The sequence below is a fragment of the Xyrauchen texanus genome, chromosome 7 (genome assembly GCF_025860055.1).
Source record: "Xyrauchen texanus isolate HMW12.3.18 chromosome 7, RBS_HiC_50CHRs, whole genome shotgun sequence".
Classification (NCBI taxonomy): domain Eukaryota; kingdom Metazoa; phylum Chordata; class Actinopteri; order Cypriniformes; family Catostomidae; genus Xyrauchen; species Xyrauchen texanus.
In genome coordinates, this window is record NC_068282.1 from 27,780,456 (window position 1) to 27,852,544 (window position 72,089).

Below are 72,089 nucleotides of genomic sequence, written 5' to 3' on the forward strand. Positions count from 1 at the left end.
TCAGACAACTGACCCGACTGAAATACAGATAAAATACAATTTTGTCACGGAAGGTGGAGTTTTGGCTATTCAGGGCAAGACAGACATACACTGAGTCAGGGGACAAGGCACGTAAACTTCTGGCTAGATATATAAAACAGAGAGTCTTTTTCTACCATTCCCTCAGTGAAATCTGCTGGTGGTGAAATATTTACCTCAGCCACATTAATAATGCTTTTAAAGAATTCTATCTTGATCTCTATAGTTCCACATCTTCATCTACAGATGAAGAAATTACAAACTTTGTGGAACCATTAGAACTTCCTAAACTGACAGCTGAGCAAAAAAATTATCTTGATTCTGAGATAACCTTGGAGGAGCTTGGCGAGGTAACGAAGGCCTTCTGGCTTCCGGGTCCAGATGGCTTTGCCGCTGATTTTTTTAGATTTTGTGCTACAGACTTGGCTCCACTTTTGCTAGAAGTTTATACGGAATCATTAAAGAATGGAAAGCTTCCACCAACCATGACACAAGCCCAGATCAGTTTGATTCTTACATAGGACAAAGATCTAAGCGAGTATAAGAGTTTCCATCCAATTTCCCTGATCCAACTTGATGTTAAAATATTGTCAAAAATTTTGGCTACCCAATTAATTAAAGTTATGACAACTCTTATACATGTAGATCAGGTGGGGTTTATTTGGGGCCATAAATCTTCTGATAACATTAGGCGTTTCATCAATATGTAGTCAGTGGCGAATGATCAGATTCCGGTCGCTGCCATCTCACTTGACACCGAAAAGGCATTTGATATGGTAGAATGGGATTATCTTTTAAAAATTTTGGAAATGTATGGGTTTGGAAATACTTTTATTGGTTGGATTAAGTTACTTTATAGACACTTTATAGGTGGTACAAACAAATGGATTAATTTTCATTTTACTTTCCCCATTATTTTTCTGTCTTGCCCTGGAACCATTAGCAGCCGTGATAAGAAAAGAGCTTTTTATTATTCGTCTCCGACCCTACTAGATTAATTCCTCGCCTCCACAGATTTATTAATTCCTTTTCTAAGTTCTCAGGATACAGAGTTAATTGGAGTATATCCTAAGCTTTGGCTCTGACAGCGTACTGCCCTGTAACAGCTTTTCAGCCGGACGCCTTCCAGTGGCCCAAACAGGGTATTAAGTATTTGTGTATTTTAACCCCATCAAATTTGTGTTATGTAGTTAGACATTAATAAAAAAAGGTTTTTGAGCAATGTGGGCAGGTGGACTTCATTACATTTATCTATGATTAGGAAGGTTAATATTATTTTTAAAAAAATGTATTCCAAAATTTAACTACCTGCTACAATCTCTTCCTATAGATGTCACCCTCTCTTATTTCAAGCAATTTGATAGCATAGCAAAGCCCTTCATTTGGAATGGTAACTGTCCCAGATCACATTTCAGTAAATTGCATATGCCAGTTGACAAAAGTGGGCTAGGCCTACCCAAAATTTTGTTTTATTATTATGCATTCAGTCTCAGACATTTGGCTCATTGGTTGCTTCCACTTGAGAGAGCACTTCCCTGGTTTTGTATTGAACAGGAAGTTCATCTCTATTTGGCGTTTGCAAAGCCTTTCTATTAAACTAACCAGAGAAGTTAAATTACACCCCATTATCACGTATTTGCACACAGTATGGGCAAAAGTGTCCAGAGTGTTTAATTCAGACATTTTTTTTTAAATATTCTTTCGAGCTTATGGCTGAACCCAAAGTAATGTATTAATAAATCTCCTTTCTGCTGGACAGAGGGGATTGTGAAGGAGGTTAATACGCTCAGTGACCTATATGAGAGTGGAGTGTTGAGATCCTTTGAAAATTTGGTTCAATGCTTTGTGCTATTTTTGGGAGTAGCATACACCCCCCTAAATCGGCAGATACTCTGGAAGTGGTGATTACTGCTTTTGGAAAAGGCCATGAGGCATAAGTGTTTTACTCCATGCTAATTCAGAGTCTGGGGTATGGAGCTTTAAATAATCTCAAGAGATTATGGGAGAAATATTTAAACTTGGTATTGGAGGAGGGCACACATTTTTATGTTGTCTCGTTTTGCTCCCTCGGGCTTCCACGCCGTTTTGCTCGCTCGAGCTTGCACGCTCGTTTTTGCTCCTACGAGCTCACATGCTCGTATGCTATCTCCCCCCTCGGGCTCTCATGCACGCTCCTATGGCCAGAACATTATGACCACCTGCACTCGTCTCAATCACCCCTTTATTCGTTTCACCTGCACTCGTCTCATCACCTTTCATTGTTTGCACCTTCCCCTATAAATACCACAGCACATCCGTTTCACGGGTGTTGGTTATTGTATTTAGTTTCCCGTGTCTTTGCCCCCCCGCTAGTCTCATCTAGTTTTGCTCTCCTCTTGTTTACCCCTTAGCTTGCCAACTCTAGTGTTCCCCTAGCTCCCCTGTTTAGTATCTCGTTGCGTTCATTCTGATTACCCCGGCTTTGACCCCCTTCCACGACCTCTCTCCCGGATTTGCCCCTTTGTTCCATTCTGATTCCCCGGCTTCGACCTCCCGCTCTCGTTGACCATTCTCATTTGGATTTGCCCTTGTTTGTACTTTTGCCTGCTTTGCTTTGTGAATAAAGCAGTTTCCCATCGACATTGTGACTGTCTCGTCTTGTGTGTGTGTGTGTGCGGGTTACATATGTGCACCTAGCACATAACCTTAAATTTGCGACTCTAGTCAGACAAAAGTCAAGTCATGTAGCTTGAGTCCCCACATCTGATATATATATATATATATATATATATATATATATATATATATATATATATATATATATATATATATATATATATATTTGGAGGAGGAATGTGAGACAGAGTGCACTGCTTAGAAAAGAGACAAATTGACAAAAAGCAGTTTTCAGTCCTAGCGGTCAATCCCTCTTCATGCTGATTTTTTTTTGTCCAATTAACACATTTTATTGATTCTAACACATAAAACAGAAAAGATAAACATATATGCACATAATCAACTTTTTACCCCTATTGTTTTTTATGTGTATGTAATTTATTTTTGTCTTTGACTATATATATATATATATATATATTTTTCTGATATTTATGTGTATGTAATTTGTCTTTGACCACAGGGATGTTTGTTGGGGGTCCGGGTGGGGTTGGGGATTGGGAGGGGGAAGGGGAATAATAGGGGTTAAAAGTTGATTCTGTGCTTATATGTTTTTCTTTTCTTTTTTATGTGTTAGAATCAATAAAAAGTGTTAATCTGAAAAAAAAAAAATAAAATCAGCAGGGAGAGGGACTGACCACTGGGCAGAAAACTGCTTTCTGTTAATTTTTCTCTTTTCAAAGCAATGCACTCTTTCTCCAAATATCGCACATTCCTCCCCCAAATTAGCTATAAGACATTGTCTATATTAGATAATTATTTTCTATATTAGATAAATATTTTTTATCCAAAAGTTTGGATAATGTACAGATTTTGCTCTTATGTAAAAAAAAATTGGTACTTTTATTCACCAAAGTGGCATTCAACTGATCACAATGTATAGTCAGGACATTAATAACGTGAAAAATTACTATTACAATTTGAAAAAAATATTCAAAACTTCTTAAACTACTTCAGAGAATTCTCATCAAAAAATCCTCCTGAAAACGTGTATGTCAAAAATCATTCTGATTGTTAATTTGTCCAGATACTCAGGTGACATTTTACCCCACGCTTCCTGTAGCACTTGCCATTGATGTGGCTGTCTTGTTGGGCACTTCTCACACACCTTTCAATCTAGCTGATCCCACAAAATCTTAATGGGGTTAAGATCCATACCACTATTTTCTATTTATCTGTTGTCCAATGTCTGTGTATCTTTGCACACTCTAACCTTTTCTTTTAGTTTTTCTGTTTCAAAAGTGGCTTTTTCTTTGCAATTCTTCCTATAAGGCCTGCACCCCTGAGTCTTCTCTTTACTGTTATACATGAAACTGGTGTTGAGCGGGTAAAATTCAATGAAGCTCTTAGCTGATGTACATATCCTCTTGTTTAGTTGTACATCTGCCCTTCCACATCTCTTTCTGTCCTTGTTTGAGCCAGTTGTCCTTTGTCTTTGAAGACTGTAGTGTACATCTTTGTATGAAATATTCAGTTTTTCGGCAATTTCAAGCATTTTATATACTTAATTCCTCAAAACAATGATTGACTGTCGAGTTTCTAGAGAAAGCAGTTTTTTTTGTTGCCATTTTTTACCTAATATTGATCTTAGGACATGCCAGTTTATTGCATACTGTGGCAACTCAAAAACAAACACAAAGACAATGTTAAGCTTCTGTGATGAGGAGGAGGGCGGGGCCAGGCCCCCAATCAGGCTAACCAGCCAACGAGAGGTATAAGTGCAGCGGGACGCAGCAGTTAGTGAGAGAGAGAGAGCCACATGCAGCTGCCATGTGCGTTTGTGTGTGTATTTTTGTTTAAGTTCTTATTCAAATATTATTTGACTGTTCAGCCGGTTCCCGCCTCCTTTCCCAACTTTTACTGTGTTGCATTGGTGCCGAAGCCCGGGAAGGAGGAGGGATTTACTGTCGTGGAGTTCTCGCCAATGCCATCCACCCAAAGGAGCAGCCGCCGCCATCCGCCGGGGGATGGAGGAGATGCTGCCGGCCACCTGGATACAGAGGAATGACGCCATCCTTGAGGGGAGGAGGGGCTCTCTGCTGGCCACCTGGAGAGTTTTTTGTTTTTGTTGTTCCCTCCCCTCATTCCCTCCCCAGCTCTAGAGAGGTGGGGAAAAGCCTGCCAGCAAGCGGGGCCGGAATGGCCGCGCCCCCAACCTGGAAAGGAGGGGGTGGGGGGGCACATCATGCTGGGGATTCCCCAGCCTGAGGTAAAGGAGGGAGGAGTGTGACGAGGAAGGCGAGGGCGTGACTATGCACGCCCGGCCCTGAATCGGGCTAATCAGACAAGGAGAGGGATAAGTGCATCTGGACGCTGCAGTTAGAGAGAGAGAGAGAGAGAGAGAGAGAGAGAGAGAGAGAGAGAGAGAGAGAGAGAGAGCCACATGCAGCTGCCATGTGTGTGTTTGTGTTGTGTGTGTCTTTTTGTTTAAGTTCTTATTCAAATATTATTTTGACTGTTCAGCCAGTTCCCACCTCCTACTTTCCCAACCTTAACTGTTTTACAGCTTCATTTAATGAACCAAATAGCTTTCAACTGTGTTTAATATAATGTCAAGAGATTTTCTAGTACCAAATTAGCAATTTAGCATGATTACTCAAGGATAAGGTGTTGGAGTGATGGCTGCTGGAAATGGGGCCTATCTAGATTTGATCAAAAATGACTTTTTTCATATAGCTATGGTCCTTTTTGTTTCATATATGAATTGTTTCATATAGCTATGGTTTTTTTTACATCAGTAATGTCCTGACTATACTTTGTGATCAGAATGCCACTTTGGTGAAATAAATACCAATTTCCTTACAAAACAGCTAAATCTGTACATTATTCCAAACTTTTGGCCGCCAGAGTCGATTTTTTATAGATATTTTCTGCTTGTAGCTATATACATCATTTTTCCACCACACCAAAATAATCATGCTTTACTATTTCAAGGGCATTTTAGATACAATGTCTGAGAAAAACAAGTCCTTTTATTCTACTTTTCTATCCTTCAGCATGAACACTGGAACATACAATACAACTGGAAACAAATGCTACAAAAAGTGATTTTATTCTCTGAAACATTTGCAACGTTTAAGTTTTCCAAATCAAGATTAAACATAAACTGCTACACTGAAGCTTATGAGAGGTTGTGGTCACCATGACATTTATCTCTTCTGTCATTGATTTACTGACCTGATAAATGACCAGTGAATGCCATGTGCTCAAGCAATGCTTAAAGTGTTTCAAAGAAACAATGCACAATATATTGTTATTGTAGTATCAAAAACATTGTTCCATAAAAGAAAATCTAATTCACATAGATAAAGAAAGTAATTGCATATGTTTGTGTGACTACTGGTTGGAATGGAGACTCTTAGTTTGGTGGTCTTATTAGTTAAGTCAAACTACATTATCATTGACACTATACAGTTTATCTGTACACTAAATGCACATATCTATGTTATAGCATATTATTACCTTGTGTAAGTGCACATGCTTTAGGGACTTTGCACACTCTGCTGGCTTCCATTTAAACCCATATTCTATTTGAATACCATATACAGTACTAAACTCATACACATGTATAGATGTAGCCTGGGACTGCACTTTTACACTAATGTGTATTTCTGAGATTATGTAAATAAAAAAATTAAAAAAAGAAATATAAAGGGGGGTATAGTCTATTAAAATATGTTTTTTTTTGTTGTATATATTACATACCTATGTGTATGTAATATCTATGTTTTTATGTTACATTAATATTAAGCCATATGTTGCCTATATTTCATCTGTTTTACCAATGTGTACATACGTTTTTAACCATATTTTACTTGTGTTTCAAAAGCATCAAACATCTACAGAATGAAGTAGAAATCGGCCTTATTGATATAGAAAACTGAACAATACAATGCTTCTGCATGTGTAACATTTTAGTTTCTTCTCCAGACGGAGAGACACGATCAGTGAGGAGAGTGTGACGTGAGTGAATGTGATTGGAGGACGGCTGAGCTATATATTTCACAGGCTGCTGCTCCTCCCTTTCGCCAGTGGAGTTTCACTACGAGCTTCTGCACCATACAGGGCAGACAGGAACACAAACACAAGTAAGTCATTCTTCGTTTCACAAATCAGTATTCATGTATTAAACATTAGAGAAGCAGTAATATCACTTTTTTAGTTTTTATACGCGTACATCGTTCGAAGACTGTTCTGGCGTGAAAATGTGCTCTGGCTCGACTCCATGTCAGTTTCTCCCCACTGTTTCACCCTTTGCTCTTATGCTTACGTGGACTTTGTGTGGAAAGTAACTCATGCTGAATGTGTCTCAAACACTCATCCGGTGACCGGATGAGGTTATGTTTTAAATGCACATGTATTAGTCCTTGACATACACGTAGTAGTAGGCTTATAATTGGTAAATAAGAGTATAAAGTTTTCCTAATCCTGTGTGTGCTAGCTCTTGCACTAGCTGGCCTACGTGTCACTATCGCGCACGCGCAGCTCAAAGTTTACTGGAGTTGGTTCCTAGTCAGGACAAGTTTTTCATCTCCACAAACCCGAACAACTGCCGTTTTTCCAAAAACAAAGATAATTATTTCGATTGAAAATGTACCTGTACATTATTTAGATTAAAATAATTCTAGATTAATAGTGATGAAATTACCAAGCGTTAAGGATGTGAATTCCGTCTTTCCTATTCTTTTAGGTTAGCCGTTAGCATGGTGTGTCATGTGTTGACGTAGCGCTGCTATTTACTGAGAGACGAAGGGTTTTAATCTTCACTGCTCTTTTACTGACAAATTTGTTTTCAATTAAATTAATGAATTTGTACCTTTGTTCCCAATTGCGACTTGTCATTGTGAGAGCCAATTTGAATCCGCCATGTTTAAACCCCAACAGATCTGACATACGCAGGAACGGCCACGTTAGCGAGACGTGAGAGCTGCTGCAGGGCCAAAGCAACACACTAGAAACCCAGTGATTTATTATAGAGAGCATCTTACCCATTTGTCAGTATTGATCATTATGAATCGACGAAAATATACAAGCCATCTTTAACCATGTCTCGATCATTTTAATCTTTTGAAACCAGTGTAAACGAGATGATTAACAAGTTGTTGACTACACTTGCTTGTTCAGGTTTTTGGTACCCATTTCCAACTTTATTCCAAAAGGCACATTTGCAAGGATTTAAATCCTCTTAAGGAGTAGAGGGCGACATTTGCAATGCCAATGAAAACGCAAACAAATCATGCCACGTGTACCTAGGTCTTGTAAAACTGTCATTTGGTGACTGATAGTGACAGGCTCTCTCTCTTCTCTTCTCCCCCATTACCCTTATTATTTTATTATTATTTTTTAGGCAAAAGCTGGCAGGCTGACACGAACGGGCAGCTTTACAGGACGGATTAACTGGTAACTGACCATTTAGCTGGTAAGATTAACCACATTGTTTCAGCTAGAAAATGAAATTGCTAACAGATCCAATGATGGCCTTACATGCAGCATGTTTGAACTGGGGATTCGCTGCTTGTTTATCTTGTCTATTAGCCACAGGGCACAAGTTGTTTACCCTGTGTGGATAATTTAAGAAGAGAAAAACTTATGAGTGGTCATATGATTCATTTTGTTATTAAAAACATTCTTCTGAGCAGCTGAAGGATTTTTGTGGTGTTCTGTCTGTGGATTGACATGCTCAATGTTGAATTATTGTGATTCCTAGTGTGGTACATGGTCTTTTGATCTGCCTTGAGAAGCTACATGTATATGTCTCCTGAGTGTTTGCCTCTGGGTCTGAATCTTTAGAAGGCCTGTAGACGAAGAGGCCCCTGCAGGGGTGGCTGTGCAGACAAGCACATTAAAACCGCCTTATTTTGTGTTGAAGCATTCAGAGTTTGCATTTGGGGGGTTGGGTGGTGGGCAAATTCAGAGCAAACTGGAGGGAATGTCATACATGTTAACATGAGTGATTATCTAATTACCCCAAGATACACAATCTGTAGATTACCACCATCTCAAACTGTTGTGGTGATCTCTCATAACTAGTGTTGCAACGACAACCATTTTAAGAAAATGTTATGGTATTACATAATAATAATAATAATAATTATTATTATTATTATTTATTATTATCATCATCAGTTACAATGACCTTTTTAAAGGAGTGAATATGGAAGGTTTTTTTTTGGTTCAACAAATGCTTTATTATAATTGAAACTTGAAACAATTATTTTAAATGGATGTGTAAAAAAAAAAAAAGTCTCCCTTTTGAAAATAAGAAAGCTAATATAATTATAATAATAAACTGAGTTATAAACCTTATAAAAATGGCATGTAACTTCAACATGTTATATAACTAAAGCATGTTAAATTAATTACTAAATGAAAAATATCATCAGCTATGTGAGCTTTTGAAGTTATGTACTATGGTTATTAACAATTAACATTTCGTAGGTGCACGACAGCACAGCCAGACTGCTCCTATCTGTACATTTAACTTAGTGGTTCTCATCTGGTTTTGCTTCAGGACCCAGATTTTACATTGGAAATCAAGTGGCATTTCCTTTTGTTGAATAGTTTTGTTCATGGTTTAAGTACAAGGACATGCATCAAGTGACATTATTTTAGTTGTTGATGTCATAAAAAAAAGCTACCTTTTAAAAATTGAAGAGCGAATTTACTTATGAGCCCATTATTATTCTGGTTTTTTTTCCCAAGTTGCCATGATGCCTTGTTTGACATTCAAACAGACCGCTCATATTACACAAGAGGAAAGACTCCTTGGGTCAGTGTAGCTAGTCTTATATAATAGTAATAATAATACAAAATTCTAGTATTTATGAAAAAACAAATACTAGCTGAAACACATCTTGATACTTTAACTACAGCTACCACTGTTGATATAAAATGAGGTCTAATAGATTCTACCTTTTTAGATTATTTCATAAGAAACAATAACATTGTCATATTGTATAACATAAGTTACTTTTACTCATGTAAAATAATAAATTTTGTAAAGGTGATGATGAATAATGAAATATTGCGCACCGTGTTGCTTTTTTCCTCCTCAGTGCTCTTTGGCATGTCAGGGCTGCCTACTGTTTGAGAGGTTCGACTTGACTTCCTCCATAATGCTTTAAACTAGAAAAGTCTCACTAGAATTGAAATTACTCGCATGAGTTTTGAGGTCTGCGCTCCTCAATATTGAGGGAAGCCTAGTTGTTGCACGTGCCTGCCGGAGAGAAGAGCAGATTATGATAGCATGCTGGTTCCCTTACACTCGTGCGAAAATGCAGGTGAGAAGCCTTTAGCAGATTGCGAGATTATTTAGCTGAAATCGGCCTCGGCAGTCCTTTCAGAGGCCGCTGAAATATCTTCAATGGGAGAACCATGGCATACTTTCCCTGATGTCCATGACCCAGTCTGAATAGACTTGTGACCCACTTTTGGGTCACGACCCACCCGTTGAGAAACACTGCTTTAATTCACACACACTCGCTTATGTCAGACCCCCTCGCCTCGCTTCTCTGAAATTTTTCTCCTCTGCATGTTTGTGTGTGGCGCAAATTGACGAATCTGACAGGCAGTTGAGGAGGAAAGGAGATGCGCAGGTGAGATTCTCCATCCAGTTGCATTTTTTTCTCTCAGTACCGTAGATAAGCAAACCGTCAATTTTCATACCGTGAAACCGGCATACCGCTGCAACCCTACTCGTAACGGTCCCCTCAAACTGGACTGATGGTCTCCCATTTGACAGCATTAGTTTGCACACCATTTTACTTAATGCTACTTTGTATTAGTATTGAAGAGCTTAGAGAATTGTACATGTCACTCGGCTGGAATTTCAGCAGCAAATACAAGTGATCTTTTAGAATTCAAGGCTGCATGGGTGTAATAGTAGCCTCTGTCTTTTATGTACTTGTTTTTTGTTTTTTTTACTTTGCCATAGTCCTGCTTGGAGTATGCAACTTTACTTTAGCTGTCATTGTGCCAGTAGATATGATTTCACTGAGGTGTGGTGTACATGTTTTCAATTAAATGAGAGCATTCCTTGTGGGACTTTCATTTACAAAGGAGAGATTCAGGAAATTATTTTTGCTGCTCTACATTTACTCTGCAGCATATAAGGGTTGGTAGGGAAATCCTCTTAGCTTGAGAGCTCAATCATCTAACTCCATGGCTTAGAATTAGCCCTTGACTAAGGTAACAGATGGACAATTTTGTCCTTCATCAACATGAATCCATCCTTAGGCCATTTAAAATGGCTCCTGCTGATAATGTGGTACAGTTTAAAATTTTGATCAGGCCACAAGTTATTTTCCAGAATCAGGGAAGAAAACTACTTGCCTTTCAGCTAAAGTCACCTTTTCGAAAGCTAATTTGCCCAAAATGTTTGAATTTTCTACATTTTCCTTATTAAAATCACTTGAAATGTTTAAGCTTACACTTTAAAAAAAAGCAATAAAAAGCTTTAAATGCAATCAAATCAACAGAAATTAAAGATCTGGAACACCTGCTGTGACTCGCACAGTTTTCACAATTCAGGAGTTGCATCCCTGATTCTAGAAATAACTTTTGGCCTGAATATTGATGTCTTTTTGTTGGTCTTCTGTCCTGAAAAGACTTTTAGCTCCAACTTTCTTGATGAACCGTTTAAACCTTAAGTGCTGGAGTGTATTTATTTGTGTCTTGGTGATAATTTTGCTGATTGGCCTCTATCTTCAGGATTACATTGATCTCTAATATTCACCTGAGCTCTTTTCTTAGTGGCACACTCGGACTCCGTGTAAACGTGGGATTTCAACCATGAGCTCAGTCGCTGTACTTACGCAAGAAAGCTTTAATGAGCATCGCAGTGGCCTTCTGCCAGAGCAGGTCAAAGGTGAGTGGTGGTCCAGGGCGTTTTGACATGTTGGTATCTGTTATCAGGCAAAGTGAAGCCGCCATGTCATTCCTGGCCAGATGTAAATGTGTCCTAAATCTCTCTGTTCCTGATAGCTGCTGTCTCAGGCCCTAGCAATACAGAAGAGGAGGACACCCTCCCCACCTACAAGGATGCCTTTCCCCCTCTGCCCGAAAAGCCTTCATCTCCAGAGGGTGTTCAGGAGGCTGGAAATGCCTGGACCGCAAGGCTCAAACCCCTTAAGTCATCAATTATCACCCAGGTAGAGCGATAAAACTAGATACAACTGCAATCCTACCTGGACAATGTAAAGTTCTGTTCACACGGCCAGCGACTTTGTTGCTGCATGTTGCCATTTTCTGTGCTGTTGGTTGCTAGGAAGCATTACTACTGCTGGTTGTTTTAACATTATTGGTGGACCGCGTAGCTGGCCATGGCTTTTGAAAGTCTTCATTACAAAGGAGATGAAACCCCTATGACCATCAAGCACATTTTACTGAACAGTAAAACTTTTGGAACCATCAGACAATGCTTTTATACAGAGAATTATATATATGTATATGTAACATCTGAACAGGTTTTACAGATTTATAAATTAAGTGTCCTATTAAATTTTTTATTGATGAACCTTTGTTTGCCTAGTGAATAGCCTGGTTGCTGACATGGCATTAAAACTAAATAAATAAATGGCAAATGAGATGTATCGCGGGTAGAAATAAGATGGCTTTCTAATTTGACAAGGAATCCACTTTCTTGCTGCTAAAAAGGGACATTCTGCAGTGAACAATGTTTTTAATAAACTGCAGCATTGCTCAAATCCATATCAGTGTATCAAAGTCATTCAGAATGCTGACAATTTCCATCATGTTTTTCCACAATTTCTTTGTTATCCTTGTATGTCGTTACAGGCAAATTTGTATAGAACAGTGAAATCTCTCACAATAACAGTAAGATCTCTGTCTTGCCTGCACTCAAATCAGGTATCTTGCAGAAGATGGATGACGTGAGCTCTACTGTCTTCACTGGAATTGGCTACTGAAAGTCACTTCTCTTTTGCATTGTTAAACTTTTCTCAATTATGTCAACGGTCTCTTGTGTCACCATACGTTGTGAGTTGTTATTGAAAATGAATGAATTCAGGTTGTTTTGTTGCTGGCAGTATGAACCGGGCTAAAGACAAATTAACTCTTGTTAAGTAGATCTGACTGAATTTTCTGATTTGACTTATACCTACAGGTTTTCCATGTACCTCTGGAAGAGCGCAAGTACAAGGACATGAACCAGTTTGGAGAAGGAGACCAGGCTAAAGTTTGTCTTGACATCATGCACAAGACTGGAGCCCACCTGGAACTTTCCATGGCCAAAGACCAAGGCCTCTCCATAATGGTGTCTGGGAAACATGACGCTGTCATGAAAGCCCGCAAAGAGATTGTGTCCCGACTGCAGACTCAGGTATCATGTCTTATTTAAGCTAGTGGGGTTAAACGCAATGGCCACGTTTACATGCACTTAAGAAAACAGTTTATTCCAGGGTTTCTGCAGTAAGCAGCGTTCTGAAACGTCATGTAACCATGAAATGTTGATTTCCTTATGCCGTTCAAGGTATTAAGAGAGAGCCCTTAAACACACCCAGGTTTCTTCTGGAAAACGCAGCTTATGTGGCCATGTAAAATCACAAGCAGCATTGTAACAGGTTTTTGAAGTGTGCCTGTGCATGAACAGCCTGGATAACATGCTTCATAGGATGGAGCCCAACATAGTCAACAAAGTGGAAAGAATTTGACAATTCAGCTGTAGGTCGCGATATAAAGTTAAGAAACACCGCAATAACTCTGGAATATCTGGAAATGAAGCGAAGCAATGGGGTCTAAAATAGTGAGTTCTTCTGCGAAAAGATTATTTACGCAAGCGTTGAAGGGAAATTACGAGTGTTTCTGACCGAGCCGCATGTATTCGGGAGTATGCTGCTTTTACTGTGCATAAATTAGAATGCTACTTTTTTCCGCAGTAAGCCTTTCTCTGGTGTAAATGTTGTCAATATTAGTGTAAGATTCCTATTAATGATATTAAATGTAGCTTGTTTAGATTCATTGTTTTGGAAATACTAATGTGTGTAATTGACTACAGGCTTCAGCTACTGTGGCCATCCCCAAAGAACATCATCGCTTTGTCATCGGCAAGAGTGGGGAGAAGCTGCAGGAGCTCGAGCTGAAGACTGCCACCAAGATCCAGATCCCTAGACCCGAAGACCCCAGTAACCTCATCAAGATCTCTGGAACCAAGGAAGGCTTGGAGAAGGCCAAGCATGAGATCCTGCTTATCTCTGCTGAACAGGTCGGGGAACATATACCACTTCAAGCCTTTGTTTTACATAATTTGTTTAGTTGTTAGCAGCTGCTGCGTATTCTGTTAATCAAACAGTTACATATTCATCAGATATTGGTCAAAATATATGTATATCAGCTGTTTGTAATAAACTACCTAGACAACAATGATTGAAATAATTAAATGCAGGATAAGCGGGCAGTGGAGAGACTGAACATTGAAAAGGTATTCCACCCCTTCCTCACTGGAGCTTACAACAAGCTGGTGGGGGAGTTGATGCAGGAGACGGGTGCCCGTATTAATGTCCCACCACCCAGTGTGAACAAAACTGAGATTGTCATCACTGGGGAGAAAGAGCAGGTGGCCTTGGCAATTGTCAAGATCAAGAAGATTTATGAGGAGAAGGTGAGCAGAAATGGCGCTCTTTAGCATAATTAATAGCTTTTTAATGAATTTTCCAATAAAATAGTATGCTTATGAAACCCAATTGACTGAATTTTAAAGAATTCCAATAATCCAGTTTTAATAGCCCTCAAAGAGACTGATAGCAGAGTGTATTTATTTTCTTTAGAACAGTGGTCAGCAACCTATGGAGGGATTATCACTAGCAATGGTGATGACTAGACTAGAATAGACTATTTTATTTATATAAAGTCCGCACCTGCATTCCAGTCTACATCTTGATCTAATCCTTCATGATTATGCAGAGTGTTTTCATGAGCTGAATGGAGACACAAAAGAAAAATGTGATTTGACTGCAGTATATACCCAACATACTCGTGCAGTGCGTGCAAGCCATTCACGCTTCACTTTCGGTTAATTGCGCGAGTAAACGCGCCCGCTTTGCTTCGGTTACGAGGCATGGATGACAGCCTACATTCAGTGTTTCATTTGATTCTTTTTGCTTTCAGAACAACTCGTGATGTAATAAGGAAAATGCCACACTTATTCCTTGATTTCCAACCCAGCATACAGGTATACCCTCCTTAAACCATGGCCAAATTCAAAATTACGTTAAACGTTTAAAAGAGAAAACATAAACAAACATCGTGCGTAGGGTTCAAAAATCTTTTCAAGTCTAATCAAAATATAAATTAAACCTGGAAATATTTTAGAATTTTACAGTTTCGAATCACTAAAAATGGCTATATAGTTGATCTGCTTGTGATTCGTGAATGGCTTGCATGCGCAGCGGGAGTCATCACACTTTAATGGTGTTTAGCCTCCCATTCAGCCGATTGAAAACGAGGAAGAATTGCATCAAGATGTAGATTGGAATGCAGGTGTGGAAAAACATATAAATAATATGGCCTGCTCCTCTCTTGCTGTTGCTTGCGTGCTAGCGATTGGAATGACATTTATATAAGAAATATTTAAGATTCCACACAATTTCATGATTAAGCAAATTTGCTTGTGTTGGCACAGTCATTGACCAGGAAAATAAAAAATGGCACTCCACGTCATAAAGTTGCCAAACCCTGCTTTAGAAGGTTTTAATTGTGGTGTTTTGCTGCATTGCAGAAGAAGAATGCAACAACTATTGCAGTGGAGGTGAAGAAATCACAGCACAAGTATGTGATTGGGCCTAAGGGAAACACCCTGCAAGAGATCTTGGACAGGACTGGCGTCTCGGTCGAGATCCCACCCCTCGACAGCAGTTCAGAAACTGTAATCCTGCGTGGGGAGCCAGACCGGTTGGGTCAGGCACTGACTGAAGTGTATGCTAAGGTAAACAACCTCATTTTCTTGCCGTTCATGTACAAGAATAAGGTCTTTGATTCCTTTTCTTTTAAATTTTATATAGGGTGTGTATTGAAACATTACTGCAGAAATATTTTAAATTTGGCCTTTTTGACCTTTTAAATTATTCCAACCCTTATTTTCACTGCACAGGCCAACAGCTACACAGTTTCTTCAGTCTCGGCTCCCTCTTGGCTTCATCGCTTCATTATTGGCAAGAAAGGACAGAATCTGGCAAAGATCACCCAGCAAATGCCTAAGGCCAGTCTACTTTCAATAATCATATCACAGGGCTTGCCCAATTTTTCTGTTGTCTTAGCATCAATCCACACATGTTCCTTTTTTGCATGTTTATGCAGTTTACCAGAGTCACCCATCATAGTGACAGTGATTGCATCATTCAGGAATGGTGTTTCCAGAATCTGGCACACGTCTCAACCAAAAAGGAATACTCAACAGTTGTCAAATGCGTTGATGCGTTTCATATGAATGACTTTTTGTAGAGCTGTGTATTGTAAAGATGAGGCCAGTGAAATTACATTATTATTAACAGGTGCACATTGAGTTCACTGAGGGAGAGGACAAGATCACGCTGGAAGGACCCACCAAAGATGTACAGATTGTACAGGGCCAGATTGAAGTCATCGTCACAGATCTGGTAAGAACAAAGCATGTCTGAGTGCCCTAGCATATGAAAACCAAAAATAAGCTTCCCTTTACTTGTGTAGCATACATTGGCTTCAGTGTGTCCTAACATATAAAAGAAACGCCATCTCTCACCTCTCCGTCTAGTTGATTGTCATGTATGCTTTATCATAGGTTAGCCGAATGGACTACACTGAGATTAGTGTGGACCCCAAGTTCCACCGACACTTGATTGGGAAAGGCGGTGCAAACAGTCAGTGTTGTTTTTTTTAAGTTGTTTACAGCAGCTATTATCGAAGCATACTCTTGTGTCCTTCATATTGACCATGTGTGTTTGTCTCCATGTCTAGTTAACCGCATCAAGGAGCTGCACAAAGTGTCAGTCCGCATTCCACCTGATAATGAAAAAAGTAACCTGATCCGTATTGAGGGTGACCCCCAGGGCGTTCAGGATGCCAAGAAGGAGCTGCTCGAGCTAGCGTCACGCATGGCAAGTTGGATTGATTTGTAAATTAAAAAGAGGACTCTTGTTTACTGCATTGCTGTCTTAATGTTATTTGTTATGGTTTACCACTTATGATGTTTCATACTCAAAATGGTTATGTACGATGCATTCTCTTATGTGGTTTCTGGCTACAGTAAATTTGTCTTGCTTTAATTCATAAGATGAGTCTGGTGCTATTATGTTTGGTTTGGGGTGGAAAATTAACCTTAAGCTTTACAGCCTTGGAGTATTAAATCCTTTGGATTATTTGAAGTTGCTTGGCAACTCATTGCTGAAGGTCACTAAGTATGTCATGGTTTCAACAGGAGAATGAGCGTACAAAGGACATGATCATTGAACAGCGTTTTCATAGAGCCATCATTGGACAAAAAGGGGAGAAAATAAAAGAAGTTCGGGATAAGTTCCCTGAGGTAGGAAGTGTTAAAACGGCATGATATATTTTCCCAATACTGTGTTCACACGCATGCAGTGAATGTATAGACTGACGATTATCTATTGTTGCAAAAAATTTTGCAGGTTATCATCAACTTCCCTGACCCAGCGCAGAAAAGTGACATTGTACAGCTGCGTGGGCCTCGCACAGAAGTGGAGAAATGCTCAAAGTTCATGCAGAAAATGGTGGCTGAAATGGTACACACCTTTTATACATTACTGAATTATCTATCTTCCTGAATATTAGAGCAAGCCAAGCAGAGTACCAATCTGTAGATAACATTGTCATTGAAAAATAATGCTGTAGTATTGTATTTCCTAAACTGCCCCAGACTTTTTCACTTTAACTGTAATAAATTTGTTATAATACTAATTACACTCATTAGAAAGAACCTTGGGTATGTAGCTTAGGACCATTAACAGGATGCCCTCTTTTCAGGTGGAGAACAGCCATTCAGTCTCTGTGCCCATTTTCAAGCAATTCCACAAAAACATAATTGGCAAAGGAGGGGCAAATATAAAGAAGGTGCGTAGCTAGTCTTAGAACTCTTATGGGTTCATCCACGCTCACCCCTTTTACTAACTTGCTGTTTTGTTTTTCTCCCCAGATCAGGGAAGAGACTAACACTAAGATTGACCTGCCTGCAGAAAACAGCAACTCTGAAATGATTATCATCACTGGGAAGAAGGCAAACTGTGAGGCAGCAAAAATTAGGATCCTCGCCATTCAGAAAGAACTGGTATGGTTTTTGTTTTAGCATTCGATCTCCTCTGTAGACACAATGCAATATAAACTGCATATTCCAGTTGCTCTGTTCTTAGTTTTGATATACAGTGGGTACGGAAAGTATTCAGACCCCCTTAAATTTTTCACTCTTTGTTATATTGCAGCCATTTGCTAAAATCATTTAAGTTCATTTTTTTCCCTCATTATTGTACACACAGCACCCCATATTGACAGAAAAACACAGAATTGTTGACATTTTTGCACATTTATTAAAAAATAAAAACTGAAATATCACATGGTCCTAAGTATTCAGACCCTTTGCTGTGACACTCATATATTTAACTCAGGTGCTGTCCATTTCTTCTGATCATCCTTGAGATGGTTCTACACCTTCAATTGAGTCCAGCTGTGTTTGATTATACTGATTGGACTTGATTAGGAAAGCCACACACCTGTCTATATAAGACCTTACAGCTCACAGTGCATGTCAGAGCAAATGAGAATCATGAGGTCAAAGGAACTGCCTGAGAGCTCAGAGACAGAATTGTGGCAAGGCACAGATCTGGCCAAGGTTACAAAAACATTTCTGCTGCCCTTAAGGTTCATAAGAGCACAGTGGCCTCCATAATCCTTAAATGGAAGACGTTTGGGATGACCAGAACCCTTCCTAGAGCTGGCCGTCCGGCCAAACTGAGCTATCGGGGGAGAAGAGCCTTGGTGAGAGAGGTAAAGAAGAACCCAAAGATCACTGTGGCTGAGCTCCAGAGATGCAGTCGGGAGATGGGAGAAAGTTGTAGTAAGTCAACCATCACTGCAGCCATCCACCAGTCAGGCTTTATGGCAGAGTGGCCCGACGGAAGCCTCTCCTCAGTGCAAGACACATGAAAGCCCGCATGGAGTTTGCTAAAAAACACCTGAAGGACTCAAAGATGGTGATAAATAAGATTTTCTGGTCTGATGAGACCAGGATAGAACTTTTTGGCCTTAATTCTAAGCGGTATGTGTGGAGAAAACCAGGCTCCTCACCTTTCCAATACAGTCTCAACAGTGAAGCATGGTGGTGGCAGCATCATGCTGTGGGGGTGTTTTTCAGCTGCAGGGACAGGACGACTGGTTGCAATCGAGGGAAAGATGAATGCGGCCAAGTACAGGGATATCCTGGACGAAAACCTTCTCCAGAGTGCTCTGGACCTCAGACTGGGCTGAAGGTTCACCTTCCAACAAGACAATGACCCGAAGCACACCGCTAAAATAACTGAAGGAGTGGCTTCACAACAACTCCGTGACTGTTCTTGAATGGCCCAGCAAGAGCCCTGACTTAAACCCAATTGAGCATCTCTGGAGAGAACTGAAAATGGCTGTCCACCAACGTTTACCATCCAACCTGACAGAACTGGAGAGGATCTGCAAGGAGGAATGGCAGAGGATACCCAAATCCAGATGTGAAAAACTTGTTGCATCTTTCCCAAAAAGACTCATGGCTGTATTAGATCAAAAGGGTGCTTCTACTAAATACTGAACAAAGGGTCTGAATACTTAGGACCATGTGATATTTCAGTTTTTATTTTTTAATAAATGTGCAAAAATGTCAACAATTCTGTGTTTTTCTGTCAATATAGGGTGCTGTGTGTACAATAATGAGGAAAAAAAATGAACTTAAATGATTTTAGCAAATGGCTGCAATATAACAAAGAGTGAAACATTTAAGGGGGTCTGAATACTTTCCGTACCCACTGTATGTGGATGGAATGGAATGTATTCATTATTCTCAAATGTTTGTGCAGGCAAACATTACAGAGGTAGAGGTTTCCATCCCCTCAAAACTGCACAACTCTCTAATTGGCTCGAAGGGGCGATTTGTGCGTTCCATCATGGAAGAGTGTGGTGGCGTGCACATCCATTTCCCAACAGAGGGCTCTGGCATTGATGCGGTGACAATCAGAGGCTCCGCAGAGGAGGTAGAGAAAGCAAAGAAGCAGCTGCTGTCCCTGGCAGAAGAGAAGGTAGGTTTTAAGGGAAAGGTTTCATGGATAATTTTGCTGGGTAATGCATGGAATAGAATTTGAACTTGAATATTAACCAAAAGTTAAAAGCTGGTGAAGCTAATGTTTTGCTAAAATGACCAATTATACGGTTTAATCTTCTTTTGGGCTTTTCAATTTATAGCTAATAAAAAAAAAAAAAATAACATTCTCTGTGGTTGTTTTATAATAGCAAACTAAAAGCCACACAGTTGAGCTTCGTGCCAAACCTGAATACCACAAGTTCCTTATTGGCAAGGGAGGTGGAAATATCCGGAAGGTGCGGGACAGCACAGGTGCCAGGATCATCTTCCCTACTGCTGAGGATAAGGATCAGGAGCTGATCATGGTCATTGGTACAGAGGAAGCTGTTGCTGATGCACAAAAGGAGTTGGAGGCACTCATTAAGAGCTTGGCAAGTCCATGTTTGACTTGAGCATTATTTGAAGTTGATGGGAAATTTTCCTTTTTCACTGGTTTTATTTTCCCAACAGTTTTAAGTATTCTCTAATGCTCTGAATGTTACATTTGCATAAATATTAATGTGTGTATATATATATTTTTTTTTCAATTTCAGGATAACATTGTAGAGGATTTTATGATTGTCGATCCCAAGCACCATCGGTTCTTTGTGGCACGACGTGGGCAAGTCCTGAGGGACATTGCAGATGAGTATGGTGGCATTATTGTCAGTTTCCCCCGAACTGGCACACAGAGTGATAAAGTCACCCTTAAAGGAGCCAAAGATTGTGTGGAGGCTGCTAAGAAACGTATTCTGGAGTTGATTGAAGACTTGGTGTGTATCTTACTGAATCTGAAATTCATTAACACAGTGCTTTTGTCAGACAACTGTAGATATTCTATGGAATGATATTAATCTCATTATTATTAATGAATGCACACACAATTATTCATGTACTAGATACATTTTGTGAATGTATTTTACTAACCACAAACAAATGCCATTTGATTTGAATCTGTGGAATTCGGGATTGAATGATTGTGCAGCGATTTGTACAAATACAGACATGTTTGCAAATAAACATGGTCTGTTCTACATTAATAAATCAAAAATTGCTCATGCAAAAATGAATCCGTGCATTTGTGGATCAGAAGACATTTTGAGACTTCCTTTTCGCAGTTTACAGCATTCCACCCACACATACACACACACAACTAACGAACAAGCCAGTGCTATTCATTAACGTGAACACGATTCGTAAATGTGTGTCACTATACAATGAAACAAATGCTTTTCAACCGGTGTCTGTAGAATTAAGAATTACATAAATGTGCAGCAATTTGTACAAATAAAGTCATGTTTGTGAGTATAAATGTTCTGCTTTGTATTAAAGTGTGACAATTTCCGCGTGCAAAAAGGAATCCGTGCATTTCTGGATTAGGCGACACGCGTGCATTTATTGATTCCTTGTTCGAGTCGATCCTGTTCGGTTCATTTGGATTTTGAGACTTGTTTTCCGCACTTTCAGCATTGAGGATCCACACGCAACTGAAAGGCAAGGCAGGCAGCTACCACTAGATGGCAGTCGCAGAGAATTACCGAGTTGGCCTGCCCTGGTTTGAGAACAGGTGATAATGGACATTTTGGCATTCTCCCGAAGAACCTTTAAAACATGGATAATACCATTTTAAACCAACAAGCTGGTTGGGCAAGTAACACTAATCTTTTTTTCTTTTATTGCATACTGAAAAGAAGAAAAAAAAAAAGTAACTTCGTATAGACTAGCAAGTTAAAAACTATGTACATTTGATATATTTGACATATTAATTACATTTTATAAATATTCATTTGAGATATTAACAAAAAAAATGTTGGCTCTTCATTATGTATGTTAGATTATTGTTTAGAGTGCGAGCTGATCAGGGAGGAGAGAATGTTGGCGTGGCTCGTCTGATGTATTCTGTACGTGGAGAAACTGCAAGAAAAACAAAACTAAGGACAGTTGTGACAAATGTCAAAAGGTAGTGTGTGGGATCTACACATGGAAGGTAGAGAGTACATGTGTTGAGTAATCGATCCACAAGCGTCAGTGAATGATGTGTGGGGTTTGCCCCCAAAACAGCCAGATGCCTTGTTCAAGTGAGCCCACTTTTAGGAGAATTCATTCATAATGATTGTACAGCATACTATTTTCATTATAGTTTTACAGCATGATATTTTTGCTCACAGTAAAACAAATATTGCTTTCTAAATCAGTTCGTTTTCCCACAGTTTAGCAAATGTTCATATTCTTTATTAACTGTTTTGGCCATTTTGGGTTTGGCCTATATGTGTTTCATACATGTCTAAGGTTTTTACTATGCATTGAAATACACATTGGTGATGTTTTTATAAGCTATTGTATTGATTTGTTTTTATTTTACAAAGAAAATAATTTAATATAAATAAATCAAAGTTGCATCTGTAATCAGCTACAATAGCAAGTTCTGTGATTTTCGATGAACTAATACATTTTCACATTCATTAGAATTTAAATTTCGGTGTCCTGGTGTTTATTATTAATATAACAGATTCATTTATTCATGGGTTTCGATTCCAGTGGTGGCTGCATAGGATTGTTTCTAATTCGTGTTGTCCAAACATTTCCAATAACTCCAGAGCGTTGTAAAGTCCAAAAGTCAACATGTTTTGAAAAAATATAGATTTAATAATTTCCCAAATTCACAACATGTTTTTATCTAACTGAAATATTCGCCTCAATCCATGTTTGTTGGCGTTTAGACTTTCAAAAACATTTTCACTGTGGTGAAAAAACTTGCTGGACACAAAGCGAGGCATGCACCTTCCGGGGCAGTCTAGAAGCTAATATACATATATTTTTTGTATAGTCTAGCACTATTATATATTACAAAAAAAGATTGTATTATATTGGACTATCTACGTTCGCTTGGCGCTCCGTGCTCCATTTAATCCATATTATTCTATTTTGTTTGAGGATTTTGACATTTTTTAGGGTGATGACGTCATAAAATATGACGACAGACATTAGAAGCTTCATTCTAAAACCTCAATAGAAGTTTCGAATGTAAATATGACATGACATTTGGTACAGTCTAGTATGAACGGTCAGAATGACCACTATGACCATTCTAGTAGTTATAGAATTCCGGTAGTTCTCGTGTTAAATGCAAGTACAAGTCTATTGCTTGATTAGTGTCCTTTGGAAGATCAAAGCGTGTCTCAGCCATGACAGTATTACAGATGTCATAGACAGTAATGTCTTTGAAGGCCAAGTTTAAAATATATCTCTATAAATTCATGCGCATCCATGCTCTCAGTCTCTGAGTAAATGAATGATGGCAATGACGCAAACATGGATTGAGGCGGAATATTTCGTTAGATAAAAACATGTTGTGAATTTGGGAAATTATTAAATCTATATTTTTTCAAAACATGTTGACTTTTGGACTTTACAACGCTCTGGAGTTATTGGAAATGTTTGGACAACACGAATTAGAAACAATCCTATGCAGCCACCACTGGAATCGAAACCCATGAATAAATGAATCTGTTATATTAATAATAAACACCAGGACACGAAATTTAAATTCTAATGAATGTGAAAATGTATTAGTTCATCGAAAATCACAGAACTTGCTATTGTAGCTGATTACAGATGCAACTTTGATTTATTTATATCAAATTATTTTCTTTGTAAAATAAAAACAAATCAATACAATAGCTTATAAAAACATCACCAATGTGTATTTCAATGCATAGTAAAAACCTTAGACATGTATGAAACACATACAGTGAGGAAAATAAGTATTTGAACACCCTGCAATTTTGCAAGTTCTCCCACTTGGAAATCATGGAGGGGTCTGAAATTGTCATCGTAGGTGCATGTCCACTGTGAGAGACATAATCTAAAAAAAAAAAATCCAGAAATCACAATGTATGATTTTTTAACTATTTATTTGTATGATACAGCTGCAAATAAGTATTTGAACACCTGTCTATCAGCTAGAATTCTGACCCTCAAAGACCTGTTAGTCTGCCTTTAAAATGTCCACCTCCACTCCATTTATTATCCTAAATTAGATGCACGTGTTTGAGGTCGTTAGTTGCATAAAGACACCTGTCCACCCCATACAATCAGTAAGAATCCAACTACTAACATGGCCAAGACCAAAGAGCTGTCCAAAGACACTAGAGACAAAATTGTACACCTCCACAAGGCTGGAAAGTGCTACGGGAAATTGCCAAGCACCTTGGTGAAAAAAGGTCCACTGTTGGAGCAATAATTAGAAAATGGAAGAAGCTAAACATGACTGTCAATCTCCCTCGGACTGGGGCTCCATGCAAGATCTCACCTCGTGGGGTCTCAATGATCCTAAGAAAGGTGAGAAATCAGCCCAGAACTACAAGGGAGGAGCTGGTCAATGACCTGAAAAGAGCTGGGACCACCGTTTCCAAGGTTACTGTTGGTAATACACTAAGACGTCATGGTTTGAAATCATGCATGGCACGGAAGGTTCCCCTGCTTAAACCAGCACATGTCAAGGCCCGTCTTAAGTTTGCCAATGACCATTTGGATGATCCATAGGAGTTATGGGAGAAAGTCATGTGGTCAGATGAGACCAAAATAGAACTTTTTGGTCATAATTCCACAAACCATGTTTGGAGGAAGAAGAATGATGAGTACCATCCCAAGAACACCATCCCTACTGTGAAGCATGGGGGTGGTAGCATCATGCTTTGGGGGTGTTTTTCTGCACATGGGACAGGGCTGACTGCACTGTATTAAGGAGAGGATGACCGGGGCCATGTATTGCGAGATTTTGGGGAACAACCTCCTTCCCTCAGTTAGAGCATTGAAGATGGGTCGAGGCTGGGTCTTCCAACATGACAATGACCCGAAGCACACAGCCAGGATAACCAAGGAGTGGCTCTGTAAGAAGCATATCAAGGTTCTGGCGTGGCCTAGCCAGTCTCCAGACCTAAACCCAATAGAGAATCTTTGGAGGGAGCTCAAACTCCGTGTTTCTCAGCGACAGCCCAGAAACCTGACTGATCTAGAGAAGATCTGTGTGGAGGAGTGGGCCAAAATCCCTCCTGCAGTGTGTGCAAACCTGGTGAAAAACTACAGGAAACGTTTGACCTCTGTAATTGCAAACAAAGGCTACTGTACCAAATATTAACATTGATTTTCTCAGGTGTTCAAATACTTATTTGCAGCTGTATCATACAAATAAATAGTTAAAAAATCATACATTGTGATTTCTGGATTTTTTTTTTTTGATTATGTCTCTCACAGTGGACATGCACCTACGATGACAATTTCAGACCCCTCCATGATTTCTAAGTGGGAGAACTTGCAAAATAGCAGGGTGTTCAAATACTTATTTTCCTCACTGTATAGGCCAAACCCAAAATGGCCAAAACAGTTAATAAAGAATATGAACATTTGCTAAACTGTGGGAAAACAAACTGATTTAGAAAGCAATATTTGTTTTACTGTGAGCAAAAATATCATGCTGTAAAACTATAATGAAAATAGTATGCTGTACAATCATTATGAATGAATTCTCCTAAAAGTGGGCTCACTTGAACAAGGCATCTGGCTGTTTTGGGGGCAAACCCCACACATCATTCACTGACGCTTGTGGATCGATTACTCAACACATGTACTCTCTACCTTCCATGTGTAGATCCCACACACTACCTTTTGACATTTGTCACAACTGTCCTTAGTTTTGTTTTTCTTGCAGTTTCTCCACGTACAGAAAACATCAGACGAGCCACGCCAACATTCTCTCCTCCCTGATCAGCTCGCACTCTAAACAATAATCTAACATACATAATGAAGAGCCAACATTTTTTTAATATCTCATCAAATGAATATTTATAAAATGTAATTAATATGTCAAATATATCAAATGTACATAGTTTTTAACTTGCTAGTCTATACGAAGTTACTTTTTTTTTTTTCTTCTTTTCAGTATGCAATAAAAGAAAAAAAGATTAGTGTTACTTGCCCAACCAGCTTGTTGGTTTAAAATGGTATTATCCATGTTTTAAAGGTTCTTCGGGAGAATGCCAAAATGTCCATTATCACCTGTTCTCAAACCAGGGCAGGCCAACTCGGTAATTCTCTGCGACTGCCATCTAGTGGTAGCTGCCTGCCTTGCCTTTCAGTTGCGTGTGGATCCTCAATGCTGAAAGTGCGGAAAACAAGTCTCAAAATCCAAATGAACCGAACAGGATCGACTCGAACAAGGAATCAATAAATGCACGCGTGCCGCCTGATCCAGAAATGCACGGATTCCTTTTTGCACGCGGAAATTGTCACACTTTAATACAAAGCAGAACATTTATACTCACAAACATGACTTTATTTGTACAAATTGCTGCACATTTATGTAATTCTTAATTCTACAGACACCGGTTGAAAAGCATTTGTTTCATTGTATAGTGACACACATTTACGAATCGTGTTCACGTTAATGAATAGCACTTGCTTGTTCATTAGTTGTGTGTGTGTGTGTGTGTGTGTGGGTGGAATGCTGTAAACTGCGAAAAGGAAGTCTCAAAATCCAAATGAACCGAACACGATCGATTCGAACAAGAGGTCAATAAGTGCACGCGTGTCTTCTGATCCACAAATGCACGGATTCATTTTTGCATGAGCAATTTTTGATTTATTAATGTAGAACAGACCATGTTTATTTGCAAACATGTCTGTATTTGTACAAATCGCTGCACAATCATTCAATCCCGAATTCCACAGATTCAAATCAAATGGCATTTGTTTGTGGTTAGTAAAATACATTCACAAAATGTATCTAGTACATGAATAATTGTGTGTGCATTCATTAATAATAATGAGATTAATATCATTCCATAATATTCTGCTGTTGTAGGGAGTTAATGGATTACATGATACTTTTAATCTGCAGGATGCTCAAGTGATCATGGAGTGTGTGATCCCTCAGAAGTTTCACCGCTCCATAATGGGGCCTAAGGGCTCACGCATACAACAGATCACTAAAGACCACAGTGTGCAAATCAAGTTTCCAGACAGAGAGGAACAGCAAGGTAAATACTTGTGTTTTATCAATAATTTATTATAAGAGTTTTATAATAGAAAAATCTATGATTCTTTTTGATATTTTGAAATAAAACTAAATATATTCTACTACAAAAACAAAGAAATTTCTAAGCTCCGTTGCTAATCCAAAAAGAAAGTGTAACTTCAGCTGTAAAAATGGCTTGTTCCAAAACATTCATTGTTTGCATTCTACACCCAACATTAAGGAAGAGTGTATAAAGACAATATTTATTAAATTCCCTGATCAGATCAGTCAAACCTGAACTCTAATTATTTCTAGTGCAGTACAAATTCAGCTCTGTGAAATACTGTCAGGTACCACAGATTATTATTTGTGCTTTGCTTTTAATAGGAATGCACTGCTTGGATAATGATGTTTTCAACTTGATCGGGCATCAGTCCGAGCCCGGTCCAAATCCGATACCTTGTGTTAGGCATGGCCGTTACTGTCAAGCTCCAAAAATGACAAAAGGACAATAAAGCACTATTAAAGTAGTCTATTTGACCTATGCATTTTATTCAGTGTCTCAAAGATAAACGATAGCTTTGTGAATCGCAAAAGGCTGCGTTTAATAAGTAAATGTATAGTATGCTTGCACGGCACGTTTCAGTGTTTGTGCTCTGTTGATACACTCCTAGAGCACAGAGCTGAGCTTGTGATGCGGTGCTTTTTTTTTTCGTTCTTTTTTTTTTAATTTTTTTTAGAGCAGCGTGCAATATGTAAGCACTACACACGAATGTCTCTTATGTATATGCTCGTAGTTCAGTTTGCTTATGACAAACTACACACATTCAAAGGGCTTCTGGAGTGTTCCCCAAAATAAAAGCATGAGGTTTTTAAAATTAAGAAGGCATGACTGAATCTATATTACTATTGAATAATATTTTTTATATTTTAATAAAAAAAAATATATAATTTATCAAATTGCAACAATAAGTTGACTGGGTTCCAAAAAATTATTGTGAATAAAAAGCGTACTTGTATGCTATTACAAGGAAAGTGACCTGAATAATTTTAAGTCCAGACACAAGTTTAAAAAAAAAAAAAGTGCAGAGAACTGTTTTCTACTTGAGAGATTCACTTATACTGTTCGTTTTGCGGTTACATTATCCTGGAGACTATCGGATTTAGATTGGTATCTGCTTATACCAAGAGTTCAGGCATCATAATGGGGTCAGGAGTGGAAAAAGTCTGTTTTTCACTAGAGTTTTTAAAACAAAGCAAAACCTTTTATATTTACCATTTTGCGTTTAAAACCAGAAGTCTACTTGGGACATTGGAGAGAATGTGAAAAGTTGAGTGGAAAACAGTATAGTAGCTTTATTTGTCTTTTTTCATTTGTTTAGCCCCTACTTAAACACTTTGACCCAGAGTATGTTTAGAGTTTAGTTGTCCATGTCCTTTACTGGAGAGCTTCTAAACAGATGACATGTGGGTTTTTAATTTCTGTGAGCCTCTTAAGGATCATCAAATTAGTGACCTTGACTTTTTGTTTTATTCAGCTCCTTCTGCTGATGCTTCAGTGCAGGAGAATGGAGAGGCCAACGGAGATTTGAAGGAGCCTGCTGACCCTTCAGCCCCAAAGAAGTGTGACGTCATTGTGCTCTCTGGCCGCAAAGAGAGATGTGAAGCTGCCGTTGAGGCACTGAAGGTGCGACTCCATACACTCCTAAACCTTTATGTAGTTCAGCTGTGTATATTGTGTGCATTTTTGCCAAATGCTATCTGCTGAATTTTTGTCCTTTTTTAGGCTTTGGTTCCTTTGACCATTGCAGTGGAAGTGCCTTTTGAGCTTCATCGCTACATCATTGGTCAAAAAGGTAGCGGAATACGCAAGATGATGGATGAGTTTGAGGTTGGTTCTGTTTTTTTTTTTCTTCATTTTATTGGAAATTACACAACTGCACAATTTTTATGCTCACTTTAAATTCGTATAATTGCATATGTTTACAGAAAAATTACATGGGGACTTGTCTATGAATTGCAATAAAGATATGTTAATTAGTAGTTGACTGCTGTATTACAGAGGCCAATATTTGGTATTTTTTAAATAATTTGCGTCGATTAAGTCTTGAGCTGTGAGGATTGCCTGCTTGCATGTGAAGGAGCTTAAATAAAGCTGGAAATTTAACTTTTAGCTTATTCTTTAAAAAAATGTCCCCTGAACTTGTTCGAGGACCAGTGATTTTTCTCATCTGTATCATCCATAAATTTTTTTTTTTTACAAATGCTTCGGTCCACTTCTAATGACCTCTAATATTTTTTAGTTAATGTACCCACGGGGCCTTAAGTCTTAAATTTACTCTTTAAAATTTAAGGCCATACAAAGTCTTAAATATTTTAAATTACAAGATATTAGCTGAGATCTTAAATTGAGGCATGAATGGAGGAGATGCTTAAAACGAGTCATAATCCTCACTCATGCATTTAGCAGCTGATGCTCGAGTTTAGTGCGAGCGCTTGCAGGGAAGTGCATTTTTACTGAATTTACAATGTTATACATGTGTAAACCTTCATAAACCCGTTAATCAGGAATGCAAATGGCATTCTACATTTCTGTAAGCTAGCAATGCGCTAACACTCGCTCCTGCTTATAATCGACAAAGCTTTCTATGTTGTAATTTGCAAGTTCTTGAGGTTGGAGCGTCTTTTGATGCCTTTCAAATCGTGGCACTACCTTATTTCACATCACCTTTGACAATAATTATAAAGCTAACAGAACTACTCTGCTACAGAGTTCAGCTGTTATTTCTCATCTCCATCTCTAGATCTTACACATACAGGTATTTTCTCTATCATCGGAATCAGTCAATTTAAAAAATATATATAATATACAAAACAATAATAGTGTTACATAATTATAAAATTAATAATGTACATAATTTGAAAATATATAAACCATATTTAATATTTGGAGTATAATCTGTTTTCAGTATATATCATAACTAATTATGCAGCACAGTTCTTTCATAATTTTAATCAAACTTTAAATGGCCATTTTTAAGGTAACTTACGAGTTTTGACGTATACTTGAGATATTTCACACAAAAATGAAAATTGTCATCATGCTGTTGCAAACCTTTGTGACTTTTCTAATTTCAGTGGATATAAAAAGTAGATATTAGGGAATTTCAATCACCATTCACTTTCATTGAATGATAAAAAAAAAAGATCCAGTGACTGTGAATTAGACTAAACGTTTTGCTTAACAACATCTTTTTTTGTTCCATGGCAGAGAAAAATTCATACAGACTCGAGAGTGAGCAGTGATTAAAGGGCACTTCATTTAAAAATGAAATTTCTGTTAAGTATTTGTTAAAGTTATTTGGCAAAAAAAAAACAATGTATATAAATGTTATTCAGCACATGCTAGACCTTATTGATTGACAACGAAACTGTGAGGGATAGGTGAACAGTCTTCGATGGGCTGTACTGTGATTTTTAAAAAGTTTTTGGATCGTTCTGCAGACAAAACATTGGAAAAATATATTTTCAAGGACACTCAGTTGACAAACTCCAGACAGCATGAGTTGTGGAAAATCAGATGGGATCTAGGAGCTTTTTACAGCTTTATATCATGCGTGCCATTGAAGAGACCAAGTCTATCCCTCGCCTCGTTTCCATTCCCATTAAAAGTCAAACATTGCACTAACGTGAATAAAGTCTATAGAGCAATCCTCTTGTTTACAAAAATGTCAGCGCATGCGCAATGAGTGGTGGCAGAAAGCTTGCTGACTGTTGTTCTGTTTGACAGATTATATGATAAAAAATTAAAAAAAAGTATGACAAAACCATCAAATACAAACATATTCTTAGCGATACAAGTACTATAATGGAATTAATTAACAAATGTTATGTTCGCTATAACTTTGAGTTTAAATTATCTCAGTTCAGTTAGCTCTGTTGATGGCTTAATGCCACAGCAGTCAACTAGAACCCTGTGAATAATTTTTCAACAATGGAATCCGATAAAAAAAAACATTTTTGCCACTAAGTTTTTGACATAAGCAGTGACATTGCCAAAGCATTGGTCTATTGCCTCACATCTTGCTGGAAAGCTAGTGACTATAGAGACGGGTCACAATATAGGCTACATAAGGCTACGTGCATGCTTAATGAATTCATATAGAGTTTTAATATTTTCTTATTTAAAAAAATAAACTGCATACATGCACGATAAAATATAAAAAACATGTCCAGAGTCATCCAAGTAGCCTCAGTGGTTTTGTATTTACCTGCTAATTAATTATTTAATGTGTTTTTTTTTTTTTTATTGCGAAAGTGATCTTTAAATTTTTCTTTTTGTCCTTTTTAAGTTTTAAATGTAATTCCTTCGAACCTGCAGAAACCTGTAAATACAAAAATGCATTGTACTTAACCTTAACTTTTCACTTCAGGTTAATATTCAAGTGCCTGCTCCTGACTTGGAGTCTGACATTATCTCCATTACCGGTCTGGCCTCACACCTTGACCGTGCTAAAGAGGGTCTCCTTGAGCGCGTTAAAGAGCTACAGGGTGAACAGGAGGATCGGGTGAGTTTGAAGCCAGGATTGCACAAGTTTGCCAGCAGTTCTCATTTAGCAATGGGACCATTGAATACATTTTGCACTTAGCATTTATAAAAAAAAAGAATTCTGCTTGACAGGCTCTCAGGAGTTTCAAGCTGACCATCACTGTGGATCCCAAGTATCACCCTAAGATAATCGGACGCAAGGGCGCCATAATAACCCAAATCCGCAATGAGCATGAAGTCAATATTCAGTTTCCAGAGAAAAATGATGAGAACCAGGTAACTGTATTTTGATTTAGATTTTCATTTCTTTAGGAAACACTAACAATATTCTTTTGCTGCATTGCAAGCATTAAAGCTTTTAGCTTTGGTTTTGTGTACAGGTGGCTATGAAGTTAAATATATGCATGGTTGACGAGACCAATCTTAATTCGGGGTACAAATAAATGCGAAAATTCACAATTGATTCACAAGCATTGTTCAGTAAAAAACCAAAAAGAACTTGTGGACATTGGTGGATGATTTAAGAGTTTCTCATTTCATCTACTAGGATCAGATTACTATTACTGGCTACGAGCAGAACGCAGTGGCAGCACGTGACTCCATTCAGGCTATAGTAGATGAGCTTGAGGAAATGATCTCTGAGGACATCACCCTGGACAGCAGAGTCCACGCTCGCATCATAGGAGCACGCGGCAAGGGCATACGCAAGATTATGGATGAGTTTAAGGTGAGATGACAGAAGTGGCTAGTCTTTAACCACTTCTAATTTGAGGTCATCTGACAAACAGCTTGTGATTTTAAGTGTTTTGATTTTCCACTTTTGTTTTTATAGCTTGCCAATGTACTCATATGTATATAGTTTTTTTTTGTTTTTGAATAGGACCGAACAATTGGAACTATACTTTTTGCCTTTCCAGGTTGATGTACGTTTCCCTCAGGGTGGAGCTGCAGATCCAAATTTAGTGACCGTGACTGGCCGCCCAGAGCATGTGGATGAAGCCATTGATCACCTTCTAAACCTAGAGGAAGAATATGTAAGATTTTGCTCTACTTTGGAAAAAGTGAGAATAAATGATTAATGACAACTTTTAAAGGTAAATTTGTCATGTTTAAAATGTTTCTCAGATTGCTGATGTTGTTGATAATGAAGCCAAAATGGCCTATATGAAGCCTTCTGGTTCCACTGCTGGCAGCATGGAAGAACAACGTGGCCCATCCAAGGGATTTGTTGTGAGGGAGGCTCCTTGGACCACTAGCAATGAAAAGGTAAACTAATCTTGCACTGTATCTTGAGTGCCATAACTCCCTTAGCTAGTATAAAAAGGGGCAATATTTTAGAAGCCAGAATCTCCGTGTGACATTTCATTAATCAGTAGTTTTAATTTATATTAAATTTTTAACTTGACTAGTGCTCGCCTACTGCTTGTGATTTTGAAATGACAGTCATGAAGTGTTCCTTTGCATGAAATTCGATTCTGATCAGAATTCTAAGTGTGTATTTGGATTTGACACTTTTTTTGGCATTAGGCCCCTGATGTGAGCAGCTCTGAGGAATTCCCCAGCTTTGGCACACCAGTGGCTGCTGCAAAATCATCTCCATGGGGACCTAAACGTTTCTGAGATGTGTCCCAGTCAACAGTTATGTTCCAGCCTCCTGGCCCCCTTTACTATTATCCCTCATCTGACAAATTTTGGATGTGGACTGATCACCGATTCTGAACCCCAATATATCAACACATTTCCTGTTCCTCAAATTATTTCTGCAAATAAACAAGAGTCTTGATTCTCATTGACCCCTATGAATCCCAAAACCATTGGGAAACATGTTTATTGTGGCATCCTCTACCTGGTCTGCCACAGTTTTGCAGAATTTGTATGAAATTACCTGTAGTCAACCTGTTTGCATGTAGAAAGAATCACACATTGAAGGATAACAAAAGTACTCCTGACAATTCTTCAGGTCTGTAATTATCCAGGTTTAAGTGACTTTTGATTAACTTCATTACAAAAGTTATTTCTTGGGTTTATCAAGCTGCTCTGTTTCATAGTTGCCTTTGCAATGGGGTTGGGGACAAAATATTGTATACCTCTAAAAGATGATGCTTCTGATTGAAGTCGAATTCACTCATAGGAAATGGGTAACCAGCTGTACTTTGCCTCATTCCCTAGGGTAGCCATTATGTTGCAGGCATTTTAGTGGTCTCAGTCTCCTTCCTATATTCCCTAACTCTTCTGATATGGGCAGGGAAGCTTATTTCATGCAGCCTTTAAAACTTTCAGACTTTAAGAGGGACTTGTGCAGTAGGAGTCCTAAGGTTCCCAAAGTCTCAAAATCTTACACTAAATGGCTTATACTTTTTTCCATTTTTCTTTTTGATATTCAGAAATCATCTTTATTAAAAAAATGAAAGTATAATATTTGGAAGGAAAAAAGCAGACCATTTTGTGCCAATGAAATGTCATTGTGTTGCTCATTCTTGCTAATGGGTCAGTGTCCAGCCCCTTTTTGTCTTCCAGTTGCTATGCAGGTTGGTCTGAATCAATAGCAATGGCCCTCTTAATAGCCTTATAAGAATTATGCAAATATGACAAAGTAAACAATTATGGATGACACTGGAAAATAAACTCCAAAAAAGAAATAAAAATTGAAAATGTATCTGGCCTTGTTGTTATAAGACTGGGTTATTACACATGTACAAACCATAATACTGTTCCAAACAAAATTATAATTTTGTTTGAGTGCTTAAAGAAATAGTTTACCCAAAAATGAAAATGCCATGCCATTCTAAATGTGTAGTACTTCTGCTGAAAACAGTGATTCTTTTTTTTTTTTTTTTAGAATTAGGGTTGGCCTTGTCCTTACAATGCAAGAGAAGTACCAGCATTTTAAAGCTCAGAAATCACAAACTTGGCATGCACGTAATCTATAAGAATGTCTTTAGAAGTAATATGACCGGTAGGGGTAAGAAACTGATTAATATTTGTCTATTTTTTTTCTACCAGTCATCACTTTCATGTTCTTTCTCTTGTTTTTGGTGATTTGCATTCTTTGAGTATCACCACCTACTAGGCAGAATTATAGTAAAAAATATACATATTAATCTGTTTCTCCTATCATATCAATTCAGAAGATATAGATTGAGTCATACAGATTACTTTTATGCAGCCTTTATGTGCTTTTTGGAGTTACAAAATGATGGTTACATTCACTTGCATTGTGAGGACCTACAGAGATGTTTTGACTGTAGCCCCGGATGTAATTTTAAATGTAGTCAACGCAAGTTTAGGTGCAGCTTGACAACAAAAATATTTCTGTATGAATATCCCATCCTATCTTCATGACGCAGCCTGTCACGCAGGTCTTTGAAGAATGTATGTTACTCGCAATAATATTGCTACATTTTGTTTAAAGTTCACGTGGCGTGACACCCTTCCCCTCCGCTATTAGAGAGAGGCAGCTTGTCACGCTGGATTAAAAATGAAACGCAGCCTTTTGGACTTTATTGAACAGAGAGTAATGGTGAGGATGTACTGATGTTACCTACATGTTTAGCACAATGTTTTCAAACGTGTGGGCTGGTCAAGGACGTCCAAATGTAGGGTGACCATATGTCCTCTTTTTCGGACCTTAAAACAGCGTCCGGCAGGGGTTTCTAAATTTACGAAAATGTCCGGGATTCGACTTCAGTTGCGTTATGATTTGCATCTATACTTCATAGTGTGTGTGCGCGCTTATTTGCATTGCTTTAACCCCTCTTTGTAAGTCCCGCCTTCTCGCACACCAATTGGGCGATTAGAAGAGGCTTGCAGCAACTGTTGGCCAAATTCCTGCCTGTCAATCTCTCTGCGAAGCGCTGTTGTGTTCGGCATCAAACAGTTGCTTGACACTGACAGTAGCAGCAAATGACAACTGAGTGGAAACAATGCCCAAACGAAAGTGCAAATTTACAGAAGATTTGCACAAATAATTTCCATGCTTTCGTCCAGGTCGAGATCCGTGGGAGGCAGAATGTATAACATGTAAAGCTGGCACTTATGTGTCAGTTGCTAATAAAGGTACAAGTTATTTAGAAGCACACATTAGCACTGCGATGCAAAAAGGGTCAGCAAAAGGTGAAAGTTCATCAGGTAAATTAACGGACTACTTTTTGTGACCAATTAAAATTATCACATTGCTTCATTTTACATGGACATTTAAATGTATTTATATACATGTATGTTATGCTAATAGAGTGTCTTTTTCACTGTATTAAATTTGCATTCATAGTAGCACTGTTTTGAACCCTATTATAAATGGTGTGCTATTCCACTTATGCTAGTAACCAGCAACTGACTAACTTAGATGTTCATATTAGAGTAAACTATAGTTTCACCAAAAAAAAAATATATATATATATTTTACTGTTTAATGATAAATCAGGAAATTAGCTATTTTTGAGGTACACTGAAATTTCCAATGAACAAATTTACTTCAGTGTTTCCCATTAATTGACTAGACTTTTTTTTTTACACTTCTCTTCTAAAATATTTTTGCACTTCTCAGTCTCATAATAACATAAAATAAAAAGGTTGTGTTTTGCGCTCTCTCTTGCGCACCAGTCAGCTCCTCACCCGCTGCTGTAAACTCACACGCTCACACACTCACAGATATCTGCACTGGTGTATTCCTGGATCCGTCTAATGTTTTTTTGGTTGAGGAGGTAATCTTTGAGGTAATTAACATTAACTAACATTAAATGTATCCTCATTTATACAATATTCAACACACAGTTTATCATCATCAGCGTACAAGAGCAAACAGATAATATTATTGCCGAAGTTACAATCATGATGATTAACGCAAATTAACGTCAGTGTTACTAGTTTAATTGGCATAACGTTACACTACTTATGGTTCACTAGCTAGCTATCGTTAGCAGTCTGAGGTAACATTAAAAGATAAAAAGCTGAAACTGACATCCCTAGTTTTTACCCTGCTTTTCAGAATGAGCATACAAAAATATTTTAAGAGATGTCAAACCCCAGATGAGGAAGAGACATGGTGTCTAAGTTAAATGAGGACCTGTGATAGATTAGTTAGCACCACAGACTCTAGCTCTGAGTGAAAATTGTGGGTCGGGTAGTGTCAATCCAGCTAATTTTAGCCAATCGCTTTTAGCGAGGCAGGCCTTGGCTCTGTCAATTAAACCCTGACTGGGGGTGAAGAGCATCATGTATATGGGAAAGAATTGGGGGTGCTGTTTCTCACAATTCAATTTATTTCAATGTTGCCTACTGCAGCATTAAGAGCACAAAATTGTTTACAAGAGTACAACACTAGCCTCTTAATTTTGCTCTCAACGTGCATCAGATGGAAATATTTAAATTTAAAATGTAAAAAATGTTCTAATGGGGAGCATGCCACCGAACCCCCCTAGAGGATCAGAGGTCCACCCCCCATACTCTCACAAAATCCTGTGGGAATCACTGTTCTTTCATTGTAAGTAAGGTGCGAGAGTGCAGAAATACAAACAATACATAAACATTCCCTGTCCATACATGGATTCTCGTAGTTGGGGTGACCTCCATGATGTCTGGCACAGATTGTACATTATTCATTATTCTACAATACATTATTCTGATTGGCTGGAAAGTGGTGTGCATTAAAGCAGTTTACTGCACAGGTAGTTCCAGTCAGTTTGCAGACAGTGTCTTCCCAAAATCAATGACAGCTTTAAATGTATTAATTGTGGCAAGACCATGGCATAAGCGGGGTAATCCACACCTACAGTGAGGAAAATAAGTATTTGAACACCCTGCTATTTTGCAAGTTCTCCCACTTAGAAATCATGGAGTGGTCTGAAATTGTCATCGTAGGTGCATGTCCACTGTGAGAGACATAATCTAAAAAAAAAAATCCAGAAATCACAATGTAGGATTTTTTAACTATTTATTTGTATGATACAGCTGCAAATAAGTATTTGAACACCTGTCTATCAGCTAGAATTCTGACCCTCAAAGACCTGTTAGTCTGCCTTTAAAATGTCCACCTCCACTCCATTTATTATCCTAAATTAGATGCACCTGTTTGAGGTCGTTAGCTGCATAAAGACACCTGTCCACCCCATACAATCAGTAAGAATCCAACTACTAACATGGCCAAAACCAAAGAGCTGTCCATAGACACTAGAGACAAAATTGTACATCTCCACAAGGCTGGAAAGGTCTACGGGGAAATTGCCAAGCAGCTTGGTGAAAAAAGGTCCACTGTTGGAGCAATCATTAGAAAATGGAAGAAGGTAAACATGACTGTCAATCTCCCTCGGACTGGGGCTCCATGCAAGATCTCACCTCGTGGGGTCTCAATGATCCTAAGAAAGGTGAGAAATCAGCCCAGAACTACACGGGAGGAGCTGGTCAATGACCTGAAAAGAGCTGGTACCACCGTTTCCAAGGTTACTGTTGGTAATACACTAAGACGTCACGGTTTGAAATCATGCATGGCACGGAAGGTTCCCCTGCTTAAACCAGCACATGTCAAGGCCCGTCTTAAGTTTGCCAACGACCATTTGGATGATCCAGAGGAGTCATGGGAGAAAGTCATGTGGTCAGATGAGACCAAAATATAACTTTTTGGTCATAATTCCACTAACCGTGTTTGGAGGAAGAAGAATGATGAGTACATCCCAAGAACACCATCCCTACTGTGAAGCATGGGGGTGGTAGCATCATGCTTTGGGGGTGTTTTTCTGCACATGAGACAGGGCTGACTGCACTGTATTAAGGAGAGGATGACCGGGCCATGTATTGCGAGATTTTGGGGAACAACCTCCTTCCATCAGTTAGAGCATTGAAGATGGGTCAAGGCTGGGTCTTCCAACATGACAATGACCGAAGCACACAGCCAGGATAACCAAGAAGTGGCTCTGTAAGAAGCATATCAAGGTTCTGGCGTGGCCTAGCCAGTCTCCAGACCTGAACCCAATAGAGAATCTTTGGAGGGAGCTCAAACTCCGTGTTTCTCAGCGACAGCCCAGAAACCTGACTGATCTAGAGAAGATCTGTGTGGAGGAGTGGGCCAAAATCCCTCCTGCAGTGTGTGCAAACCTGGTGGAAAACTACAGGAAACATTTGACCTCTGTAATTGCAAACAAAGGCTACTGTACCAAATATTAACATTGATTTTCTCAGGTGTTCAAATACTTATTTGCAGCTGTATCATACAAATAAATAGTTAAAAAAATCATACATTGTGATTTCTGGATTTTTTTTTTTAGATTATGTCTCTCACAGTGGACATGCACCTACGATGACAATTTCAGACCACTCCATGATTTCTAAGTGGGAGAACTTCCAAAATAGCAGGGTGTTCAAATACTTATTTTCCTCACTGTAGGTGTGCATTAAACACTCCTGTTTTCACATCTGTGGGCTTCACTTCGGGTGTTTCTTCACCTCCATGTCGTGCATTAAAATAATTTAATGCACACTTAGCCCTGGATTACCCTTTATATATTACAAGAATTGGTTCTTCGTTACAGCCAGTGGATTGGTTTTACTATATGACAAAATGGTAAAAATACCAATTCTGGAAACATTAACCAGAACTGACGTAAACGTAAAAGTATGGTCTCAAACGGAACTGCCATAGATGTCAAAATAGGTAAACTCCAGTTATCCAAGACCGAAGTGTGTAGCTGGCTTTGGTGTCTTATCAGTGAATTTATCAATTAATGACACTGGCACGACTGCACAGCCAGGTTTTTCAGGTCAAAAGGTAAGAATGAAAACATACCTATATATAAAAAGCCTGGCGTTTACCCTCAATTTTAAACTGAACAGAACCACGCAAAACCTGGAAACATAAAGTTAACAGCAAACTCCAAACCACATGGGTTCTTGGAGTCGAGTGAAAGTTCTCTTCCGTCACTCTCCACACCTGTAAAAAACATTAATTTGTAGGCTGTTCATTTAAAAATGAATAAAGAAAATGATTATCACAGGGTAAAACGTTATTTACATTAGGGTGCATACAGAGATTTGTGTTAGTATGAACTATAAACACATGTAGAACAGTAGAACTGGAAATACTTGCTATCCTGAAAGCAAAACCTGAAAGTCTTAATGTAGCTCCCATGCCCAAAGTTTACAGGGTTCATGGAGTCTAGAAATAAAATTTCCCTTGATTTAGGCTTCAGGATCTGTAAAAGAACATGACATAGTAATTGAACAAATTAAGAGCCCACAATGCACACATGTGTAATTATGGGCATAACAACCAAAAAGTACAAGTTTACAAAAGAAAGGGACGTTCCATTACAAGGGACGTTGTACAAGGTGCATGGCTGGCTAAAAGGAAAAACTGCAATGGGGGAAAAAAATACAATGACATAAATCCATACCCCAATTCTATACATTACATCAACATATTGAAAAATAGGACAATTACCTCTAACTCATCAAAGGCCAAAGGCCAAAAGTCCCTTCTGGTTAATGTTTGGGTTGGGCACAGTTGAAATAAATCCTCATTTAGATCTTTGACTCTATCCAAGACATAAGCCAGCTGAAAAAGGGAAATACACAAATTGTAAAATAAGTAATTAAAACATACAAAATGGAACAGTAATCCAGAAAAAAAAATGTTTATGAAAACGACTTCAAAATGTACGTTACCAAATTTTGTTGTGCTAGGATATGGTGGACAGCCCATATCCTCCTGCTTGCTTGCTCATTTGTCTGGCTTGTTGTTACACCTGGAACTATGTCAGCTGGACTAGGACAATATGGGAAGAAGATTCATATTAGTGTGCAATAAAATTGATATAATATTTATATAACTTGGACTGCACTTTATGATGACAATATCTAAAATGTAGAAAGAATAACTTGAACACTAATTCATATTAGTGTGCAATAAAATTGATATAATCTTTATATAACTTGGACTGCACTTTATGATGACAGTATCTAAAATGTAGAAAGAATAACTTTGATCAACGGTCTTGTTTTCAATGTTTTATACAGTGTAGTGCCCCTGTAGAGGTTTTTACATTCCCTGATCTAAAGAACATTTCTATAATTTTACTTGTTTATGAATTTAACAACGATGTGAACGATATGATCTCATGGCGGTACTTATGTACGCTGCACGTGTAGAAAAAGGCAGCTTTCACCCTCTAATAGAACTAAAGTCATGGCGTCAAACGTTTTAATATTATTATGCTTAAGAGTTTTGATTTTTTTTTGTTTTTAAATCACTGAGAGCACATTTTAACCAAGTGTTGAAATCTCATTCTTCATGTTTACTGTTCTTTGGTTTACATTCGAAATGGATGGGTTATACAGAATAGTACCGCTAGTAAAAGAAAACAACACTTCGTTCATTTCTTTAATTCTCAATGAAAGTAAAACTACATGGCCAGTACGGGGATCGAACCCGCGACCTTGGCGTTATTAGCACCACGCTCTAACCAACTGAGCTAACCGGCCGAATGAAAAAACTGGAAATATAATATAAATTATACTTAACACGTAATCTTAGTGTTAACTAAGAAGTTATTTACATTGGTCGACTACCAAACTAAAACTAAAACTGTGCAAGTGGTCACTACTCAAAGGATCTATTAAAATGAATGTGAGAAAAAAAAATACGAATAGAACTCCTACCTCATGACTGTTAGCGTAGAGTACATTCATACAAAAATGCCATACCATTTCACTTTTAAAGACTACCCACTTTTAAAGGGTTCTTGCGTTAGAAGTGAGTATGTCACGCTTACTCTCAATTGTAATTCGTCCATTATTATATCATATTACTTTAATATCATATTACAAAACGTTGATCACATGGCTCGTTGGTCTAGGGGTATGATTCTCGCTTTGGGTGCGAGAGGTCCCGGGTTCAAATCCCGGACGAGCCCAAGGCATTTTTTCAATGTACATACCTCAAATAAAAATAAAAGAGGAAAGCACATGTGCTAATACATTCGTGTGGCTATGCACTATTCAACATTATTGCTAGAGCAACTCAGCACCATGATGTCATCGAAAGTAGGACAGTTTTTTTTAGGTTGTTTGTATGCTTTCTGCCTTCCACGTGAAGGCCAGTCAAAAGGAGGGAGGGCATGCCAGACAGAACACGAAAAACGACTTGGTTACCTATGTAACCTCAGTTCCCTGAAACGAAGGGAACGAGACACTGCGTTTATTAATGCACACGTATCTTCATACATGACCTGTTTTAAACCGCTCTACAATAACGGCAGTATTCTAATATTGGCTATGGTGTTTGAGCCCCCTGTTTTGGCGCAAAACCGACGGCTATAAAAACAGTCACAATGAATAGCATTTCCTCAGAATATCTGACTGAGAACAAGGAGCGCATCACTCGTGCCTCAAGAACTCTGAGTCTTGTAGTGCGGCTAGTGTTTGCAATGAGTCGTTCCCTTTGTCTCAGGGAACCAAGGTTACGTACGTAACATAGACGTTCCCTTGCGACTCAGTTCACTTGACTTTGCGTTTATTAATGCATTTGAGGAACAGAATCCCATCCCATCACACCACACTACACAACATAACTTCCAAGAGAGGAAAAATGGAGGCACCGTCTTATGGCAGTGAGTGATCCACGTGATGGCCAGGAGGAGAGCACTCATATTAGTCTATAACTATAGTCATATAGTATGAATTAACTACCTAACTCAGTAGGGAAGGGAGTTTATTTATAATAAAGTGCTTGTGACTTTATGGAATTATACTGGCCTGAATGCAGGTGGTTGTGTAAATGATGGGGAGCCCGTATTTAAAGGGAAGGGCATATATATATATATATATATATATATATGTAATGGTGTGAAAAATGTATAATTCATCAAACTTTGTTAAATAGATGGGTTGCTTCTCAATCAGATGCAGAGAGAGATTGAGCAAGGGATGATCCACATTTCATTAAGGTGGGGAAGGTTGGAATATTAAATCAACACCAGCATTTAATTTAACACACAGCGCCCAGCAATTAGTCTTTGTGCTTATCGAACATTATAATAGCACTACTGCCCTGTACTGCATGAGTTTGATTAGAAAGATGTGTTGTGTTCTTTTGTGTTACTGATTTGGTATGAACCCTCTTTCTTCAATCAATGGTATATTCTTCACGTGTTGCAATCTTCAGTTTGCGGGAAGCACTCTGAAGAGAGGTATGTTTCTCCGTTAATGGACAATTCAAACAAGGTTTTAGAGCATATTAAATAGAAGTTATTATGAAATCAGAACAAAATATGGTGGTAATACTGTTGGTGACCCTGTTGTGTGTTAAATAGATGGTTCTTCATGTTTAATATAGTACATAAACTGTATTGCTTTAAACGTGCAATTGTGTCATATTTCTATGAACTGTTTACATTTTAAGTATCAGTTAATGCCCTGTGTTGGTTTTCATGGGTGTGAGGATGCTTGTTAATGTTGATTTGGGTTTCACTTAATTTCATTTTGATGAGAAGAGTGGTTAATCTGCCTGCACCGAGTGAAATGCGCGCCAGTAATCAGCGGTGCATTTTGGGTAATGTAGTACATGACTTAAAGCATGTTATGTGTGTTAAGAAGAAGCTGAAACTGTGAATTGTTTCTTTGATATTGTAAGTTGCCTGCATATTAGAAATATGGGACAATGTACTAACTGAATGATGTATTTGCAGATTGTCAATCCAGAACAGATGTTTGTAACACTGTCCCATTTTATGCTTGCAGGTATGAGTTGTTGCATTCATTTTGTCATTATTGTTTTATTAACTTTCAGAATTCATAAATCTTATTAGTTCTACATAAAAAATATGCCTTTGGTGTTATGCATTTTATTAAATGGAACAATTTAAGATACTGTAAAGAAAATACATCTTGTAATATGGAGTTTGCGGAAGCACTCTGAAGAGAGATTGTCAATCCAGAACAGATGTTTGTAACACTGTCCCATTTTATGCTTGCAGTAAACACGCAAAAGTAAAAAGACATTGCTGGTGTTTCTCTTTATTTGGGGCTGATCCTGTGGTGCGTCCAGTGCTGCGCTACATATATATATATATATATATATATATATATATATATATATATATATATATATATATGACCAATGAATAGCAAGTGCTCTAAACAGAGAGGACTTGTGAAGAAAGAGACATTACATCTAGGTTGTAAAACCTTGGGAATGTGTTTTGTGAGGACCATCCTGCTGCAAAATATATGTCTTGTAAGTAAACAAAAATCGTCCATGCCCATAAGGAGGCCATGTCTCTAGTTGAGTGTGCTTTAACACCAATTGGGCAAATCTGACCCTGCAACTCATAAGACTAATAAGACTCATAAAACTGGATTGCATCGACAATCCAGTGAAGACTTTGCTTGGAGACGGACATTCATTTTGTGCGTACTCTAAAGCTTATAAAGAGCCGATCAGACAGTCTGAACGTATGCGTGTAGCGCCCGCACACTTGGGTACATAGCCTTTCCTGGGTTTGACAGTGGTTCTTGAAAGACCGGGACCAAACTCGACATGAATTGTTGACTGATAATACATGCATGTCACCTTGCCGTTTTACTGAGGCCAGAGCCAGCAGTAGTGCGGTCTTAATGGAGAGCACACACATGCGGTCTTAATGGAGTGCATACACAAATCAACAAATCAACATAGTCCAAAGGCTCGAAGGGGGGCCCTGTGAGTGCTTTTAGGACTAAAGTTAAGTCCAAAGTTGGGACTGTAGCCTGCCAAGGTGGGTTTAATCGTCTTGCTACTTTAAGGATCTTTATGATTAAATCATGCTTGCCTATAGAGGCGTCGGTTTCATGTGTGTGACACGTGTGTGACACGTAGTTGCCACATACACTTTGAGCGTTGACAGGGTGAGTCCTGCATCTAATCGCTCTTGAAGAAATATTATAATTTAATGTATGGGGCAGTTTACTGGATCCTTGCTATGTGAGAGACACCAATCAGCGAACACGTTCCATTTTAGTGTGTAGAGGCGGCTTGTGGACGGTGCTCTGGCTTGTAAAATGCTGTTCATGACTGAACGTGTCAGTTCTGGCATGTGTAGTGCGCGCCGTTCAGGGGCCACACATGCGGGTTCTACAGCTGGGACTGGGGATGCCGGATTGTGCCTCGTTACAACCGAGGTATGCAGCAAAGCATTTGTGAAGCCACCACATGCACAACCTTGAGGCGGATGGGCTACAACAGCAGAAGACCCCACCGGGTACCACTAATCTCCTCTACAAATAGGAAAAAGAGGCTACAATTTGCAAGAGCTCACCAAAATTGGACAGTTGAAGACTGGAAAAATGTTGCCTGGTCTGATGAGTCTCGATTTCTGTTGAGACATTCAGACGGTAGAGTCAGAATTTGGCGTAAACGGAATGTGAACATGGATCCATCATGCCTTGTTACCACTGTGCAGGCTGGTGTTGGTGGTGTAATGGTGTGGGGGATGTTTTCTTGGCACACTTTAGGCCCCTTAGTGCCAATTGGGAATCGTTTAAATGCCACGGCCTACCTGAGCATTGTTTCTGACCATGTCCATCCCTTTATGGCCACCATGTACCCATCCTCTGATGGCTACTTCCAGCAGGATAATGCACCATGTCACAAAGCTCGAATCATTTCAAATTGGTTTCTTGAACATGACAATGAGTTCACTGTACTAAAATGGCCCCCACAGTCACCAGATCTCAACCCAATAGAGCATCTTTGGGATGTGGTGGAACGGGAGCTTCGTGCCCTGGATGTGCATCCCACAAATCTCCATCAACTACAAGATGCTATCCTATCAATATGGGCCAACATTTCTAAAGAATGCTTTCAGCACCTTGTTGAATCAATGCCACGTAGAATTAAGGCAGTTCTGAAGGCGAAAGGGGGTCAAACACAGTATTAGTATGGTGTTCCTAATAATCCATCAGAGGATGGGTACATGGTGGCCATAAAGGGATGGACATGGTCAGAAACAATGCTCAGGTAGGCCGTGGCATTTAAACGATGCCCAAATGGCACTAAGGGGACTAAAGTGTGCCAAGAAAACATCCCCCACACATTACACCACCACCACCAGCCTGCACAGTGGTAACAAGGCATGATGGATCCATGTTCTCATTCTGTTTATGCCAAATTCTGACTCTACCATCTGAATGTCTCAACAGAAATCGAGACTCATCAGACCAGGCAACATTTTTCCAGTCTTCAACTGTCCAATTTTGGTGAGCTCTTGCAAATTGTAGTCTCTTTTTCCTATTTGTAGTGGAGATGAGTGGTACCCAATGGGGTCTTCTGCTGTTGTAGCCCATCCGCCTTAAGGGTGTGCATGTTGTGGCTTCACAAATGCTTTGCTGCATACATCGGTTGTAACGAGTGGTTATTTCAGTCAAAGTTGCTCTTCTATCAGCTTGAATCAGTCGGCCCATTCTCTTCTGACCTATAGCGTCAACAAGGCATTTTCTCCCACAGGACTGCCGCATATTGGATGTTTTTCCCTTTTCACACCATTCTTTGTAAACCCTAGAAATGGTTGTGCGTGAAAATCCCAGTAACTGAGCAGATTGTGAAATACTCAGACCGGCCCGTCTGGCACCAACAACCATGCCACGCTCAAAATTGCTTAAATCACCTTTCTTTCCCATTCTGACATTCAGTTTGGAGTTCAGGAGATTGTCTTGACCAGGACCACACCCCTAAATGCATTGAAGCAACTGCCATGTGATTGGTTGATTAGATAATTGCATTAATGAGAAATTGAACAGGTGTTCCTAATAATCCTTTAGGTGAGTGTATATCTGTTCTTACTTATCTGAATTATGGGGTGCGCTATATTCAGGAGTGATCATCCCTATAACCTATTTCCTTCATAGACTTCACTCTCCACTGTGAGAGCTTTCGATGGCTTAAAGGTGTGGAGCTCAAAAATAGTGGTCATTTTATTTGAATTGGTCATTAAATTCTGTTTGGAATAACCCTACAGCTTGGCTACCATTATTATTACTCCCAACCAAGTGCCCTGTGAATGCATCATTTTTACTTTCAAAGTGGCGACAAATCCAAAGACTACATTACATAGACAGAATGTTCAAATGAGCTGAGTGTGTTTTGGATTGCTCTTGCTTTTTTCTGAATGTAATACCTGTAAAAAATGTCTAACTTCAAGTGTTTAAAACTAATTTAAACTTTTAGGTTTTGTCAAACAAATATTATAGAGTTTCTCAACAAACTTTACATATCTAGTTTAATCTATACTTTTCCACAAAATACCTCTTGTGTGAAAATAAAATATCAATATGCTATTTTCCCCAACCACCTAAGACAAGTTATTTGTTTATAATGTAGGGCAAACATGCAGATATAGCATGTTTAGAGAACACCCTGGCCTTTTCAGTGATACCAAATATTAGTGAGTTTGGCCATGATAACGTCCTCTCCTTGCTCTATAGATATGTATGACATTACAATTCAGCACATCAAATACAATATTATGTTTTTTTTTTTTTTTTTTAATAAAATAAATTATGTTTTGTACAAATCAAACACTAAATTGACCTTCGCTGTCTCAGGAGGTTATAGTAAAATGGCATCTTAATAGCTTGTAATATAATTTTCTTTTATCTTTATAATGACAAACTGCATAAAATAACTAGCTCTTCACACTATAAATATAGGCCTATCTTATAAAATTTGATGTCGGTATTTTCATAATGTTGTATTACATTTTAAACACATTTTCAACACAATTTTTCTATTAAATAATGTACAACAAAAGTTAGCACATGTTTCTTCAATTCTGTAAATACTCAATTTAAAATATCAGTAGCAATATAAACATTATTGTTAATTTTGCTCTATCAAAATCTGAAAATATTTCACATCAAAACGATAAGTGCATCACAACATGAAGGCAGCAATTTTGGAAAGGAAATTAAAAGATCTTCTACTTCAAGAAAAGGACTGAAACTTTCACCAGGAGGCAGTAGACATCTAATCCATTGCATACAACAGGTTTTTCAGCATATTTTTGAACATGTTGATAATGTAGAGGCTTTAGAAAGTCTCAAAATAAATGTAACAAATATAATACAAGTGCTGCTAAGGAGTGGTTAAAAATTATTTAATTAGAAACAGGGAGGCAAAGGCTTTGGGGCCCACATATTTAAGGATATATAAACATGTGTTTTTAAAGTTGATGGGCCGTGAGACCTTGCACCATCTTTCTGAAGTTACAGTAACGACCGGTAACACTTTACAATAATAAGGTGCTATTTGTAAAAATTAGTAGCCTAAATGCATTAGGTATCATGAACATCATTGTTAGTTCATGTTCATAATGCATCTAATGTTAACGTACATTCTTTCATTTTAAAAAGTATTTGTGTTGAAATTAACATTAACCACTGCTGATGACAAGAAGACAACCTTATTTTAAAGTGTTACCAAATAATGTAATTAACACCATTTTATATTTTGATTAAAGTACTGTAAATTAAAGAAAAAGACAATGCATTGATTGTTAATGGAATGGTATAGCTACAACAACCTCATCTATACTATTTGTGAAACGCATATAACAGGCAAAGTACAGTCATTTGAGAATCATAAAATCTGTATATTTGTTTAATATCAACCTAAAAAAAAAAAAAATCAGAAAAGTTGTGCAACTTTGTTTACATTTTTATTTTCTAGATTCTTTTTTTGTTGTACTTTAACACTGGCACCTGTTTTGTCACATAGTAATGTATACGCCAGTGCATATTTGTGTATGTGTAGGCTTGCAAGTAATGCTGCTTTTTGTGTGTACATTTGTGTGTGTGTGCATGGACTGTAGTGGTTCTAAGGTGTTCTCTTACACTTTGAAGGTCTTCCAATCTTTGCTAGTACGTTTTTTAAGGATGCAGTGGTTGCTTTCACTGGAGCTTAGAGGCATAATCATGGTACAATTAAGATAATTTCAGAACGACAGCTGGTGGGTAGAGAAGTAATTTTCACACCTCCTAATCGAGGAGGGCTGTCAGATTAAGATAGAGAGGTGATTTGAGGGAAATTGTCTTGGCCGAGTCTTTGGAGTGAGGCCCAAGTGGCCGCAGGTATCCGCTCGTCCGTGTCTACTGCTGCCCAGAAGGAAATTTGGTTTTGATTTGCCACACTGGAGAGATCATGGGAGAGCCTTCATCCACATGTCTGTTGGAATTTGTCAATTTGTTACCAGCGTATTCTGCCCACCACTTCAGCTAGCCTAGACCAAAAACTCTTTATTTCTGTCTGTCTTGTTTTCTCATCCCCCTTCTCCTTCTGTCTACTTAGCTCTTTGATAAAGACATACATAAATAATACAATTAACCTGGCTTTATATATAGAAATTCGGATTGTGTTTATTTGCTTTTGTATTCATCAGAAAATAAAATATGTGATGTTCATACAGATTATTACATTTTTATAAGCATTAAACAAACTTTTTTCTTCTTCTAGAAATAGGACCTGTAACTGGTCAGATTTTCTAATCACTGAACTGAAACAATTAATTCGTAAAACAGAAACACATTGCTTTTGAAACACAGAGAGCACGTTTGGTGTTGTTGCCATTTGTCCACTAGATGGAAGTGTTGCCCACACTTTAAACACATTGCTTTTGAAACACAGAGAGCACGTTTGGTGTTGTTGCCATTTGTCCACTAGATGGAAGTGTTGCCCACACTTTGTCGACATAGGGGCGACCGGTGCTTGTTATCATTCTTCACTTCAGTGAATTTTTCTGAGCGTATGTCATTTTTGTACGTCCATTTGTGTATAGGCCCAGGAAAAAAATATACAGATAATTTAACATTATATGGGCTAAGTTATCATAATGGGAACCTGCTGTGTGTTGACATTGAATTTAGAAGGATACACCTTTGTTTGAAATATGAAATAATGTCTGAGTGAAACATAAACAAACAAAAAACATCTTTCACCTGTTATATGTGTGAAAAAATAATATCATCAATAATTTAAGCAGTAAAAAAATTGTTAAACACAAATCAATTCATGAAATGGATAAAATGTGGTTGTGTGTGTTCAATGAAGATAAAACATATAATGTAACACATTGCTACAAAAATATTGTTTCGGCCTACAGTAATTGTACTTAATTAATTGTATCAAATGACACCATAAACACATACTGTATGGAAACTTTCCCTAATAGCAATATATCAACATGCCCTTGATGTTTATGAAAAATACCATTGTGCTAAGATCCCAGTCAACTTTTCGGTTAAAATTTTAATTATATAATTAACCCTTAATGTATGCCAGTGAGCAGCCTGTGTGTAGATCACTCACATATGAGACCAAATTTTGTGCTACGTGACTAAAAACGTCTGTTATTAGCCACTGGCTAGTAAATATTCAGAATTCACTCGCCAGGGATTGATTTGTGTAGTAGTGAAGAACTTTGGCACACAGATCCGTTCACTACATGCTGTCTCATGATTGCACACATTTACAATATTTCACTGCAGAAGGTCCTTTGTTGTCATGGATTGTGGTGTCACCATCGCTTTAGTTGAGCCATGATATGCCAGTTAATCCACCTTTTCACTGTCTCCGACAACAGATTTTATTAATTGAGGGAGAAGTCTCAATTTCTTAAAATATAGTAAATTGTATTTCTTCAAGTGCTTGTCTTTGTGACTAATAGCATTTATTGTAATTTGTCACTCCGTCTGTTGCAGGAAGATGAGCAAAGGATTTCTTCTGAAGTCCACTATCATCTCCACTGTTTTGAGCATGTTCATTTCAAGGTTGTTGTGACTGCACCAGACAGCCAGCTGTTCAACCTCCCACAGACTCATCACCAGTGTGGATGAAGCCAATGACCGTGGTGTCACTTGCGAACTTCAGGAACTTGACAGAGGGGTCCTTTGCAGTGCAGTCATTCATGTACAGGGAGAAGAACAGTGGAGAGAGAACACATCATTGAGGAACACCAGTGCTCATAGTGAGGGTCCGGGATGTGGTTTTCCCCAGTCTCACTAGCTGCTGCCTATATGTCAGAAAGCTGCTGGTCTACTGACAGATTGTTGTTGGCATGGAGAGCTGGGTAAGTTTGGTTGAGAGAAGATCAGGCATGATGGTATAGAAGGCTGAACTGAAGTCCACAAAAAGGATCCTTGCATAAGTTCCAGGTCTGTCGAGGTGTTGCAGGATATAATGCACTCCCATGTTGACAACATCATCCATAGGCCGATAAGCAAACTAAAGGGGGTCTAGCAGGGGTGCAGTGATGTCCTTCAGGTAGGCCAAAACCAGTCTCTCAAATTACTTCAAGACCACAGATATGAGAGCGACAGGACTGTAGTCATTAAGTCCTGTGATTTGGGATTTTTTGGGGACTGGAATGATGGTGGAGTGTTTGAAGCAGCAGGGAACTTCACACTGCTTCAGTGATCTATTAATGATCTGTGTGAAGATTTCATTTACAATTAGTGTTTTGGATGTAAGAGATCTAATGTTTAGAATCAGAATCAGAATGAGCTTCATTGCCAATTATGCTAACACATACAAGGAATTTGTCTTGGTGACAGAAGCTCCCACTGCACAAACAATACAACAAGACAGAGATAATACTAAAAACAGAATAAAATTAAAAGTGAATAGAAAATAGAAGTATATATAGAATACACAATAATACTATATATATATAGTACTGTGCAAAATTTTAGGCACTTGTGAAAAAATAATGCCATCAGTAGTTTTGGACACAGTGTACCAAGTTTCTTGGCTTGGTCCTTCTATCTATTTAGGCTGTCTCAATTGCTTCTGTCTCTTCATGTAATCCCAGACTGCCTCGATGTTCAGTGGGGGGGCTCTGTGGGGGCAATGCATATATATATATATATATAAGCAATATCACACGAGCAAGAGTGCAATGTGGCCCTACATCAGCACTGCTGTGGTTCGGCCGCAGGTAATCACAGTAGTGCTGATTTAGGGCCATAAAGCACGATTGCGAATATGATATTGCAGTTCAATGAACAAGTCATTTTTTATAAATTAGGAAAAACTGAGTATGGTCATAAAAACTCATTTGTGCATGGAACTACTTTCTTACGTGACGAATCAGAATCTGCTGTTGCTGGTTCAAACTAAATGATAAATCCAAGCCTCCATTAGTAATTAAAAAATCTCACTTCAGAAATAGTATCACAGCTTGTGCTGTTTCTAACAAGTTATTGGATAAATAAGTATGTTTGTGTGTGTGTGTGTGTGTGTGTGTGTGTGTGTGTGTGTGTGTGTGAGTGAGTGAGTGAGAGAGAGAGAGAGAGAGAGAGAGAGTGTGTGCAATCACCTGTTGCCACTCCCAAGCAGAAATACTGTCAGCTTACTCAGTAGAAAAATAGCATCCAAGCGGGGGAATTTCACCCTATTTTGCAGTAGCCGATGCGCAAGAGTCAATCACGATTGAAACCGCAATGTCCTCCGCCATTTTTCCTAGCTTTAACAGTAGTTATACAAGTGATCACGAAGAGCTGTTTTATGTAAACACTTGCTGATGCGGATTCACATCACGCCACCTAACTGGCTCTTATTCCACACAAAAATGATCTTTTGCCATCTCCTGCTGGCTAACATGTGTAATGTAAAAAAAAGAAGCTCTTAACACATATGCACTGCTCTAACACTTTAGTTTAGAATGGCACGAACACAAGCGGAGTGATACACACAGTAAAGTGTCGGAGCGCTGATGGTGTCAGACCAAGTGCTCGTGGAAATTTTCTCGTCCAATCAGATTCGAGGACCGGAACTAACTGTTGTGTGTATATATATATATATATATATATATATATATATATATATATATATATATATATATATATATATATATATATATACATACATACATACACACATATGTACAAATACAAGTCTGTTATATACAGATGCAAGGGCAGCCCACTAAACCCGGCCCGAAACACACCACACCATATCATTCAACGGATCATGACAACGGGCTCCGCCAGTGCAAAATTTTTTATCACTTTAAAACATATAAAACTGGATTGTTTTGAGAAAGCACTAAATATAAGCACTTTATAACTCAGACAAATAACAAAAAAAAGTTTTTCCCAACATACAGATGTTAGATGAAAGTTCAAGGAAAAATTTGTATTTTATGTGTTGTGACATGTCAGCAGTTTTTAAGTTTTTAAAGATCTTAATCACCTTTCAACTTTTCTCTAGAAGTGCAAATAAACTATTATCTTAGTTAATATGAGATTGTGGAAACAACAAGTAAAATAATACTATATTATTTATGTATATATAGTTATAAAATATCATAAACTTATGTTTAAAATAGTTAGATGAAGAAAGTGTCACACAGCAGGAGACTAATGACAATGCTTAAAATTTCAAGTAAATTACTGACATAACTATGTGAAAAAGATAATAATAATAATAAAAAAAAATGAAAACAAAGTTAGCCAGAATTGTCTAGGTTACTGTTGTATCCGCCGCTCCTTGATGGAGGGAACGAGACGTTGTGTCGAAGAAGCAACACTAGGGGTCTCTCTTGAGAGCCTCGTGCATCTCTGAACTTGAGAGAAGGCCAATGAGAAATTGGCAGACAGAATTTGCTTGTCCCTCCCCCAGACATACGGGTATAAAGGGAGGGAAATATGCGTCTGTCCATTTAGGTTTTGCACTGAGGAGCCGAGAATGAGGTTCGGCCATAACAGTGGCTTGGTTCAGCGTCATGGCCAGGAGGACACAACGTCTCGTTCCCTCCATCAGGGAACAGAGGTTACAACAGTAACCTAGATGTTCCCCGTCTGTCGCTCACTTCGATGTTGTGTCAAAGAAGCGACACTAGGGGTCCATATTCAATTGCGCCATGTGCTGAACCTTGTACGTTCGTTGCTGATGCAGGTGCAGTTAGGCAGTTGCGTACCCTTCCCCAACGCCCCATAAAATCGTCATAAAACTTTTAGGTTACCGGAATCCCGAAGGGGGGAACAAGGTGACGAGCCAAGCATGGGAGCAGGCTGTGCCAGCCACGCCTTTCCTCTCTATATGTTTCTCGCATCTAGATTCCTCTGCTGAATTCAAAGACCAGAGTGCAAGGGAGGAGTCATCCAGGATGCCGGGTTAGAGGGGTCTCCTGGGATAAGAGCGCACATGATCGCCTCAGTGGTGGGGAAAGGCGCTAGGTGCAAACGGTACACCTGGTCAGTTGTTTTGCATTACAGATTTCTACCTGCTCGCACCTGAGAAAACACAGGATGAGACAGACTCAACCCTGAGATTGTAAAATCTCGTAAGTTATTGGGTGTTGCCCAGCCCGCTGCTCTGCATATGTCTGCTAGAGAGGTGCCATTGGCCAGTGCCCACGACGATGCCACTCTTCTCGTCGAGTGTGCTCGAACCCGCAAGGCCAATGCTATGGCATTGTGCTGTCCTCGCTATATGTTCTGTATATAACTTGACAGCCAGGTAAACTCTTCCTAACATCAAGACTCTGAAGACAGTTAGCTCCTTGTCCACAGGTTTATTGATGTTGTAAGGAAAGAGTGAAACTGAAACATACAAAGGCATAATCAGCACTAAGTTTGCCCTTTAACATGCACAGAAATACATTAACTCAAATTATATTAATTAAATCCCCGAGTTTGTTACAAGTTTTAAATATTTAGTAGACATTGCTATATATAATATGACATTATATTTTAACCCGAAGACAATTATCAAATCACTTATTTATCTGTACTTGTAATATAAACTTTCAATGATCTAGAAACAGCACATCCATTAGCACACAAGGATATGAACATCAACAACAGCGATGCAGAGAGTAAATAACAGACTTCTAAAGGTTAACTTATGAAACGTAACATAGTCCTCAAATAATGATCTACAATCATAAATATTGTTAAATCAATCAATACATACACACGATGCTACAACAGGCATAAGATGTATGCAGATATCACAGGATTAGCCCAGATACAATAAACATACCACATACTGCAATTGGGGGTCCCCTACCCCCAATGGCAGCGAGCATGATCAGGAGGGCCGTCTTCAAGGAGAAACCTTTGAGCTCAACTGATTCTAGCAGCTCAAAGGGGGGTCTCTGAAGGCACAAGAGGACCACTGAGAGATCCCAGGAGGGGAACAGGCTTGGCCGGGTTGGTTGATTGTGTCTACAACGGTAGGTGGTAGGCCACTTTGATCTTCCGTATTCCATCCAGGGGCCAGACATGGAGGTTCCAGAGGGCTGGGTGGGGATGCCAGAGGGTGCCCTGTCCCTGCGAAAGGAGGTCCTGCCTCAGGGGAATTCGCCAGGGAGGGGCTGTCACGAGGAGTGCGAGATCCAAGAACCAAGTCCGAGTGGGCCAGTAGGGGGCCACCAGAGTGACTTGTTCCTCGTCCTCCCTGAAGTTGCACAGCACCTGTTTTCGACACATCGTCGAAGTGAGCGACAGACAGGGAAATGTACATGCGTATGTAAATAAAAACAAATATAAATATACTGTATGTAAAAAATAAATAAACTTACCACTTAAAATGTAGCTCTTTGCAGATATTTTGAAGATCAATTGCTCATATTTTCACTCTTTTTTTGTTTGTTGCATCTTTATAACTAGTGATTTAATTCCTTCCCTAGATTATTCTTGATTAAATGTGAAAAGCCCTATGCTTTGCCAAGGGCTGTCTCTGCTAACCTTTAAACAAAGTAAGCCTCAAAGACTCAAATAGCCACAAAGTATTATTTTTATGACTTTTTTCCTGCATTTTTATCAGGCTTGAGCATTATTCAGCAAGCCGAACTTCAGCACTCTGCGCTATGAATAAGTTATGCAAATGACCATTAAATTCTCATAGCTTTTGGCAGATTTTATATAAGCTACTGTCATTGTATTGTTGTAACTTTCAGTTATTTGCCATTTTGTGATTATTCTGAGCTCATCTTATACTTTACTTGCTTTCTTTGGTTGTCACCATTATTGTGATTTTTATGTAAAAAAAATTAGGTCCACATGAGGTACTGCACATGAACAGAGATGTACTACAATGTGTAAGCAATTTCAAAATAAAAGTCTTTCATATTAAAAGCCATTATATTGGCTTTATCTTACAGAGTTCATTGAATAGTCGCTCTGTAACGAGGTGTGCATGGGCATGTAGGAGACCTGGCTGTCTATTTCGCCTGTAGGACAGGCAGGCCAAGATTACCCAGTGGCCCACGGGGAAAACTCCCTGTGCTTCCGATGGCCAGTCCGCTCCTGTGTGGTAGTTTATAAGACCTATGTGACATCTCAAGGCAGCTCGGTTTAGCCAGTCAGTCTGCTTCCTGGTCTGCACCCTGGTGAATCAAACACTGAAACCATTAAGACTATGAGCCAAATCACTAGAGAGGAGAGTGGCACCTTACCTGGAGGGATAAAGTTTGTCTCTCTTTGGAAGGTTAGATTTTTATTCTGAAGCCAACATCTCACTATTCAACTAAAAACAACTTGATTTTGTCTGAGAATGTTACACCTACTGACTGTTTCACTGAGAATTGGTGAGTAGAATTTGCATGCCACTCCCCCAGACATACGTGTATAAAAGGGAGCTGGAATGCAGAGTTCATTCAGATTTTTCTTCTGAGCAGAGCAGTTGTGTATGCTCATTTGCTCCCGTCCAGTTCTGGGATGAGACAGGCAGCTCACCTCACTGCCAGCCTAATGTCTCTTTCGGAGATTGTGGGTTGGATGAGATGTCGATCGCTGCATCGGAAAGCGCCTTGATGATGTCAGATGCCGAGGACTCGACAGGGCTGGCACCTTCAGGTGTGCCAGCTCAGTCTGAGGCTGACGCCGAGCTGACTGCCATGCTTTCCCGGGTCGCCGTGAGTGTCGGGCTAGAGTGGAACACTCCACCCGTCCCTGAGCACTCGCGGCTTGACGACTGGTTCTTCGGGTCGGCTTACTGCTCGTGTCCATGCCTCCCTCCAGTCCCCTTCTTCCTGGAAGTGCATGATGAGCTGACATCATGACTTTCACTGCCCGAACCCGATTCTTCATCTCGTCTGCTCTCACTACCCTCGACTGCAGAGTGGCCGAGGGTTATGCCACGTTTACTTGTGCTCACTGAGAGCCGCCACCTGGTGGAGTCCCCGGCACTTCTTTCCCGAGCCTGTAGGACTACGTCATCTTAGGCGACCAAAGCCTACAATGCTGCCGGTCAGGCCTCCTCCGCTCTGCATGCGATGGCCCTCTTACAGGTCCATCAAGCCAAGGCACTAAAAGAGCAGCACAAGGGTAGGTCTGATTCCAATGTACTACAAGAACTGCACTCGGCAACTGATCTCACCCTCCGTGAGATGAAGGTCACGGCACGCACACTCGGGCAGACGATGTCCACTCACATGGTCCAGGAGTGCCACCTGTGGCTGAACTTTGTTGAGGCCCAAGAGGCCCTCCTCCACAGTCGCCTAACGCCGGGCTCACAGAGGGAGGTAAGTGCTTTGAGGACTCTCTCAGTGTGGTCGCCTCGGGAAGTGGGCATTCGCATACTCAATTACCTCAACGATTGGCTGATTATAGCACACTCTCGAGAGTTTCTGTGTGCACACAGGGACCTGGTGCTCACACACCTCAGCCGTTTAGGGCTTCGGGTCAACTGGGAAAAGAGCAAGCTCCCCCCGGTTCAGAGAATCTCTTCTCCCGGTATGGAGTGAGACAGGCAGTGCTGAAATGCCTGAACTTATCCAGGCGGAGAATGCTAGTCCCACTGTAATACTTTCAGAGGCTGCTGCGGCATTTGGCATCCTCAGTGGTGGTCACACCGCTCGGGTTGATGCATATGAGACCGCTACAGCACTGGCTTCAGACTCGAGTCCCAAGATAACATTGCGTGGCTATCATGCCTGCCTGCCGCTGTCTCTTCAGCCCTTGGACCATGCATTCCTGCGGGCTGGAGTCCCCCTACAACAAGTGTCCAGGCTTGTCATGGTTACGACAGACGCTTCCAAGTCAGGCTGGGGTGCCGTGTACAACGGGCATGCAGCCACCGGTCCCTGGACAGGACCACGCCTGTGTTGGCACATCAACTGCCTCGAGTTGCTGGCAGTACAGCTCTTCCTGCTGAGACAGTAGATTATATAAACCGGCAAGGCGGTTTAAGCTCTTGTAGCATGTCGCAACTTGCCCATAACTCACTTCCTCGGCAACCTCAGCATCACAGCAGATGCGTTATCGTGGCAGGTGATGCTCAGGGGAAAGTGGAAACTCCACCCCCAGGTGGTCCAGCTGATTTGGAGTCTATTCGGCAAGCACAGGTAGACTTGTTTGATTCCCAAAAATCCTCCCACTGCCCGCTCTGGTATGCCCTGATGGGAGCTCCACTCAGAACAGACGCGCTGGCACACAGCTGGCCCCGGGGGCTGCGCAAATGTGCGTTCCCCCCAGTGAGGCACCCATGCCCAGAACTCTGGAATTTCCACATCTGGTCCCTGGACGGGAGGCAGAAGACTGAAGTGGTCTACTGCCCGCAGTGGTAAACACAATCGCTCAGGCTGGGGCTCCTACTACAAGGCAGCTGTATACACTGAAGTGGCATGTGTTGGCAAAGTGGCTTTCTTCCTGATGCTAAGATCCACAGAGATCCACTCCTAGACCGTGCCTCTTTCTTCACGGGACCTCTCCTTTGTCCTCTGGGCCTTTGGGGAGCCCCATTCGAATCTTAGAGTCAGATGAGTTAAAGGCCGTCTCGTCCTGACCGCGCTCACTTCCATAAAGAGGGTCGGGGACCTGCAAGCGTTCTCTGTCAGTGAAACGTGCCCGGAGTTTGGTCCGGAAGACTCTAACTTGATCCTGAGACCCCTACCAAGCTATCTGTCCCCTTAGTGGGAACATGGTGAGCCTGCAAGCGAAGCTGCCCCGGGAGGAGTTAGACCCAGGCTTATCCTTGCTGTGTCGGTGCGTACTTTGCCCACCTATTTGTATTGTATGCAGAGCTCTTGATGCTCTGCCTGCTTTGGTGGACAGCAGAAAGGGAACGCTGTCCCCAAACAGAGGCTTACCCACTGGGTCATGAACACCATCTTGTTGGCTTACTATGCCCAGGCCGTGCCTGCCCCTTCGGGTAATACGAGCACACTATACAAAGAATCTGGCATCCTCGTGGGCCCTGGTCAATGGCACTTTTTACAATCTCCGGGTTTTGCCAGTTTTGTCCCGTGTTCTTTCAGGTGCGAACAGGTAAGCTTCGTAATGCGTGGCAGCTGGCCATGTGTACCGCTCGTGTATAGCGCCTTTCCACTCCACGAGGTGAAGCTGAATGCTCTTCTCTCCTATGCGTGTTCACCTTGGATGTCCTTCTATCTAGCCCTCTGGCTCACGAATCCAGCAGAGGACCCAGTACATGTACTAACATGCCCTGTACTGGAGTAAGTGCTCCACAGGTGTCGGTTACTCTGGTAAACTCCTGTGATGTGTCTTTCGTGGCACGGTCTCCCTTTCATAGACCCACGTCTCACTTGAGCGGAGCCCTCTCTGCCCCGGTCGCTGTGCTTGTAGAGTTCCTCCCCTTCGAAGGGCAGGACTTACCGCCGTGCCTATTCCATGTGCAGCCTTGAGCCCATGTGATGTATTTGTCACATGTTTACCCACCCTTCGGGGCAGGGTGTGGTCTCTGCGGCGTCTTTTCCCCCTGAAAGATTAGGAAAGGAAAAGCATGCCTTCCCCGGTGCATTTTATGAGCATTTAAAGGCCCCAGCCGAATCTAATACTCTGTGGAGAGAAAACTAAGAGAGAAATGGTCTCGGCTGGTCTCGTCTCCTCATGCAGTCCAAGTGCTTCTGTTCTTATGCTCTCAGTAGCTTGCTTACACCAGCATCGGCAGTTCACAGTAACACAGTTCAGCCATTGTGGCGTTTCATATAGGGACCCCTAGTGGCACTACATTGACACAACGTCGAGTGAGTGAGTGACAGAAGGGGAACGTCTTGATTACTGTCGCAACCTCCGTTCCCTGATGGAGGGACCAAGATGTTGTGTTCCTCTTGCCGCAAGCTGTACTAGACCGCTGTAATGTCTGGAACCTTGTCTCGGCTCCTCAGCACAAAACCTCAATGAACTCTGCATTCCAGCTCACTTTTATACCCATATGTCTGGGGAGTGGCATGCTAATTCTACTCGCCAATTCTCATTGGCCTTTTCTCAGAGATTTGAAGGTGTTTTTGGACTCCTATTGTCACTACATCGACACAATGTCACGTTCCCTCCATCAGGGAATGGAGGTTACAACAGTATATGAGTCATTACATGACATTGGTATTGTATCCATTAAAGATGCATGATTGATTAAAATAAGTTGAAAATGGCAATAAAGTCTTGAGCTGTTACAAAAGCTTGAAAGGCTGCATTTAATAATACACTTCAATCAGCTCTTCTATATTACTGTGTATATAAATACTTGTCTACCTGTTTCCTCCAGCATCTTCACGAGGTCATTTGCTGTTGTTCTGGGATTGATTTACACTTTTTGCACCAAACTATATTCTTCTCCAGGAGACTTCCTGAGCGGTATGATGGCTGCGTGGTTCCATGGATTTTATACTTGCGTACTATTGTTTGTACAGATGAACGTGGTACCTTCAGGCATTTGGAAATTGCTCCTAAGGATGAACCAGACTTGTGTAGGTCCACAATTTCTTTCTGAGGTATTGGCTGATTTCTTTTGATTTTCCCACGATGTCAAGCAAAGAGGCACTGAGTTTGAAGGTAGGCCTTATAATACTACATCCACAGGTACTCCTCCAGTTCAGTAACTCTCCTATCAGAAGATAATTGGCTAATTGTGTAAAGGCTTGACATAATTTTGTGGAATTTTCCAAGCTGCTTAAAGGTTAACCCACTGGAATTGTTAGATAGTTAATTAAAAGTGAAACAATCTATATGTAAACAATTGTTGGAAAAAATGTCTTGTGTCATGCACAAAGTATATGTCCTAAATGTCTTGCCAAAACTATAGTTTGCTATATATAACTAAAATTAAATAGCTGTGGAGTGGTTAAAATAAGAGTCTTAATGACTTCAACCTAAGTGTACGTATGTTAACCGCTGAAAAAACATTATGAAATATTTTACCTTTAACAAACACTGTTAATATTGAAGAATTTGACAAATAGGCTCTTGTAGTATCTATGCAGCGGTTTGGAAATAACCTGTGCAAAGCCCTTCCCCATAAACCTAATGTTGTTGTTTTTTTTATGTTTTTTTTTTTTTTTTTACATAGTACTGTTTGATATAGTAGCACTTAGATGTTATGTGTGATTTTGTGTTGTTTATGAAATTTCAAATGGTGACAAAAGCTTGTATCATTATTATAAATGCAATTTTATAAAATCATATAAATTGATAGAATATGACATTTTTACATTTTTAAAAAGCTAAAATATGATTAAAATGATAAAATACAAAATATGAAATAAAATATACATTCTCAAACTATAATATTTGAAGTCTATATATGAATACTAAAAATATATGAAGATACCCCTTCCCAGTTTGCTTAATATATTTTTCAGTTGCATTAAGCTAACATTAATTAAAAAGTATGGCGAATAAAAATAAAAACATGCAAGTCAATGATGATTCTTCAGTGTGTTCGTAGAGGGTTGCACAGTGTATTTTTTTTTTTTTGTATGGACATAAATTACAGAAATTATGCTAATTTAAGGCTGTTATGAACTAGGTGTATAAAATTAACGATTACCACTTCTAGAGAAAACAAGTTTTTGTGTAATTTGACTTTTGAGTTGATATAGTTACTGAGATGTGACAACTAGCTCCAATCTTCTATATTCACTTTCCATTTCTATCCATTTATCTCAAGTCTGTCTAGTCATTAGTTCAAAGAAGTACAAGTTGTAAACTTCAGAACCCTAATTTAATTTGAGTTTGTCATGTGGCATCACATTGCATGGTATGTGATTGAACGAATTCATATTTTTTTGTTATTGTGACAGTCTGAATAAAGATAATGAATGTTGCAGATCAGAAAACCTAATTAATTGTTTGCAGATTTTTCTTCCAGAACAGAAAGTGTCTAATGACATCAATAAAACCAAATGCATAACTGACTGGATAATGAGAGCAATTTATTGATTTCAGCAACAAAAATCAATTGCAAATCTTTTGTGAATTGCTCTACATCAAGGATACCTGACAAAACATTTATGATCTCAAATTTACTCAAATTATCATTTATAGCAAATAACACTCCACATTCCAACACTTTCACATAACTTTTTTTTATAATAGATGCACTTTCTAAACTATGTGAATTGATTTGAATGTCCAACAACAAAAACATCAAAAACATATGTCTATTAGTGGACTGTTTCCAACCAGGTACATCATGATCCATGCAGTCGGTAACAAACACCACTGTCACGTCTCCCATGTCTGAATGTACAGAGAGCAATCGAGAGAGAGAGAGAGAGAGAGAGAGAGAGAGAGAGAACCTATTGAGAAGTGAGTCACTCCTCAGGGGCCAAAATGAAAATATGAAGTGCTCTGACTGAGCCCTAGAAAAGGATTAATAATTTTAAATGCCACTGAAATTAAAAGGCCCCGAACAATAATTACTTCTGCTTGCTGTTGCCACCCACGCTTTCCATGACTTATCCTGTGGTCAAAGGGGGCAGAAATATGTGTACAACCAAACATTGAAGCCGATACCAAAGCTCTGTTCCCTTCTTCCTTGCGTGATCGGTTCTTTTCATCTGTTTTTAATTGATATTCTTGGGGCTTTTCATCAGAGTCCTCCTGGGTTCAACCTTTCAGAAGCAAAACTTGACAGTGATATTTCAATCAAAATCATGCCAGAGGTAACTGTTCTGCTCCAGTATTTTATAAATTGCTGTCATTGCCTTTGGTTGTAGACAGTAAAAAATATCCCCCCAATATTCAGATTTGTGGTTGAACGATATGGGTTTTTCTATAGTGTTAATTCATTTATTGTATTTGATACCCCCAATACTGCATATGTGTTTACATCTATGGTCACGTACATTACAGACTAATCTCATGGAAAATTTATGAAAGGACGTTGAATGTTTTGTCTACTAAACTCTGTCTATGCGTTACAAATTTCTAAATTGCCCTAGTAGCTGAAGCTGGAACTACAGTTATGCACACACTGCACAAATGTAAAAAATAACTTTATTATAAATTGATGTGACGTGAAATGCACAGCGTGTCTGAGTTTTTTGAAACATTTTAAAATTAATATACTCCTAACCATAACAGTACTGAGACCAAAACAGCATTCATACATTTATTTTCATGGTAGACAGAGAACAAAAGGGATGTGACATCGGGAAGGCACAGTATGGGCTATTTTTGGGAAATGAACATTCACGGCATAGTGGTGCTTTAATGGAATTTAATGCATTGAGTCATTTGATTGGAAAAAACATTTGGAACTTTCATATATTTGAAATGTGATCATGTTGTACATTAATAGTACAATGGAAGGGCAGCTCATTAATCACAAGATGTTTTTTTAGTGTCCACTGAATTGTTAAAACAACATTTCAGCAGGTCTTGTTTATGATGGATTTATATCTGTCCTCTTACTTTTTGTTTTCTGTTGAGTTTTTTTTTGTGTGTGTGTTATGTGGTAAGAAGTCAGTGTATTTCAGCTGATTGTTTTTTCTTTATCTCTGTGTGTTGTTAGACAATGAGTAATGTTTTTTATTGCAGGTGCTTTGGTGCTGGCATATCCCGCTTCACTGAGCTTTGACACAGCGGTGCCATTCAGATCCAAAGCATGTGATGAGACTGTAAACACAGTTGTCTTTGCATTGTACGTTTACTTCCAGATGCTTCTAGATGAAGTACACTCAAACAGCTTTTCAATGCATGTTCTCACCCTGACAATGAGATAAACCACAGGGAGATCATGGAAAATTGTTAACGCCATTACAATATGTGCAGAAACAGGTGCATGCTTCTTCTTAGCTTAACATTCAGTGATATTGCATACTCCCAGTAAAAATAAAAGATGCCTCATTAACTGTAGACAGAGTTATGCATAGAAGTAGACTGTCCCCCTCAGAAACTGTGGTAGTGAATTCAATAGGGCTTTTAGAAATCAGTTGTTTTATACACCAAAATAATTATTTAAGTTGTTTTTAACAGGAATGCCAGTGAATATTATCTACAACAATAGCATATGTGTCTAAAATGAAAAAAGGTAATTGATTAAGTTTCTTGACTCATGAATTTTAAATATGGCAATACATTATTAACTTTTTGAAAACTGGACTGACCACTCCTGAAGGTATGCTGTTTAATGTCATATCTTTCTCCTTTTTATCTTTGTTAATGGTTAGCGTATACCTAAAAGCAGCCATGCTGGCTGTGTTCACTCTCTTACTCAGAGATAGCATATCTAAGTGGTCATTCCCCATAGTCCAGCTCTGAGATCCATGGTAAATGGTTATGAAATGGTGGGAGAAAAGGGGATTTGGTGAGACGGTCCAGCACAATGACATTGTCTGGACTACAGCCCTTCAGCTCGCCTGACTTCCGTGAAAAGCCTCGTCAGTATTTGCTGTCAAACAGAGCATTTTTTCCACTTTACTTCTCCTTAAGTGTCTAGACAGTGGTTTTCTTGCTTCGTTGCTTCTCTTGGACAGGGTCCAAATCTCCTCTCTTGAAGGCGATAAGAAAGCTGTGTTATCAGGGCCTCCGAAGGGAGAACCAAGCCCAAGCGAGTGTCACTCAGTGTGTGATGATTTGAGGTGTCCTTCCTCCCTCCCTCTTCATGAGAGTGGCCTTGACCAGTGACTAAGAAGACAACATTGCAGTCGCTTCAAGATACACATAAATCTGCTCATTGAAAGGCAGCATTTAGATGCACAGGCCTTGTAGCCTAATGAATCTGATGAAAAGGTATTAAAGGATTAGTTTACCCAAAAATTAAAGTCCTGTAATTATTTACTTACCCAAACCTATGAAAATAATAATAAAATAAATAAATCTCACTATTTACACCATGGCTTTCAAGCTCCAAAAATAACAAAAAAAACACCATAAACAACAGTATAAGTAATTGAAGCGAAGAATAGTTACTTGTCAGAGAGAAAAAATAACATTTATAATTCAAGCCCACAAATGAGATACATTTAAATTATATATATATATATATATATATATATATATATATATATATTTAAAGATAGATAATAGAATGATGTTTGGAACATGTATGTATATTATTAAAATATTATTTATATTACGTAAATAGTAATATAAATATATCAATGTAAAATGTACATAGGCCTACTTATATTTTTCAAAAGGAAGAAAAAATACCTGTCATATGGAGCTCTAGAGAGATGGAGATGTAACAGTAAGTTGTCTATTTTAAAGCGTTTCTCTTCACCCAGCTGCTTAGTTGTTCAGTGGTTCACAAAGCATTTTTTTTAGCTATTTCTGCCTTTCTTGTGAAAGGTGCTGTAATATGAAGTGCACAATTTGATGAGTGTCACGAACCCCGCTCCCTCGCTCCGCCCCCTCGAGCTTCCACGCTCGTTCCGCCCCCTCGAGCTCCCAGGCTCGTTCCGCCCCCTCGAGCTCGCACGCTCTTTTTGCTCGCTCAAGCCCTCACGCCCACTTTGCTCCTACTCGTTCACATGCTCGTAGGCAATCTCCCTTCCTCGAGTTTCTCACGCGTTTCCAATCCCCCAGAACATTATGAGCACCTGCACTCGCGTCATCTGCACTCCTGCACATTAGTTTCACCTGCACTCGTCTCATCACCTGTCATGGTTTACACCTGCACTCGCCCCTATATATATCACTACCCTTTCGTCTCACGGTGGTTGGTTATTGTATTTAGTTTCCCGTGTCTTTGCCCCCCGCTAGTCTCGTCTAGTTTTGACCTCCTCTCGTTTACCCCTTAGCTTGCCAGCTCCCCTTGTTCCCCTGTCTTTTGCTCCCTCTAGTCCCGTCTCGCTGATTCTGATTACCCCGGCTTTGACCCTACGCTCCCCTCGACTACTCTCCCGGATTTGCCCCCTTTACTCTCTTTGATTCCCCGGCTTTTGACCCTACGCTTCCCTCGACAACTCTTCACTGGATTTGCCGTACTTTTGCCTGCTTTTATTGTGAACAATAAAAGCAGTTTTTGACTTACATTGTGACTGTCTCATCTTATGTGTGTGTGTCCGGGTTACAGAATAACCAACCTCACCGAAGACAGTCACAATGCGTCGCGCTGAGGATTCGCGCGGCTCACTAGAGCGGAGGAACACGTCACATTCAGCGCGAGGAGCTACGGTGTGGAAGCATGATCGCGCGCTCACAGCCCAGGGCCAGCAGGCACGTGCGATTTTTGATTTTTGTCACCCTGCATCACCTGTGTCTGCCCCTGAGCCAGTTTATGCTTCCCATGCATATTTGAGCGCCGTGAACTCTCCACCCCCGGAGAGGTTTTTTGGCTCTTCGGACGCTGACCAAGGGGTTTTTATGCGAGGCAGCGGTTGTGTAACTCATAACCCCGCCCTCGACATTAAGGAGTCAGCGGCCCGACTCTTGGGGTTGCGTCAGGGGAGTCAACCCTTGGAGGTTTATGTGGTTGATTTTTGTGCCCTGGCCAACCAGGTGAATTTTGATGAGGTGGCTCTGAAAAACATTTTTCAATTTGGACTGAATGAGCCAGCCTCATCATTCATGCCTGGTGGTCGCTGCTCTCAAAACCTGGCTCAGTTTATTGACCTCGCCCTACTGTACGCTGGTTCCTCGTTTACTGTGGGGGAGGCAGAAACTGAACCAGCGTTCCATACCACGGCCCCCGTCTTGAAGCCTACCACGGCCCCCGTCTTGAAGCCTACCACGGCCCCCATCTTGAAGCCTACCACGGCCCCCGTCTTGAAGCCTTACACGGCCCCCGTCTTGAAGCCTACCACGGCCCTAGTCCCGAAGCCTGTCGCGGCCCTAGTCCCGAAGCCTGACGCGGCCCTAGCCCCGAAGCCTGACTCGTCCCTAGCCCCGAAGCCTGACACGGCCCTAGCCCCGAAGCCTTACACGGCCCTAGCCCCGAAGCCTTACAAGGCCCTAGCCCCGAAGCCTTACACGGCCCTAGCCCCGAAGCCTTACACGGCCCTAGCCCCGAAGCCTGACACGGCCCCAGTCCCGAGGCCTGTCACGGCCCCAGTCCCGAAGCCTGTCACGGCCCTAGTCCCGAAGCCTGTCACGGCCCTAGTCCCGAAGCCTGACACGGCCCCAGTCCCGAGGCCTGTCACGGCCCCAGTCCCGAAGCCTGTCACGGCCCCAGTCTCGAAGCCTGGCACGGCCAGCGACTCAACGCCCATGCCTGCCACGGCCAGCGAGTCAACGCCCATGCCTGCCACGGCCAGAGAGCCAGCGCCCATGCCCGCCACGGCCAACGAGCCAGCGCCCATGCCCGCCACGGCCAACGAGCCAGCGCCCATGCCCGCCACGGCCAACGAGCCAGCGCCCATGTCCGCCACGGCCGGCGAGCCAGCGCCTGTAGCCTCGACCGCCCCAGAGCCAGCGCCTGTAGCCTCGACTGTCCCCATGGCCATGTCCCCTGTTGGCCGAAGACGTAAGAGAAGAGGGCCCCTTCTCCCTAGTCTCGTCTTGTGCTCAAGACCGCAGAGGTTCCCTCAGAGTCTTCCACAGCTCTACCGACCTCTGCTCCGCCCCCAGAGTCTTCCACGGCTCTGCCGGGTTCTGCTCCGCCCCCAGAGTCTTCCACAGCTCTGCCGGGTTCTGCTCCGCCCCCAGAGTCTTCCACGGCTCTGCCGGGTTCTGCTCCACCCCCAGAGTCTTCCACGGCTCTGCCAGCCTCTGCTCGCCCCTCAGAGCCCTCGCGGCCTCCGCCTCTCGAGTTTCCCAAGGCTCTTCCTCTCAAGCCTCCCAGGGCTCTTCCTCTCAAGCCTCCTAAGGCTCCTCCCCTCGAGCCTCTCAGGGCTCCGTCCCTCGAGTATTTCATGGCTCCACCCCTCAAGCCTCTCACGGCTTCGCCTCTCGAGTCTCTCAGGGCTCCTCCCCCTCTCAAGCCTCTCAGGGCTTCCCCTCTTGAGTCTCTCAGGGCTCCTCCTCCCCTCAAGCCTCTCAGGGCTTCTCCTCTCGAGTCTTTCAGGGCTCCTCCCCCTCTCAAGCCTCTCAGGGCTTCCCCTCTTGAGTCTCTCAGGGCTCCTCCTCCCCTCAAGCCTCTCAGGGCTTCTCCTCTCGAGTCTTTCAGGGCTCCACCCCCTTCCAAGCCTCTCAGGGCTTCGTCTCTCGAGTCTTCCAGGGCTCCTCCTCCTCCCGAGCCTCTCGGGGCTCTGTCTCTTGAGTCTTTCATGGCTCCCCCCTCGAGCCTCTCGAGCCTTCCAGGGCCCCACCTCTAGAGCCTCTCGAGTCTTCCACGACCTTTTTCCCCAAGCCTCTCACGGCTCTACTCCCAGAGACTCCAGAGCTTCCTAGGGCTCCACCTCTCGAGCCTCCTACGGCTCCGCCTCCTGAGCCTCCTACGGCTTCGCCTCCCGAGCCTCCCGAGCCCCTCACGGCTCTGCTCCCAAAGACTCCAGAGCTTTCTATGGCTCCGCCTCTCGGGCCTCCTACGGCTCTACCCCCCGAGACTACAGAGCCTGCCAGGTCGTCACCTCGGGGACCTCCCACGGCACCACCTCCATTGGCTCCACCTCCTGAGCCTTCCAGGCCTCCGCCTCTAGAGCCTCCCACGGCGCCACCGTCATTGGCTCCACCTCCAGAGCCTTTCAGGCCTTCGCCCCTAAAGCCTCCTTCGGCTCCACCTCCAGAGCCTTCCAGAACCCCACCTCCAGAGCCGCCTACAGTGCCGCCTCTGACGGCACCGCCTTTCACAGCTCTTCCCTGGCCCCCTGACCCTGTCCGGTGGCCCCCTGACACTCTCCCTGTCCTGTGGCCTCTTCCCTGGCCTCCTGACCCTGTTCCTGTCCGGTGGTCACCTTCCAGACCCCCGGACCCAGTCCCTGTCCTCCAGTCACCTTCCAGAACCCCTGACCCAGTCTCTGCCCTACGGCTGCCCCCTAGATCTCCAGACCACCCGCCTGTCCGCTATGTTCCCCCAGACCTTGCCTTGATACTGCCCATTGACCCCATGGACTGTCTCATTTCCCTCTGTGCCCCTTGGACTGCCCTCAATTTTGTTTGTGTGTTTTGTGGGTTGTCTGTTCAGGGTTTTTTGTTTGTTGGGTTTGTCCAGCACCACTTCCTCACAACCGAGCGCGGCCGTCAGGAGCCGTCCGTTTTAGAGTGGGGAGTACTGTCACGAACCCCGCTCCCTCGCTCCGCCCCCTCGAGCTTCCACGCTCGTTCCGCCCCCTCGAGCTCCCACGCTCGTTCCGCCCCCTCGAGCTCGCACGCTCTTTTTGCTCGCTCAAGCCCTCACGCCCACTTTGCTCCTACTCGCTCACATGCTCGTAGGCAATCTCCCTTCCTCGAGTTTCTCACGCGTTTCCAATCCCCCAGAACATTATGAGCACCTGCACTCGCGTCATCTGCACTCCTGCACATTAGTTTCACCTGCACTCGTCTCATCACCTGTCATGGTTTACACCTGCACTTGCCCCTATATATATCACTACCCTTTCGTCTCATGGTGGTTGGTTATTGTATTTAGTTTCCCGTGTCTTTGCCCCCCGCTAGTCTCGTCTAGTTTTGACCTCCTCTCGTTTACCCCTTAGCTTGCCAGCTCCCCTTGTTTCCCTGTCTTTTGCTCCCTCTAGTCCCGTCTCGCTGATTCTGATTACCCCGGCTTTGACCCTACGCTCCCCTCGACTACTCTCCCAGATTTGCCCCCTTTACTCTCTTTGATTCCCCGGCTTTTGACCCTACGCTTCCCTCGACAACTCTTCACTGGATTTGCCCGTTTGTACTTTTGACTTACATTGTGACTGTCTCATCTTATATGTGTGTGTCCGGGTTACAATGAGGCAAAATCAGATCACTCTAATGTTAAGTGTAGCACTATAGTCGAATTTATGATGAAACTGTAAAAGTAGCTTTCAACATGGGAAGTAGCAGACTCTGACCTCATGTTTCCAAAATATCTGAGGTATGTCTGACAAAATATCTGACACTTTCATACAAATATACGAAACACAAAAAAGATTGGAATCTTTATTCATTTCAGATAATGCATGTCATTTTAGTATTATTTTACTGTTAACATATGAACCACACAAAAGCCAAAACGCCTTCGTCCTAGTTTGTACATTCATTAAAAACTGTAAATCTTCTTTTTTTTGTGCATATTTTTATTTTTATAAGTAATTATGAATCGTTCCAAATAATGTATGAAATCGAATTGTGACCAAATTTCAGATTACACGATGGATCGTAATTGTCAAAGAATTGTATTTGACTGGAATCACATCATTGTAAGTGCAAATATTTGCACCCCTAGTGTAATAGGAAAACATAAAATATTGTTGGGCATGCAAATCATAGATATGTCCCAATATAATCAACCAAGCTGTCTATAAAATCACATTCGCTTTCTCATTTCAGATTTTCCCTACAGTTCCATGTGGGAATTGCAGATATTTTCTCTGCCTTGTGTATCGGTCTATACAGTACATATACACTCACTGAGCACTTTATTAGAAAGGCTACATTAATACTGTATATACTATATTATAACCATATAATAGTAATACTATATTAATAGTCTTAAAATATATTAATACTCTCAAAACATCGTCAGTTCTTTGTGGCATGGATTCCACAAGATGTTGGAAACATTCCATTTGAGATTCTGGTCCATGTTGACATGATTGCATAACACAATTTATGCAAATTTGTCAACTGCATATTCATGCTGCGAATCTCCCGTTCTACCACATTCCAAAGGTCTTCTACTGGATTCAGATCTGGTGACTGGGGAGGCCACTGAAGAACAGAGAACTCATTGTCATGTTGAAACCAGTTTGAGAGAACTTTTGCTTTGTGACATAATGCATTATCATGCTGGAAGTAGCCATTAGAAAATGGGTAAATTGTGGAAAAGAATGGATGCACATGGTCAGCAACAATACTCAAATAGGCTGTGGCATTCAAGATTGATTGGTATTAACTGGCCCAAAGTGTGCCAAGAAAACATTCCCCACACAATTACACCATTGCCACCAGCATGGACTACTGACACAAGGCAGGTTGTGTCCATAGATTCATGCTGCTGATGCCAAATTAAGACCCTACCATCTGTGTGCCTCAGTAGAAATCGAGATTTATTAGACCTGTCTTCATCTGTCCAGTTTTGCCTGTGCCCACTGCAGCCTCAGCTTTCTGTTCTTGGCTGACAGAAGTGGAACCCGAAGTAGTCTTCCGCTGTTGTATCCCATCCACTTCAATGATCAATGCGTTGTGCATTCTGAGATGCTATTCTGCTCACTACAATTGTAAAGAGTGGTTATCTGAGTTACCGTTGCCTTTCTGTCAGCTTGAACCTGTCTGGCCATTCTCTGTTAACCTCTCTCATAAACAAGGCGTTTCCGTCCGCATAACTGTCGCATAACTGATGTGTGGGTGTTTTTTAGTTTTTGGCAAAATTCTGTGTAAACTCTTAGAGACTGTTGTGCATGAAAATCCCAGGAGATCAGCAGTTACAGAAATACTCAAACCAGCCTGTCTGGCACCAAAAATCACGCCTCGGTTGAAATCACTGAGATCACATTTGATGGTTGATGTGAACATTAAATTAACCTCCTGACCCATATCTGGATGATTTTATGCATTGCACTGCTGCCACATGATTGGCTGATTAAATAATCGCATGAGTAATTAACCCTTGTGTTGTGTTAGTTTTGTGCTAACACATTTTGTGTTCCTGGTCAAAAATGACCAGCCCACTAAGATTGTTTATAAATCTCTCATATTGCATAAATTATCACAAGATATTGCATTAGATCTTTTTAAACTTTTTTTAAACTTCTTTTTTAGGAATAATTTTTTTTAACATATAAAAATAAATAAAAAAATTATTTTAAAAATTATATATATATAAATGTTTTATTTTTTTTTAATTAGAAGGATTACTTGAACTGCGTTTATACAGAGACTTATTTAATATTATTTAAAAAAACAATTATAATAATTTCATAATAAATAAATAACCACTTGCTTGATCTGAACAAAATAGGTGTAATTTTAAAGCTTAGAATCTGGACTTTACCCTACTTATTCTTAAATAAAGTTTCGTTCTCATCAATTGCAAATTTGTTATCACAACATTTATATTCAGAGTTGGTATAACCATAAAAAAGATGAGATAGCCATGTGTTATATATGGTTGGAAAGGTCTGAATTAGTAGAATGCAATGAGCAAATTTGTTTTACTCAGAAGCAAAACTGCAGTGAGTATTAGTGTATAAAATGTGCTCTGACACATAAATATAACAAACAGGTGTGGCTTTTTGTCACATTTTTCCTTATTACTTACAGCAGTCTATTGTGATTCAAATGAGCCAAAACACAACATAATATGATAACCAGAACTTGAAATATTCCTCAAAGAC

General features: G+C 40.2%; 1 protein-coding gene and 2 non-coding genes across 3 annotated transcripts; 2 read left to right on the forward strand and 1 right to left on the reverse strand.

Moving 5' to 3' along the window:
- The first annotated feature begins 6,669 nt into the window (after positions 1 to 6,669).
- On the forward strand, positions 6,670 to 34,200 carry hdlbpa (high density lipoprotein binding protein a). Its single transcript, XM_052131177.1, has 28 exons — positions 6,670 to 6,758; positions 8,018 to 8,089; positions 11,422 to 11,536; positions 11,653 to 11,819; positions 12,794 to 13,009; positions 13,685 to 13,891; positions 14,072 to 14,287; positions 15,404 to 15,610; positions 15,776 to 15,883; positions 16,176 to 16,280; positions 16,442 to 16,520; positions 16,618 to 16,757; positions 17,078 to 17,182; positions 17,289 to 17,402; positions 17,644 to 17,730; positions 17,813 to 17,944; positions 19,716 to 19,934; positions 20,146 to 20,367; positions 20,530 to 20,748; positions 26,874 to 27,012; positions 28,529 to 28,677; positions 28,777 to 28,881; positions 31,424 to 31,558; positions 31,672 to 31,815; positions 32,087 to 32,266; positions 32,457 to 32,573; positions 32,665 to 32,805; positions 33,067 to 34,200. The coding sequence occupies exons 3-28, from the start codon at positions 11,461 to 11,463 to the stop codon at positions 33,157 to 33,159; spliced, it is 3,822 nt and encodes a 1,273-aa protein (XP_051987137.1). The 5' UTR covers positions 6,670 to 6,758; positions 8,018 to 8,089; positions 11,422 to 11,460; the 3' UTR covers positions 33,160 to 34,200.
- A 6,733-nt stretch (positions 34,201 to 40,933) lies between these two features.
- On the reverse strand, positions 40,934 to 41,007 carry trnai-aau (transfer RNA isoleucine (anticodon AAU)). Its single transcript has one exon. It is a non-coding gene; the product is annotated as a tRNA-Ile (tRNA).
- Positions 41,008 to 41,366: 359 nt separating this feature from the next.
- Positions 41,367 to 41,438, forward strand: trnap-ugg (transfer RNA proline (anticodon UGG)). Its single transcript has one exon. It is a non-coding gene; the product is annotated as a tRNA-Pro (tRNA).
- The last annotated feature ends 30,651 nt before the right edge of the window (positions 41,439 to 72,089 follow it).

Bases quoted from the DNA above. Each gene is read 5' to 3' on its own strand.
- hdlbpa (XM_052131177.1), top strand. From the start codon at position 11,461: ATGAGCTCAGTCGCTGTACTTACGCAAGAAAGCTTTAATGAGCATCGC. The intron at 20,368-20,529 runs GCAAGTCCATGT...TTTCAATTTCAG, and splicing joins AGGCACTCATTAAGAGCTTG to GATAACATTGTAGAGGATTT. The intron at 28,678-28,776 runs GTGCGACTCCAT...GTCCTTTTTTAG, and splicing joins CTGCCGTTGAGGCACTGAAG to GCTTTGGTTCCTTTGACCAT.